Source organism: Peromyscus eremicus, chromosome 4 (genome assembly GCF_949786415.1).
Source record: "Peromyscus eremicus chromosome 4, PerEre_H2_v1, whole genome shotgun sequence".
NCBI lineage: Eukaryota > Metazoa > Chordata > Mammalia > Rodentia > Cricetidae > Peromyscus > Peromyscus eremicus.
The window spans coordinates 137,749,252-137,810,199 of record NC_081419.1 but is presented as its reverse complement, the minus strand read 5'-3'; the positions used below and the strand labels follow the sequence as shown (position 1 = coordinate 137,810,199).

Here is a 60,948-nt window from a genome sequence, read left to right as displayed (position 1 = left end):
CAACAGTCTATCTTTAAAAAAAAATAGAAACATGGGCAGGAGAAATGGTTCAGTGGTTAAGAGCACTGGCTGCCATTGCAGAGGACCCCGGTTTGGTTCCCAGGACCCACATGATGGTTCACAACCATCTATAACTCTAGTTCCAGGGGATCCGATAGCCTTTTCTGCTTCTTCAGGCACCGGGCACACATGTGGTGGACATGTATGTATGGAGGCAAAACATCTGCACACATAAATTAGAAATAAATAAATCTTTAAGAAAATACATGAGCAAAGTTTACATTATTGTCAATTCTACTTACACTTGAATTTACAGTCCACATTCTGTCACAGAATTTCCTCATAGTCTATTTTTTAAGTAAGAGACTTACTGGTGACTTTTTTGTGTGTTTATGTGGGTGCGCTCAAGTGTGTACATATGTTCACCACGTGAGAACTCCATGTCTCCGGCCCCCATGTTTGCTGCCTGAAACAGTGTCAATACACAAACCAGAGTGCGCTCAATTTGCTGTCCTTCTGCCTCTGTATAGCCCTGACTGTCCTGGAGCTCACGCTATAGATCAGGGTGGCCTCCAACTCACACCTGCCTTAGCCTCCTGAGAGCTGGGATTAAAGGCATGTGCCACCACTGCCTGGCATCCATGCCCGTATTTTAAAGAACATTCCCCCTCCCATTTTTACATTTTAACTGGGGGGAAAAGAAAGCATAAATTTCTGTTGAACTACCTAGGTGATGGGGGACGGGCTAGCATAAAGTAGAACTAACATTAAATGAAGCACACATGGTTTAAAGTGTGCACTTTGACACAGAGTCAAGAGCTGAGGCTGTAGCTCCGTGGTAGACCTGCCTAAAATGCATGAAGCCCTGGGTGTGATCCCCAGCACAGCAAAACCAAAACTAAAATAAGTAACTATACAGTCCTAAAACCAGTCCTGGCAAGTTTGAGCAATACTTATTAAGCAGAAAAAGTGAACTTTTATTGGAAATGTCTGTCTGACTGCAGAGTGGGGGCATTTTCTTTCTTTCTAACTTGGTAATTTTAAGCCTGGATGAATATTGCTCACACTAGGATGGGATAGATTTTAGCTACAACTTTACCTCTGTTTTTCATTTTGACGTTTCCAGATGTCAGACATCAGGTAATGCTTCAGAAGTATCAAATCTGGGGAACTCTGTGGGCTATGGTTAAACCTAACTATTGCTTTAAGTTCAATTACAGAAATTTCTAATTAAACTATATATATGAATGGAAGGCAGACAGTACATCTCAGGGATAGAACGCTTGCTTAGTTTGTGTGCCTTTGGTTCAATTACCAGTACAAAATAAATGATTATGGGTCTGGGGTCTTCAGAGATTCACCAATCTGACAATGATTACATTTTAACAAAGAGGAGGCTTTTCTTCAAATAATTGACCCCAGAACTGGGATTCACAACGGTACCTCCTAGCCACATTAGTCAGGGGTTTATAAAGGCAAAGAACAAAAAGTCACATTTTTAAAATTTATTTATTTATTTATTTGTGTGTGTGTGTGTGTGTGTGTGTGTGTTTTCTTTTCTTTGAAACAGAGTCTCTCTGTGTAGCTCTGGCTCTCTTGGAACTAGCTCTGTAGATCAGGCTAGCCTCCACCTCGCAGAGATCCTCCTGCCTCTGCCTCCCCAGTGCTGGATTTAAAGGCGTGCGTCACCGCCGTTCTGCCATTTTGTTTTGTTTTTACATTCTGTTTTTTAAACATATGCCTTGCAGGTGTCCGGTTATCTCCAGCAAAAACAAGCTTTTGTTTACAGAAGCAGAAACAGCAGTTAACCTTGTGACCTATTACCTCCTATAAACAGCAAGTTTTGTTAAAGCTGTACAGGACCAGGCAATTGAAAAAACAACCCTAAAAATCCCTTGACATTTAGAGGTCCAATTGTGTTGTGTAATTCTCCTAAGCATAGTAATTTTTAAACTTCGAAACGCAAAATTAGCCATCAACCCGTTAGTCATCACAAAATAAATAAACAAACAAAGGGAATCACTCAAAACTTACCGCTTCTGAATTTCCTCACTATACTTTTATTATTTATGTTCTTGAGATGGTTTGCACCAGCTTGGTGTGGTCTAGGCTTGTAATCTCAGCAATTCAGGAAGCTGGCATTGGAGTGTAATGAGTTTAAGGTCAGCCTGGGCCAATTTAGCCAGGTCCTGCCTTGAAGTGAAAATAAATAAATAGATTTTGAAATGTTAACACCTATTGTGTGATATAAGCACTGCAGGACACTTCCGAATTCCATGTTCAGTAAGGTTTCATTGGTGGGTTGAAATCAACAAATCATCCACTGGTGGGAGTATTTATACCACAGAAATAGACATACACAGAAGGCACAAGGGAGCACTCCCGCCTCTTCCGCTGCTGGGTGGGCTGGAAGTGCTGAGAAGTTCTCTCTCAAGTTTTGTTACATTAACAGGATGACAAGTAACAGAACACATGCTGAGTTATCACCAGAAATGACTTCTAGTGAGTAAGCTCCTGACTAGGTTAGGCCCTCCTTCAAGCCCGCGGAATGTAAACCATTTGAATTGCAAAATGATTTTCCTTTCTTTTCTTTTTTGAGACAGGTTCTGGTTATGTATCTCTGGTCAGCCTAGAATCTGAAATGCAGACAAAATTGTCCTCCTTCTCAGGGCTCTGCTGGCCTCTCCTGCGCCACCAGCCCCAGCCCCGGATGTCCTAGAACTCAAACCAGACTCTGTGGTCTTGAACTCACAGAGATCTACCTGCTTCTGCTTCTCAAGGACTGGTTGGTACTAAAGGCGTGTGCCACCACACCCAGATCACAAGAAAGGATTTCTTCTTCTAGCTAGAATGATTCATTTATTTTCTCAGTGCCCAATTTTTAGGGAAGTATATTAAAATAGTTGAAAACAATTGATCACCATTAAATCTGTGTGTGTGTGTGTGTGTGTGTGTGTGTGTGTGTGTGTGTGTCGGGGGTGGGGTGGGGTGGGGAACCATGGTCAGTATTTGAAAATTGTTTTTCTCTCGAGGCTCTCTGCCACAAGAGACTTTCATTCTTAGAAAATAATTAAGGAATAGAAAAAAGGAAGTCAAGGAACAGAACACAGTATGCCCTGCCTGTAAACCACTGTGTGTGTGTGTGTGTGTGTGTGGTGGGGTGTGGATTGGGACATTGTGAGTTAGGGGTTAATTTAGACATTTCAAAGAGGGGAAGGGGCAGGGGTCATTTCCACCTCAAAAAGTATGTTAATTCAGCCAGGTGGTGATAGCATAGGCATTTAATCCCAGCACTAGGGAGGCAGAGGCAGAGGCAGAGGCGGCGTTGGGGGGGGGGGGTGCGCAGTCTCTTAGTTCGAGGCTACTTTGGTCTATATAGTGAGTTCCAGGCCTGCCAGGGCTACACAGAGAAACCTTGTCTCGAAAACAAACAAACAAACAAGCAAACAAACAGAAAAAGAAAAAAGAAAAGAATGTGAGTTTATAGTATGCCAAGCCAGGCCAAAAACGCCCTCGTTCCAAAGCCACATCACACACACCCTTAGCACAATCTATCTGTATGTCAAAGACGGATACTTTGATCGATGGTTCTAGCGTGTCTCCCCGCTCCGCCTTTTAAGGGTCCCATACCGTAAGCAGCTGGCACGTCTTACACTCAGACTCTCCTCTTGCCTCAGTATCTCAAGTGCCAGGATGAGAGGCCTTCCCTATCACGTGGGCGAGGATGGTCCTCGATCCGCTATTATTAATTCCAACAGTACCTAAGCTTGGAGTCTAAAGACTCTTACCATTCTCCCTCCCCCCTCCCTGTAACGATGGCGTTAGAAGCAACGTTCTTGGATCCCACGTGGAAGCCTACTTGAGAAGAGAGAGAAACGTTGCAAACCAGTTTTCAGAGAGATGAAAAATCCCTCAAAACAGAGATCGGTCTGCTTGTTTTTGTTTGGCTCACTGCTAAGGATGAGTTTTCCATCTTTAAGTGGGGGAGAGTAGGAAGAGTAGAGTTATTTCGCGACACGTGAGAATTACACAAAATCCACATTTCAGTTCATAAACTATATTGGTTAACGCACAGGCAGGCCCACTGCTTTGTCCGGCTGCTTCTGCGCTGGCGTCCTGGTCTTGGAATAGTTTCGACAGCAGGCCCAGAAAAGCCCGAACCTTTTCATCCACCCACCAGTGCTGTAATCAAAACTATCCAAATTCAATCCCCACTTGGGAAATCTCCCTTGACTTGAGAGGGGACCGCACCAGTTCGAAGACTAATACCAACAGAAGACCCTGAGTCAGTCCTTCCCATTTCTCGGCCTCAGTTTCCCCAGCTACAAAGTGGGGTTGGACAGTGACCCCTGGGTTGGTGAGGGGTGGGGTGGGTTGGGGTGGGGGGACTACTTCGCAGTGGATCTGATAACCATCGCAAGCCGCAGCTCTGGGAGCCACCGATCGGGGTCACCCCGGAGCCGGAGGGCGCGCAGGGGGCGGGTCACCCCCGCGGTTTCCAGCTCGCCCGCCGGGGCGCAGCGCCCCGCAGGCCCAAGCTTTCCCGGGGGAATTCCGGGCGGTGCTGGCGGGCACCGGGGGCGGGGCGGGGCGGGGCGGGGCGGGGCGGGGCTGCCGCCTATAAGAAGGGCTGCGCGCCCGCGCTGGGTCTGCCGTTGGGACCATGGCGTCTGCTTGCATGCTCGCTCTGCTGCTGCTGCTCCTGGGAGGCTTCCCCGCCGCCCCCGCCGAGTCGGTAGGTGTTTGAGGGGTATCTTAACGGCGCGCGGGGGTGGGGGTGGGGGGCGGTGCCTCCTTTGTTCCCCGAGATCCCGGGTTCCGGATGGAGTGGGGTACACCACGAGCTGCGCCACCCTTATCTGGGCGCCGCAGCGGGGAAAACTTCGTGGGGACAAAGTTTCCTCGGGGGTCGCGGGAAGGCTGGAGGGAACTCCTCCACGCGTCGTGCGCCCCCAGATTGTTGCTCTGCGCTCCTGTCCTGGCCTCCGCTTTGCCGCGGGGCTCCGGGGTGAGACGTGACTAAGTTGGTGTCAACTCTTCTCCTCCCATACCCTCACCCCTTCGCTGTGATCTCGGGGCAGGCTCCGCGCGCGGAGTGCCCCTGCTCTCTCTGGGTGCCCAGAGCAGGCGGCGCGAGTCTGAGACGGCCTGGGGACGAGGTGGGCAGCGCGCATTCGGGAGTGGGAGAACTTTAGAGCTGTGCGGGGATCCTGTTGCACACACCTACGGGAGTGGAGAAAACTTACTCCTGGTCACAGCCTTGCCACTGACCTGGGAAGGGGCAAACACTTGGCTCCTTCCAGTGGTCACCTTCCCCATCTGCAGAACGAGTTTGCCGCAGTAAAAGATCAAGAGGCGACCCTTCCTGCTTTAGTCTGCCTAGAAAGTTGGGTCTCCTGTCTCTCCAGAGTGGACTCAAGGGACAACTTCACACTCAGCTGCGGGCTAGAGGTTGAGCTGAGTTACGCTGTTTTGCCAGAAGCGTTTGTGTTGAATTGGGCATGGGGAAATTGAGGCACCCACCTGAGTAACGTGAAGGAGCTGGGAGAGAAAAGGTCCCTACTAGCGTCCATAGGTCCTAGTAGGAGTTTAGGAGGCAAACACATAAGGGAAGTGGCGGGGCATGGCAGTTTCTGGGAGCGGGGATCTATCCCAGGATTGTACGTTCAGTTCAAGTTTTACGGGGAGTGAGACTTTGGAGTTTAGTCGTTAGTATTCATTCTTTTGAAAGTCCTTTTTCTCTGGGCTGGCTTAGGGCACAGCTGATTCTTGTTGAGACTCCAGGCGAGGAATGAGTGAAAGGTAGGGCAACACGCATCGCAATTCCAGTCAAATACTGAACCCACTGCGTGCTGGTTTCTTTCTAACAGCTTTTTGAAGGCTTTGGAATTAAATAAGTGTTCAATTCCAGAAAACCTCACTGTTTACTGTTTTTAAACTAGTCCTGAGGCAGGAGAGGTTAAGTAATTTGCTGAAGGTCACACAGCTAATCACTGCCTGAGTCACACTGAAGTCAGGCAGCCAGGCTTGGAAAGCCTGCTTAAACTTCTAGTTCTAGTGGCTGCTTTTGGGTCCCATTTTCCCGTAACTCAAGACTGGTCTCACATCTGTTGATATCTGGGGCTAGAAAGCCTCAAGGCATAGTGAATGGACCGAACCAGAATGTGGGCCACGACTGTCTTATAAAGCGAAGGCATCTTTGCAGAGAGGTTTGTGGCCAGGCGAAGCAGGAGCCCATACCACATGCCTCCCTGGTGCAATAACTCCAAATGAGCTGCTAAAGGGTATTGTGAAGTTGAGTCTTTTCCTTGGGGAGGCATCCGAAGGAATGCTGGCTGGGCAGTGTGAGGAAAAAGGACCTAGGAGGTGGCTGAGGTCACCACGTGGCCAGTCACATGCCATCGATCTCAGCTCAGCCGGCAGGTGCTTTGCTTAGGGGGGAGGAGGAGACCGCCGTGTCCCCCCAGACCAGTAGGAGGATGTGGTTTGGGGGAGGTAGGTCATGCCAGGCCTGTGGGTGACCTGATCTCGCTAGGAGGAGAAGCCGGCCTTAAGCAGCTGCTTCCGGAGGCCTCTGTCTCAATCTCTTAGCCGGATCTCAGTGCTCTCTCCTTCCTGGCTAATGTCATGGGCATCTTACCTCTAATTAGGGCACAGGGATTCCCCTTAAATTGTGGCCGGAAAAATCAGACCAAATCATACTCGCATAGATTGGAGAAATGATGCTGTGCCTCCTTTTCCCCTTGGAATTGGAGAAGTAAATGAAAGTCTGAGGAGCAGGGCTTGGCTAACAGCTGTTATGATTTATTGAGTACTTTCTGATAACTGATAATTTAGGCCCTCACCAAAAAAAAAAAGTGCATGATGGTTATGTTATTGTGTTCTTTTTACTAGATAAAGTATATTGAGAGATTAAATGATACCACCTTTTAGTACGGAGTATGCAGGCAGCCTGTCGACTGTCTGGTAAAGTAGTCTTCCTCCAGTTATGAGGGCCTTTCTCCAAATTTCACCTTTAGTCTAAACACCGATTTGGGGAAGAGAGCCCAAGCTAAACACCCAGCTGCCCTCTCCTCTGTTTGGCGGGCCTGCCATCCTAAACCTGTTCTTCCTGTCCAGCTGGGAGCATTCCCTGCCCTGCCTCCTGCCACTCCCTCCCTGGCCAATTAAAGGCAGCCTTGTTTTGGGACGAGGTTGGAGGGGGGGGAAGGTGGGGCAAGGTGTTGCTGCCCAGGGGCACAGCCCACTGACTTGGCACCAATCCCAGGCAGTTCTGAGAAAGTATCTCCCACCCACCAGGTGTACTTCAACTCTCTCCTTGATAGCACGGAAGGGAACAGGAAGTAGGGGGGAGCTGGAGGGGGTTCTAGGACCTACGAGTGGCTGGCAAGAACTCTTGGGACTTCTTGGGAACCCATAGAATTACCACACACCCAAGAAATATTTGGGTCAGGATCTGGAGAGCTTTGTGGGGTTAGGAACGGTTCCCTTTGACCTCTCTGGGTTTAGAGGTCTTCTGCAGAATCAGATGGAGCTAGGAAGCTTCAAAGAAGACCTTCCCCGGGGGCTGGAGAGATGGCTCAGTGGTTAAGAGCATTGGCTGCTCTTCCAGAGGTCCTGAGTTAAATTCCCAGCACCCACATGGTGGCTCACAACCATCTGTAGTGGGATCTGATTCAGTGTGCATGAAGACAGAACACTTAGGTACATAAAATAAATTAATTAAATAAAAGAAGAAGACCTTCCCAGATCTCACACTTGATTATTGCCTTGCTACCTTATGTGTATGGGCATTCTGCCTGAATGTACGTCTGTAGCATATTTGTGTCTGGTGCCCAAGATGGCCGGTGTCAGTTCAGAGGTGTCAAAACTGTAGCTACAGTTGTGAGCTGCTAAGTGGAACCGGGAATTGAACCCTGGTCCTCTCTCTGAGCCATCTCTCCAGCCCTCTGATACTTAATTCATAATTAAGTACTAACTATTCAAAAGGAGCTATGGGAGACATCTAAGGCATTCCCTCCAGGAAATGAAAACACACCACCAAATTCTGGAAAGAGAGAGCCCCACCCATCCACATCTGGGGCCAGAACTCTGCTTTATTGATTCTAGTGAAACACCTACTTCTTATGGGCAGTGATTGTATGTGTGAATAAACTTTGAATGAATAAACTCAAGGATGGGACTTTGTTCTAAAAGGTGCGTCGAAGTCACTGCTAGTATGGCCATAGTTTGGTACTGCAGGTGAGGGATTTTTATCTTTTTTTTTTTTTTTTTTTTTTTTTTCCAGAAAACTGATGGTCAAAGGAATGTAGTATTTTGCCAAGACCAGGAGTCAGGTCTGACCAAGAATGCTAGGTGTCTGGTTAGTTTGGCCCTCAGAGAACATTCTAGATGATGATGACATTAGATAACCTTGGGACCTACTTTCGGGTTGCTAGCAAACATACCTTGTGTCTGGGGCTCAGTGTCCTATCTCCAAAATGAGGAGTTCGGACCATTGCAGTCTGCGTGTCTCTCTGCTGCACAGCCCAGGGGGGGGGGCGAGGAAAGGGGAGTTCTCTTGGCTTCTTTGGTAGACTCTAAACAAGTCCCTGTCTCAGAACAGAAGTGGGGTGGACATTCAGCTCCTGCCATCCCCAGTGCCTAGAAACAGGGAGGTTTTTCCAAGGACTTGGAGTGCTGAGCTGGCCTGAATGAGGAGCTGGGGAGCGGGGCTCGCTGTTGGAAGGGATTGGCCCCTAGCTGTTCTCTCAGCCTCCTGGACTGGATGAGTTGGTGCGATTTCCAAATGAATGCTTAAGGGTAGAAGAATGGGATGGCCTGGGCTCTGTGAATCACTGTGTGTTACTACAGCCTGCCTGAGTCACCCATTTCCTATCAGTCTGTTGGCTAATAAGGGGGATAGCTCTGTGGTAAGAGTGTTGGAATAGGCATGAAGGTTTGAGGGTTTTGTTTTTTTTTTTAAACTTTTTAAGATTTATTTATTATGTATACAGTGTTCTGTCTGCATGTATGTCTGCAGGTCAGAAGTGGGCGCCAGATCTCCTTACAGATGGTTGTGAGCCACCATGCGGTTGCTGGGAATAGAACTCAAGACCTCTGAAAGAGCAGCCACTGCTCTTAACCGCTGAGCTATCTCTCCAGCCCTTGTTTTGTTTTTTTATCTTGGTATTTGGCAGTCAATATCCGTGTCTAAAACCTTTGAATATTCACAGTGCCTGTGTGTGCACTTTGACCCTGGACAGGTACACAACACTGGTACACCCCTACACACACACACACACACACACACACACACACACACACACACCCTTAAGCAACACTGAGGCTTCAACTGGTCTGAATTCACAGAGCCGAGCTAGTATCATTCAGGTTTGATTTGCGCTAGGATTCTGTGACATTTCTGAGGCTGTTAGGACGGTTAAAACGTTAATGGTCTGTTGAGCCTCTGGGTTCAATTCCCTATCACCAGGAAATAAATAAGATTATGGAGAGACTTAAAGATGATGAGCTTGCAAATGAGACTCTGAGCAGAGCTCCAAGTAGTGGACCGGAGTAGGCATTCCTCAGTGACCCGTTCTCTGACTTGCCCGGGACCTCTCCCTTCCCCCACATCTAGAATGGCAGCGGCTAGGTGGGAAGGGACAGGCCTAGGGGTGGGGCTGATAGAGCCCAAATCTTATATTTGTTTATCTTAGAAGTGGACTGTTTGCAGGTTATCAGATGGGTTTATATTTAAACAAGAACCAGTTCCTGGCAGCCCCACCCCTCGGCCAGGATCTGCAGGTGTCCCAGGCAGCTTGCAGGGGAAGGGGGCAGGGAATGTACAAGAGTACCGATCTCTCAGGACACTGCTCAAGCTAAGCGTTTCTCCTGTTGTGTGGGTGTGTGTGTGGGGGGGTTTTTTGGGGGAGGTAGTCTTAAGGGAGCTGAGCACCCCCAAGTAGCATTCTGGGCTTGGTGGACGAGAAAGGCAGTTGAGTGTTCTTCTGAGAAGGCATTTTTCCCTGTACCATGCGCTAGAGACTGGGAGAACATGTGTGTGGACCATTGTGGGCTCATTTCACCCTAGAGAGAGAAACTTGACTTCTAGAGCGGGTCTGTAATTAACCCGTTGGTGACCCTTGGGCACATGCCTGCCCCTTGCAGGCCTCTCTGGTGGTGTCTGCTAGAGGCTGGGAAACTGGAAATGTGGGTATGTCTTAGAGCCAGAAAGTCTCAGTCTCTGCCCCAACTTTGCCATTCACCCAGGGGCACCGGGTGAGTTAATAAGTCACTTCGTTGATGTGAGAGCCCTGGTGTCCTCTATAAAACACCTGTGTCACTTGAGGGCCATCATCGTTGTTTAGCAAACTTGTAAAGTGCTGGTTTAAGTTGCATTTATTATTAGCGACGACTATAGACAAGGCTCGGATCTTGGCTGGAGGTTGGCCTTGGGACATGGTGTCTGTATACATGCAGGAAATATAAATGGGTTAAGTAGGATTCCTGGGGTTCAGACCGTTTATCTCAGAGGGCTCTAGGACTTAAAAGATCACTGACTTCCCCAGAAATAGTCTCATACAGCCCAGGCTGGCTCTGAATTCCATATGGAGCTGAGGTGAGCCTTGAATTCCTTCCTTTTCCTCCTGCCTCTGTTTTCCCGAGTACTGGTATTGCATCCATGGGCCACCACAGCCAGCCACCTTTGACCTTTTACAGCTGTCACTTGTCTTCTCTACTTCTCACCCTCCTCTTGGGACCCAGTTCCTTCCCACCCTCACCCTGAGTTACCCCCTCTTACTGAGAGCTCTCCATCCTTTGCCCTGCCTCCTCCCCTGTCCTCCTAGCATAGGGAGTTGGCTGCCCTGGTTTTCTCTGGCAAAGGAGAGGCTGCTGGTCAGGTGACACCCAGGGTAATGGAAAGGGAGGCAGGGAGAGGCTGGTGTGTATGGAAATAGTGACTGGGTGAAGCCGGCCTGTGGTGGCCCAACCTGTGGGGACTGGCCACACCACTGGAGCCTCTGGGCCGCAAGCAGATGGCTGGGCTGGGCACTTGGAGTGTGGACACTCCTTGCCTCTGGGGAAGCCCAGCCGGGAGATGATTGAGACAGACTGGCCTGGGCTGGAGTGCTGGCTTCCCTGGTGTCGGGGGAGGTGCGTGGTGGTGGTGGTGGTGGTGGTGGTGGTGGTGGTGCAGTAAACCAGTCTCTGGTCGATCTAATCCGTTGCAACAGGGCTGTAAAGTAGGCCTGGACCCTGCTCTCAGAACACAGGAGGCTTGTTTGCATCCTGAGTCTCCTGGCCAGCCACAGATCCAGTGGGGATTTTGGATCTGCTGCCTAGATTACAAGCCCCAGCTTCAATGCACCTCTGTCTTCAAGGCCTTGAGGGAGCCAGTCCCTCCCAGCTGTCTCCACTGGTAATCGGAGCAATGCCCAGTTTGGTAACCAGGCCTTGGGACAGAGGGAGGCTTGTCTCCTTGAGACCTTTTACAGGTGGGGAAACCAAGGCCCAGAAAGGAGAATCCACCACCCAGGACCACCTAGGTAGTTAGAGACAGGGGTACTGGATTGGTCCCTGGGAGGAGTTTGTTTGGAGGCTCCTGACCAATCCCCTTCATTCCTGCCTGGTAACCCCATGATCCTAGAGTTCTTGTGGGAATGGGCTGCCCTGGGGCTTGGTGAAAAGCTGGCTGCTGACTGTGCCAGGCCTGGCTCGCTACAGGGTGATTGTGTTCAGAGTAACTTGACCTTGAAGTGGGCAGAGCCGACATTTGAACCCTCAATCCACCCCCACTCCCTCCGACTTTGCTTAACCCTTTCAGGTATCAGGACACCAAACTGGAGATTGATGTGTGACTTCCTTTTGTCTCCTAGATTTTTTTGGGCGGGGGTCGGGGGGAAGACACAAGGCAAGCCAGGAAAAAGAGGATTGAGGTCACAAGAAGAATTTCAGATGTCTTCGGTTAGTGCCTTCCTCTGCTCCTGGAAAAATCGAGATTTCCTCTGTGTCTGTTTGCTTACGAGAATGTGCTCAGAGCTTCCACTGGGCAGGTTTCTACCCATCCCCGAGTCTGCAGAAACCCACTTTTCAGTCGAGCATCTTTGCCTGGCTGTCACACCCCTCTCTAGCTTGCAGGAACATCTCCCATCCGATGGCCAGAGCCTCCTTAGCCCTGCACTTGTTCTGCAAGTTTCCTCTTTAGCCTGCTGAGCATTTTTCTCCCCTAGCCTGAAGGAAAGCAGGTGGGGTTTAATAAAGATCACCAGGTATTGAGCACCTGTTATGCACCAGGTCACCTGCTGGATCGTCGCTTGTACACGTGGATACATTTCCGTGGATTTTCGTCACTCTGCTAGGTGCTTACCAGCCCTGATTACAAAAGAGGAAACTGAAGACTTAAAAGCCAGAATAAACTCCTAGACTCTCTAAAAGTGGTTGTGCCTCTTGACACTGTAGGAAATGGGGTTGGTGGGGCTGCTGAGCCACTCAGAAAAGCCCAGTGCTTCGCACCCAAGGGTGTTCCTGTGTCCCCAAATGTACTTGTTTCACAGTCACCCTTATGGTCTCTCCCTGAGCGTGTGATCAAGTGTGGCCTTGACTCTGCCTTCCCTGGGGAGGAGGCAGGTAGGGGGCTCTCATTAGTTCAGTTAACCAAGCTCTGACCCTGAACTCCTCCCTGGTGCTCCAGCCAAGTTTCTGCGTCTTTGTTTAAGTAATATCACTTTCACCTTTGTTTATTTCTGGGCAAGGGAACAGGGAGGGGGGGTTCCCTGGAGCCCCTGCTTGGCCAGTGTGCTGTGGTTAGGTGGGAGCTAATGAGTGACTGGGAGAAACTTGGCCATGGTTAGGGCATGGTCTAGAGAAAGACCCTGGGTCTTAATCTCACGTTGTTCCTTTCTAGCTGTGGCGCTTGGATGAATGACTCAGTTAACCTGTTTTCTCCCCTGCAAACCAGGTAGACCACCTTGTGATGCTGTTGAGTAGATTCAGCGAGCCTGTACAGAGCGGGTGCCTGATACACAGTGGATGCTTCTGTACTCAACCCAGTCGCCGTGCTTTTCCCGGGGTGATGGGCATTGTAAGGCTTTGGGATATAATCAGTGGCCTTTATTTAAATCCTCGCTTCATGCAACAGCCTGTGTATCTGGGGTCAGCCAAGGCACTGGAAAAGGGTGGGAGGCCACCTCACCCTGGGAGCTGAGAGACCTAAGTTGTAAGGCCAGCTCTGCTGCTAGCTGCTTAGGTGACCTTGGCACAGTAATCTGTCTCAGGTTATAAAGCGAGACGGTTGGGCTCAGTGGCCTTACGTTGGCAGGTGTTCCTGCCTATAAAATGAAAGTGTACCCACCTCTATTCTTTTCCCTGGATGCCTTGGAGAAGAATCCAGATCTCTATCAGCTACAGGGCCAGCAAGAGCCTTTGCATTCAGAACCACAGCCTTATTTAAAGTCTGTCTCCTGCTGTATGTTTGTGAAAGGGGCAGAGATGAGTCCTGATGACCCATAGGGGGTGCACGTGTGGGCATTACACGTGAATGCATGTTCCTGGGCAGGGTTGGGGTGAACTGAGGTGAACAGACTATATCTGTAGTCAGGAGTAGAGCTAGGTCCCTCTCTGGTCAGGACTGGGTCTGCCTGATGGGTGGCCTGGCCTTTCAAAGCCACCGCAGACTACTGAATGGACCTTGTTTGAAAAGAGAGTCGGGGAAGGAAAGACTCCTGGTACCTTCCCAGCCTTACAAACAAACAAACAAGCAAACCATTGCTTGAAATCCTGTTGGGTTTGGTTCTGTCTTGACATCTAGGCCCTAATTGCTGCTGTCCACTTGAGTTTTTCCTCTTGTTAGAGATTGTGAGCAGAGGAAGATCTAGAAAGGGGCCAAGAGAGGATGTCTTCCGAGCTCCAGAGGCTGAATTTCTCGTGTCCCTTCACCTGTCCCAAAAGGCTCTGAAGTGTTGAAGAGGTTAGCTCTCCCGTCTTTAAGACTGCCTCTGAAGAGCTTCCCAACATCTGGGGCAAAGGGGCTGATCCTGCCTGGGCCCTGGGTCCCTGTGTGATCTCAGACTAATGGTTTCTTTCCTCTGGAATTTAACATAAAGGTGGGTGAAGGGGTAGGGCGTTGGGCATGGTGGCACACTCCTTTAATCCCAGCGCTGGAAAGGCAGAGGCCACCCTGGTCTCCATAACGAGTGTCAGTTCAGCCAAGGCTATCTGTCTAGTAAGTCTCGAAATGCAGCAGTAGGGGATTGGGGATACCAGCTGTTCCAAAGGGGGCTGGCTGAACGAGAAATAAGTCTTGGTTTCAGCCCCAGTTTTACCAATGTCAGATCATTACAGCCTTCTTTCTTGGTCCTCATTTTTCTAATGGAAGATTAAAGTAATTACTATAAAAGCCAATGAACGTGCTTATCTCCAATCTGCTGGGTTGTTTTGAAACACCCCGGAACACTTTCACATATTAAGGAGGTTCGGTGTATGAGTTTTAACATTCCAAGGTGCCTTCCTAGGGGTGAGGTGGGGTAGGGAAGGTCTCCAGGCCCGAGACCTGTGCTGGAATCTAAGCCCCAGGCTGAGAACCTCAGCGTTTGTCCTGAGGAGTTTGAACTTTAACATCCCGTGACCAGTCTTTCAGGCTTTCGTGGTCAAAGTATCACTATCAGCCTCCCTGCTTCTGTGTCCTGCCTTTCCCCATCTCCTCTTGCCCCCACCCCTAGCTGGATTAGACATGCCCACTTAGTGTTCCTGTCTAGCCTAGGGCAGGCTGGTAGCCCTAAGTACAAATGTGTTCCTGCGTCTGTGGCTAAAAGCCCAGGTGATCCCATGCTCGACTGCTGGTCTCGTTGGTCACTTTCTGCTCGTGTGACCTTAGAGAAATAATTTGCCTTTCCCAGCCTTGGTTTCCACCCCTGCCAAAAGGGTCTACGTCATCCCAGCTGTGTGCGTGTTAAGGCCTGGCACACTGTAAGCAATGGAGGTTTTGCCGGTTCGGATTTTGAGCCCTGGGGAATTTGTAGCGAAGGGTGTGGGAGGCTGGGACCTTGCCTGCCTGACATCTAGGGCACTTGTACAACCACGGAGAAGCCCTCTTGCTGCACTGCCAAACCAAAGCCACAGGCACGGGTCCTGTGCGGGGGCTGGAATTCCAGTACCAGCAGCCCCACAGCTCCTGATTCCGGAGTCATGAAGTCATTCCTAAGCAGGGCTTAACCCCTGCTGACTCCCCACTCCCACGCGTACCAAGCACTCTGCATTGATTTCCCCACCCTGGGGAGAAAGCGGTGCCTCCCCGACTTCCTCTCAGCTCCCTTCCCAGAATCTAGTTTCCTGACCACGGGGGTGGATAGAGGGCACAGTCAGCTCCTGCCCCCTCTCCCCGGAAGCCTGTGGGAGAGAGAGTGAAGGAGGAGCCTGTTCTCCAAGCTGCTCTCCTGTCCTCTCCTGCCACTCAGTCTGGGGTGTTAGGGATAGACCAGCATTCCTTCTCACGATCCTGTGTATCACTGTGGCCTTGGTTAGGTGAAGGACAGCCTGGGGCTGTCAGAAACAGACCTGGCCACTGTCTAGCCTTAAGCCTTGTGTGACTAATTCTGTGTGTGACCTTAGGGTTATCACAGCCTTGTTTCTGGTTTGAATTCTGTAGAAGAGAAAAGAGCCTCCCCCGGCCTGAAAGTCTAGTTTTTATTCTGAACTTCTAAGTAGAGCCTCATCCCCTGTGGTCCTGCCCACTGGCGGAGAGAAGGCTTTGTAGGAGTAGAACAGTGACCCTTGTACCTGGTTGTTTACAGGAACAGTAGCCTGAGTCCAGAGGCTAGCGGAAGGGCAGTGGGCACCTCAATGTACCCTATGCCCCTGAAGAAGCTTTGTTTAATACCCAGCTGGACTAGGAGACGGGTGGGGGGGGGCAGAAAAAGTGGTGTTGAAGGGGGACTTCTTAAATGTTTGCCTTTCAGAAGTTGTTTGGTGGGACCTTAGACTCTGGCCAGCTGGGTCTCTATAGGATGGGTGACATGGTCTGGGGGAGCAAGGATCTTGTCTTTGTGTCCTGCTCAGCGCTGGCACAGAGATGGATTCAAGAGTGTGTGTGCCTTTGAGTCACCAGGTCTGAGCTGTGCTCTGTGGCTGTCTTGGGGTGTGAGTGAGCCTGCCCTGTGTCTCAGCCCAGTGTGACTCAGTTGGGGAATGTGTCCCTTGACTAGGCAGGTCCAGAGCCATAGCCTTACATGTGGAAATCATCAGCTTCTGTCATAGGACCCTAGGCTGTAGTATCCTGGGCCTGCCTGTGTGCGTGGGAACCTCTGGCCCTGAGGTCAGGTGGCCCTGCATGCCTCCTCCCTCCTACCTGTCACTGGTGCCACCAAGAAAGAATGGTTCAAAGCTTTTAGTGCCCAGCGTCTTTAGTTATAAAACAAGTTAACAGTTATTATAAACAGCTGAGATGTTGCAGGTGACTCAGTAAATGATGCCTAGAAATACAAACTTCGTTGTTACTTGAAATATTTTTATTAACCCAGAATGGTACGGAGACTTGGTAAGGTTACACACCAAATGGGGAACAGGACCTAGGGCTTCTGATGCAGCTCTGGACCTAGGGTTTCTGATGCAGCTCTGTAACCAGGCTAGTGCCTGAATGTTCACTTTGCTTGGATGGGTGGGGGGCGGACTCAGCCTCCTGAGTGTCGGGGGTGGGGGATCCCAGCCTCCTGAGTGTGCAGAGGGAGGAGATGGAGCTTTGGGATAATATCTCACCTTCCTTCCTAGATTCGAGAGACTGAGGTCAGAGCCCCCCAGGACCTCATGGAAAGCAGATACTTCTCTGGAGCCCTCCCTGATGACGAAGATGCCGGGGGCCTCGAGTTTGATGAGCAGTCGGGCTCTGGAGATCTGGGTATGGGGGTGTGCTTGGGCAGGCTGGGAACCTGGGCTTCAGGGAATTGTGGCCTCAATTGTGAGAGATGTGTGTTTAAGTGGAGACTTTCCTACAGCGCCTCCTTCTCTACTTCAAAAAGGGAAACAAAAGTAACATTTTCCCACCCCCGGGGTCTCCGGGGTAAGTTGTAAACAACTTAGAATTCATTCCTCTTGAGTTTGCAAGCACGGGCCTGAACCTGTCCAATAGGCTCCTTTCTCTGGTGGAGGATCGAGGGAGCGTGGGGAAAGACCCAGAGTGTTTTTCTTCCTTTGGAAAGGAAAAGTACTGGCTCAAAGTTGGTGGAATAGGAGGCGCCTGTGTGGGCTGAGATGCAGAGAGAGGAGCCGGAGACTCCGCTTCGGACGAGATGGAAAGGCATGGAGGTTTTCTGGGGACGTACCAGGAGCCTGGGCTTTCTGGCCTCTATATCAGACAGTTGCTGAGAAGTGCCCCTTTCCTGTTCAGGGACGTGTTACTAATTCCAAGTTTTAAGCTTTGGCGTCACATAACGTAGTCCAGAATTCCAGCATTGCCTTCCTCCAGAATCTTGGTTTCTTACTATGTAAAACAAGTGTTGGAGGATTGTGAATGAGTGTTGCGGACTGAATTCACCAAGCACTGGGTAACTCCGTATTTTCAGAAGTACATTTTGCCGTGTGTACTGTGATACCCATTTATGTTCTAGGACTGCTTACAAAGGGTTACAGCAGAGAAGCTAGCTCTTTGCCTCCTGTAGTTAATTTTATGAAGCAATGTGTAGTGTTTAGTATTAAAATGAACTGCTTCCTTCCCAAAGGTTAATTTCCTGGGAACGTATTCAAATGTAAATTCTAGTTAATTTGGCCTTAGACTGGTCAGATAGAGATTGAGCCTAGGGCCTTGCACCAAATGCTCTACCTTTTGAGTTTTCGATTACAGTGTGGCCCAGGGTAGTTTAGGACTCCCAATCCTGTATTCCCAGTTTATGGTGTTCTGGGATTTCAGAAATGCGTCACTTATCCAGGGACATTCTGAATTTCTAACCAGTTCCCAGATATTTCTGTTGTATCTGGATCCATACGTTACCTAGTAAGGGTCTGAAGCTCGAAGGAAGCTTTGTGTACCCACCAGCATACATTACTGCCGAGAGCGAGCCAGGTGTCCCAGGAGTCTCGTGTTTCAGAAGAGGTGACTGCAGTTGACTTGGGAGGCTTGGGAGGTAGGACTCCACTAGCTGAATGAGTCAGTCCCTGTACACGACGGACCTCCTGTTCACACAGCCGTTCCTCTAACCTTGCAGATGGTACGGAGGAGACTAGGACCTTCCCTGAAGTGATTCAGCCCTTGGTAAGTCTCTCGCCCTTTGCTCCTCCGCAGCACACTGAGGGGCAGAACACACACACAGCCCTGGGAGTAAATAACAGCAGCCGACTCCGTTTTTTAAGAAGGTTTTTACTGGGGCGCTGGGCTCATTTTGGGGCAGGCGTGAGCAGGGCAGGTGGGCCGTCCTCCTTGGAGAAAACGATCAGTGTCCACCCAGCCTCCTTCTTGTGCCTCGGCAGCTGTTTGCCAGCACGGTTTGCAGATTACACGTGCATTTCTGTGCCCTTGGGGCGCTATGAAGTCTGAGGGCACAGAAAACCAAAAACAACTCAGGACCTGTTTTCCTGCATCATTTAACGTGGTTGCTGGTTATTTTTACAGGCTGCATTTTATTCCTCTTTTTTTTTTTTTTTCACCCCGAGACAGGGTTTCTCTGTGAAGCTTTGCGCGTTTCCAGGATCTCGCTCTGTAGACCAGGCTGGCCTCGAACTCATAGAGATCCTTCTGGCTCTGCCTCCCGAGTGCTGGGATTAAAGGCATGTGCCACCGCCGCCCAGCTCCTGTTCCTCCTATTGATGAAATAGTTGTCAATAAATTTTGGTGTCCTAAAAGTAAACCGCTCCAAGCATCAAGTGTGCTTGACACACACCCTCTGCCTTAGGAGAGAGTTCCAGGTGCAAAAATTGCCTTCCTGAAAGGCAAGTGGGCATTGCCACATCACTTGTAGTGGTTACTGTAGCACATGCCTGCTGAAATGTGTGATAGTGCCCCCCCCCCCATGTTCGTTTCCCATTTGGGGTGGATGTCATTCTTCCCCTGTCCTGCCCTTGGGTTCCCTTCCACCTACTTCCTCCTCTTCAGATGTGCTCAGTGTTTCTTCCCCTCCCTTCCTTCCCTTTCAGGTACCTCTAGATAACCACATTCCTGAGAGGGCACAGCCTGGGATCCGTGTCCCCTCAGAACCCAAGGAGCTGGAGGAGAATGAAGTCATTCCCAAAAGGGTCTCACCCTCCGAAGTGGACAGTGATATATCCAACAAAGTGTCCATGTCCAGCACTGCTCAGGACGGCAACATTTTTGAGAGAACCGAGGTCCTGGCAGGTAAGGCTCTTCTCTGTTCACCCAGGAACAGAGAAGTCCTTTAGCCCTTTAGCTCACCTTGGGGCATCTGAGGTCTTTATCTCCCTTCAGGGGAGGATGGGAGGGAGAATCGATACATATCAAAAGGCTTCTAAAGACTAGAAGAGGAATTGTTTCTTTAAGCCCCTGAGGTGTTTTTCAGAGCCTTTCTCCTGACAGGCATCCGGAGTTAATTATTTAAGGGTTAATTTCCCTTGAAAGCCTGGGGGCCCTGGGGAATGAGATTGGCTCCCCTTTCACCTTCCTATCTCTTGACCTTGGCCAGGATGCTTTTGAATGGAGTAGGGTCTGCCTCCGTTTACTTCTCCGTGAAACGGGAATGGTGACACCTCCTTGAGTTGGTTCGTGAAAGACAAAATACGGAATTGCTTTGCAAATTGTAGAAGGCTGTTCTCGTTGTTCCTTAGTGGTTAGGACACGAGATACCTTTATGTTACAGAATCAGGACATTTTGGCTGAGAGACCCTTGACAGGGAATGCGCTGCCCTGCATGAGGCCTTAGGTGGGGCTGTGCGAAGCCTGGTTGGGGACCGTCAGTTGGGGGTAGTGCCGCTCTGGTGCTAGCAGCTCAAGATGGGGGGTGGGGCGTCTCCACACCAGGTTGTCAGGAAGGAGCAAACTTTGCAGAGAGAGCAGGCAGTCTGGGCGGACTGGCTGGTGAGGAGGTGTTGATGCAGCCGGCCCATGGTAGGTAATTCTTGTTTCCTGGGAACCAGCTGAGCCATGTGCCCACATGGCATTGTCCTCTCCCCTCCTTCACCTGCTCAGGCTCTCACTGGCCTTGTCTTGAGGACCATCCGGGTGACTTGGGTCACAGCACGGCCCTGCCTCTGGTCTCCTGTCAACATTCTGCTTTTTCTTCACTAGTCGGTGTGATGGTGTCTGTCAGAAACTGTTAGGCCTTAGAAGTTTCGAGCTCTGGGGAAAGAACTGCCCTCTCTCCCCTCAACCACAGAGTTTCGCTCTTAGCATATTTTAGACCTGCTAGCTGCAGGTTTTATTTACATCTTCGGAGTTTGAGATCAGTTCAGTAGGTTTTTTTTCTCAAGAAAACTTCGAAAACCACTAATGGTCAAACCGTGGTTTCTTGCTTGTGAGGAGACTTAGGTCCCGCTCTGGTTCACAGAGTAGGAGAAGAACTAATGCCAGGCCACCCCTTTACTCTTCCACATCAGGGTCACGCCAGTGTAAGATCTTTTCTAGGAAAGATCCATTTCTCTAGCCCCTGTGGCCTCGCCACTGAAGGGCAGCAGAGACTCAGTGCCCTGTTCCAGCAGCTTTTAGATCACACACAAGAGTTCTGTTAAATGTGTCTGTCACATGGTTCCTGTGCGCCCCATGAGCCCCTCCAGCAACCTGGAGTGGAGACCTGAATAACTTGTCCAGGTCACAGAGTCAGGGACTCCTGGTGGCCCTGGTGTTTGGACCCGGGCACAGTTGGCTTCTGAACCTGTGGCAGGGCCTTGCTCCTGTGGGGCTTCCCAGCACACACCAGGCACCCAAAGGAGGAGTGGAGTTACTGGGGACAAAGGAGCAGCTGGAGACAGGAAGGAGGCAGCTGCCTGATAGTGCCTGTGTTCTGTCTGATACCCCGGCAGCTAGCACGTGCTCTTGCTCTCTCTTTTTAGAAGAAATTCTTCTTGGTTCTTCTGGCTGCTCTACTCCATTCTGTGTGTAGGTTTGTAGTGTGTGTGTGTGTGTGTGTGTGTGTGTGTGTGTGTGTGTGTGTGTTTAATCTTCTTAGCCTGGGTAAAACCGAATTAGGGGATTCAGTCTGCCACAGGAAGGATTCTGTCAGCCACTCCTGCTCCTGACAAACAGAAATGAGTCATTCAGGCCACCTGGCATGGTGGATGGACAGATGCTTACCCAGGTGGAGAGAGAAGTCTACCTCTGCCTGCCCCCAGCTACGTGTTCTTCAGTGAGCTGGACTTAACAGTTGCGCAGGCCAAGTTCAGTGAGATGGGGAACACAAGAAAACCAGAGGAAGCTTGAGTGCACGCACCACATTAAGCCCCACTCTAAGTGCTTTAAGTAGATTAATTTATTTTAGTCTGTAGGGAAAAATATGAGATAGGTTCTTTTTCCATATTGAAACGAGAGAGGGAGGACAGGGTGAAGAAGCTTGCCTCAGCAGGTACACTAGTAGGTGGGGAAGGTTTGAGGTTCAAGGAGAAACCAGTGGAAGTCATCACCATAAGACACAGGAACACAAACCATGATAATAAGTAATTATTTGTGATGTAACGGTGTGGACATTAGTGTGTTCTGCATGGTTGTAGACGATGATGCCTGTCTGGGGACGTATGGGTCTAGGTGGGACCTGTGCACACAGAGAAAGAGTACCCCGTGGTAAGAATGGAAATGTCTGTGAATTGCTCACAGCCTCCATTTTTCCTTGTTCCTGGCCTAATGCTAAGCCCTTGTTGCTGGAGAGAGTGTGATGTTTATAAAGAGCCCGAGCTTTGGACTAGGCCAGTTGTGGGATGAAATAGTGGTTTTGCTTTGTGGTCCGTTTTAGCTGTGGTCTTAACTACTTAGTCATCCTGTCATGGAAGTCATGAAGGTCAAGGCTGATACGATATCATCTCCCTTGGTATGGTGGGGTGGTCGTGGTGACTGGTAGAAGAGCACATGGACCCTGAGGTCCCAAGGACCACCTCACCCTCACCTCTTACTCTCTTCCTCCAGCTCTGATTGTGGGCGGCGTGGTGGGCATCCTCTTCGCCGTTTTCCTGATCCTGCTGCTGGTGTACCGCATGAAGAAGAAGGATGAAGGCAGTTATGACTTGGGCAAGAAACCCATCTACAAAAAAGCCCCCACCAACGAGTTCTACGCATGAAGCTTCCCATGAGTGCTGCTTGGACTTACGGGGAGGAGGGGAGTCAAAGGACTGGACGGTGGGCATTATAGTAGAGGGAGGGCACCTTAATACTGACTTGTCAGTGTCTGCGGTCACCTTCCTGGTGTCAGAAGAGAGATCATCTTCTTCTGTGCTGCCTCACTTGGATTTGGGGGGTGGGGATGTGTGTCTCGGTTGCCCTGGCAGAAAAAAAAGGGTTTAAAATAGCCTTTTCTAAAGGCAAGCCTGCGATTGGGTTGTTCCCCCCTCCCCCCCTCAAATTTCCAGAATAGAATCTAGGGCCAGTTTAGGGCCTGTGCCGAGTGTGCCTCATCCATGACTGCCCTTGACTCTGGAAACTGAGCTGGCTGCCTTCCACATGCTGTATACCCTGTCCGTCTGTCAGGAGCTAGGACAAGAAGCTAGAATCCTCTGCACCGTGATGTGTCCACCCACGCGTGGTTCACACTACAGAGTCTCTGTGGTATACCTAGGCTCTTTCCAGTGACTTTTGGAAATCACCCTTTTTTTTTTTTTTTTTAAATCTGGGGAGGGTGGGGTGAAGTGCTGAAATGCATTTGTAGAAGATTGGTAAAACTAATTTTTTTAAAAGGGGTTCACTCCTTTATGTAAGTGTCTGTGCCTGGGCTAAGAGTGGGGGGTGTGCAGATGTTCTATGTGGAACATTTCCATTGTCCCAGCAGAGTTTGTATGTCATGGTTTTTATGTTGTTCTGTTTGCTTTTTGAAATGAGAGAAGAGTTGGAGATAATGATTTTTATTAATTTTTTGTTACTATTTATAGCTTCAGACAGGGCTGCTTCTTCATCTTCCTTTTTATCTTTACTGTCCCCCACCATTTTTTAAAAACACTCTGCCCTCTTGTTGATGACCTTGGCCCTTTCTGAAGTTGCTTTGTCTAAGAAGTAGCTATAGTGTTCTAGCAGATTCCAGAATATAACGTAGGGGATAAGTGGGATATTTGAGTATGTGTTCTTGTAATATATTACCCTTATTTGGCTCTAGAAGAATAGATGAATATATTTTTTTAGGACATAGAGTGGTATTACCAGTTTCATGTTGGCTGGGTGGCTGCGTGAGTGAAGTTTTGTGTGGCTGAGTAACCTTCAGTAACCTTTTACCCTTCTCTTGCCCTGTCCTGGTGCCTTCTTGTGGTTGAGCTGGAGTAGTTGAGGGTAGCTGACTCTAACCCTCGCTCTGCATTCTGCTAGGGGCCCAGCAGCAGGGTTCCTGGGTCTGTTTTCTCCAGGCTCTCTAGATGACAGTGACCTCATGTGGTTGGATAAATCAGGTCAGTTCAGACCACACGGTTAGAAATCCATTCCTCAGTTGCACTGGCCACAATTTGAGTGCTCAGTCACCATCCACTGGGTACACTGCTAAGAGACTTAAGCTGGCTTAGCAGGTCACCACTCAGCTTTGCTTGTCTCCCGGGGCAAGGGAAGGGGACCAGGAGGAGGGAGATGAGGTTCCAGTGAGTCCTGTTGTCTGGGACTCTCCCTCTTACAGAGTGGCTTACAAAGTCCAGGGTGTGTGTGGGTTGGGGAGATCGTGTGGGTTGGGGAGATCGTGTTCCCTCAACCATACCTGTGCCTGTAAGTCCCATCAGCACCTCAGTGCAGGGTCCCAGCTGGCTGGGTCCTCTTCTAGCCTCGGTGCCTGCACCTTTTCTGTACCCCCCCCCCACACCCCCATCGTCTGTTACTGATTTTTTTTTTTTTTTTGATAAAAAGATAATAAAACCTGGTACTTTCTAGATTGTCAGCTGGTCATTTAATTTTATTTTTACCTTTTCAAGATGGGATCTCTCTCTGTAGCCCTGACTGTCCTGGAACTCACTCTGTAGACCAGGCTGGCTCGAACTCAGTCCACTGGACTCCCAAGTGTTGAGATTAAAGGCAAGCTTCACCATGCCCAGTGTCATTTTAAAGGTTGTGACAAGTCATTCCTTTTGGAGTGTGCCCCTTGAACTCAGTTAAGCTTGAGAGACCTTTCAGGTGCCAGACACAAGGATAGATGGGAAACAGTAAGAGGGAGGAAAGATGCCAGAAAATGCACCCTGACGGTCTGGACAGAACATCCTGTCTCTCCCCAGGTTTTAATTAAGTAACATCAGGCTTAAAAACAAACACAAGAATCCCTGAGGCCTTTGAGATTGCTCTGAGGATAAGAGCACTTGTCAATTAAGTCTGAGTACCTGAGTGTGATTCCTGGACTTCACCATGGAAGGAGAGAACCAACTCAGTTGTCCTCTGACCTTTAGGTATGTGGGTGGACTTTTCTGTCCTGCCAGTCAGTTCCCAAATAACTACACAAAGACTTACTATTAATTATAAGTGCTCAGCCAATAGCTTAGGCTTGTTACTAACTAGTTCTTACATTTTAAATTAACCCATATTTCTTTTTACACTCTGCCACATGGCAGGACCTCTTTACAATAAGGCAAGTTCATCTCATCTTATCGAGCTTTGTCCTCTTAGTCTGGTTCTCCCATTTAACCTTATCCTGCCTAGCTGTTGGCCAGTCAGCTTCTTTATTAAGCCAACCATAGTGACATACATTCATATGTGTAAAGGAATATTTCACGTTTTCCCTTTTTGTCTAAATAAAAAGGTAAGTTTTAACTTTAACATCCCTATCATTCCTATATCATATAAAAGAACACTGAATGACTGTCCAGGCAGCCAGATGTCCCTTTCATTAGGTAGCATTATATCCTTCTGGGTCTTTGAAGGAGTTAAAGACTTAAATAATTAGACTTAAAGTTTTCCTTAGTTACGATAAAAGGTAAATTAGATATAAAACTTTAGACTCACAAAGATAAGATAAATAATAGAATATTTTCTCTAATTTTGTCAAATACAAATAGACTGGATATTGTAACTAATTACTTGATGACTTTTTGTTACATTAATTTTACTATGTTAAAGTTAAAATTTTCCTCTTTAATTAGACAAAGGAGGAAATGCTGTGGAATAATCTTTTGTACACTGTGAAGATGTGTTGCTCTCATTGTTAATAAAAAACTGGCTGGTGGTTAGGATTTTCAGGGCAGAGAGAATGCTGGGAAGAAGGGTGGGTCAGGGAGTCACGAGAGTCTCAAGGAAACAGATGCAGAGTGAGCAGGATGGAAAGTACATACATGAGGTAAATGAGTCTCAGGGTAGCACATAGATTAATAAAAATGGGTTCATTTAAGTTGTAAGAGCTAGCTAAAAACAAGCCTAAGCTATTAGCCAATCATTTCTGATTAATATTGTCTCTGTGTGGTTACTTGGGAGTGCCTGCTGGGACACCAAAATCTCCCACCTATTCATGTTTACTGTGGAGGATGCACACATATAATACTAGTAAATCAAAATAGTAAAAAACCCTCGAATGAGTCATTATGTGTAGAAAACATGATGCTTCTCACAAAAGTCCAAATAACTCAGCTTAGGGATTGAAGAAAGTAACACTTTGTCTACGACAAGTAGAGTGGGTAAGAGGAAATGCCTTTGTCTTTCTGCCTTATTTCCTTGATGTCACTTGCCTGGTCTCTGCAGGCCCTGATGTAGTTGACACACTCAGGAACCTGACAAGTCTTAGAAGTGGTAGGGAAATTTCACCAAGGCGACAACCTGCTCCTAGCTTGTCTCCACAGAGTGGAGCCTCAGTTTGAGGGCTGTTGACATTGGTGGTTTGGACTTGGCACCAACATGCGGCCCAGTGGGAAGAAAGGCCCCAAGTAGTCACCCTGCTGGACCCTCGCATCATATACAACACAGGAACCCACTCATATGTTTCACATTGGACCCATTATCCACAACAGCATGAAACAGTTGTTAGAAATGGGAAAACTGAATATCTAAGGTTAAATAACTTGTCCAAATCTACAGTTTACCAGTGGCAGAGGTGGGATTTGAACTCATGTAGTAAGCCTCTGGAGTCGACTCAACCACAGTGCCTTTCAGAGGGTCATGTGCCCATAGTCTCTTCACTGGGGGATGCTCAACCCTCAGTCTCCTGAAGCAGTAGCTGGGGTCTCACATCTTTCTAGAGACCTTATGACACATTACTTTTCCAGTAGCATGCACTCTCATCTGATAGATCTGCTCATTCAGCACAGTAGCTGCAGGCGCCTGTGGCTCTTTAAAAATACAAATTGAATTGCAAAACCTCTTTCTAAGTGCACATTGGCTACATGTAGCTACCTGTGGCTCCTGAACAGGATGGTGTGGACACAGTATGTGCACTGTTCAAGAATTTCCGTGTTGAAGTGGAGGTTGACACATCCACTTTGGGACCTCAGTTTCCATCAACGGTTCCCTTGCTTTCCTACAGCCTGTGGAGGAAAAGCCAGAGGTCAACTGTGTTCTTGAGTGGCACTCCCAACACAAGTACCATCCTTTTAGTAAGATATTAGCTCCAGAAGTATTAGTTATCTGTTACTATGTAACATTCTCCTTAGACTTTTGGGGCTTAGGATGACAAATACCTCTCATGGTTTCTGTGAGTCAGAAAACTCGGGAGCAGCTGAGGTGGATAATTCTAGAGGTAGGGGGCGGGTCTCAGAAAGTTGCCATGCAGATCTGGGCTACGGTGTAGTCATCTGAAAACCTGGCTGGGCAGGAGGATCTATTTCCAACAGGGTGTGTTCACATGCCTGGAAACTTGGCTCTAGCGGTTGGCAAGAGGCCTCAGTTGCTCACTTCACGGATTAACATAGAAATGTGCGTCCTCATGACATAGCAGCTGGCTTCCCAGAGTCAGTGATCCAAGAGAGCCAGGTAGGAGCTACAAGGCCTTTTACGTCCTAGCTTTGGAAGTCACACGCACTCTCCCTTTCCTAGCGTCTCATTAGTCATGCAAACAGGTCGGTCCTGTTGACTACCACAGTAAAGTGTACAAAGGCAGGAATGCCAGAAGAGTCAAGACTCACTACTGGAAACTGTTAGTCACACTTTCACAACTAACAAAACACCTGGGAGGCACAGGGAGCAAGGATTTATTTTGACTTGAGGCAGTCTGTTCTTATCTGGCTCTGTGTTTCTGGCCTGTGATGAGACAAACCATGGAGTCGACATACTGGAGCAAGTTGCTCACCTCACGGTGTCCAGAGACAAGGGGTCAGGGACAAGTACAACCTTTCAGGGCACACCGCCAGTGACCTACTTCCTCAAACTAGGCCCAGCCTCTACGGTTTACCATTTCCCAGTAGTGCTATATTATAAATCCACTAAGGGGTTAATCCTCTGATTAGGTCAGAGGCCTCAGGATTCAGTCACTTCCCAAAAACTTGGCAATCAAGCCTTTAAAACATAAGCCTTAGCCTGGTGGTGGTGGCACCTTTAATCCCCCACAATCAGGAGGCAGAGGCAGGCGGATCTCTGTGAGTTCCAGGCAGGACTGATCTACAGAGTGAGTTCAAGGACAGGCAGGTCTATTTTGACACAAAAACCCTGCCTCAAAAAACCAAAGGGTGTATGTGTGTGTGGCGGGGGGACCCAACAAAACCAAAACAACAAAAGAAAACCTAAGCCTTAGGGAAGTGGGCACTTCATGTCCAAACCAAAATAGAAACCATCTTGCAGATTGGTGACCACATCCTTCATTACCTCTGTCTTATACTGGGGTATTTCTCTGGTAAGCTTACACTGATTGGTACATTATTTCTGAGAATTGAACTAGGAATATAGTATTGTACTATTCTTTTTTTTAAAAAAAAGATTTATTTATTATGTATACAGTGCTCTGTCTGTATATATGTCTGCAGGCCAGAAGAGGACACCATATCTCATTACAGATGGCTGTGAGCTACCATGTGGTTACTGGGAATTGAACTCAGGACCTCTGGAAGAACAATCACTGCTCTTAACCGCTGAGCCATCTCTCCAGCCCCCTATTATACTATTCTTAACTTACAGTTTGCCAATCTCCAGAAACTCTTGGAGCACAGACCCCTCCACTGGACGTTTCTGTCATGAGGCGTGGAAAAGCTTACATGTCGAACAGATATTCCCATATCGATATTTGCTATGAAGCTCTGGGGAGTAGGCAGAAGTCCAAGATGGCCCCAAGAGTTCTTCCCTCCTCCATGACATAGGCACATTTTATAAATCCCTTCTCTCTCTTTTAAATCTTTATCATCTTATAATTAAAAGAAAAATTATCTCATGTACATTGGTGTTTTGCCTACATATATGGTATATCTGTGTGAAGGTGCCAGATCCCCTGGAACTGAAGTTACAGACAGTTGTGGGCTGCCACGTGGGTGCTGGGAATTGAACCATGGTCCTTTGGCAAAGAAGAGCAGCCAGTGCTCTTAACCACTAAACCATCTCTCTAGCCTCCTATTATTTTAAGTTATGGGTATGTGTGGGAGACCTTGTGTGAGTATGTGTACATGAGTGTTAGTACCTTCAAAGTCCCGAGACATCATGTCCCCCAGAACTGGAGTTACAGGCAATCAGGAGCTATCTGAAGTGGGTACTGGGAATGGAACAGAGGTCCTCTGCAAGAGAAACTGGTTCTGTTAACCACTGAGCCATCTTCCCAGGCCCCTAATTCTCTTCTTTTGATGTGTGTAGGACCTGTAAATTATGTAGGATGCCAATGGGTTTATAACAGGTTACATTAGATAGCATGGGAAAAAGGATTTTGCAGATGTATTAATGTCTCCAATTAGTTGATTCATGAGTTAGCAAAGAGAGAGATTATCCTGGGTGAGGCTGACTCAGTTGGTCTCAACAAAGCAAGGTACCATGAGTTTGACAGCTTTAAGAAATTAACTTTGCCAATTATCACGTGAGCATAGAACATGACTATTGCCTGGAAGAGACCTTAATTATAGCCATAGGAGACCCTGAGCAGACAGCTAAGCTGGGCAGCTGGGTTTGGACTCCATGGAAACGCCAAACAATGTATGTGTATTGTTGTAACCTGAAACTTTTGTGGTTATTTGTTATGCAACAGAAAGCCGGTACAGAAAGGTCACTTACCTCCTGTGGGCTACTGATTTCCCCATCCTTCAAATAGGATAATATTCTCCCCTTTGAAAGGTGCTTGTGTTGGCCAAGCATGGTGGCTCAGGCCTTTAATCCCAGCACTAGAGAGACAGAGATTGGGTGGGGGGCGGTGTCTCCATGGGTTCTAGGCCAGTCAGGGCTATAGTGAGACTCTCTCTGTTCCCCTTCCCACCCCCAAAACAAAACAAAACAAACAGAACAATTTGACAACAACAACAAAAACCTCAACTAAGAGCAGTAACAACAGCTAGCCCTTAGGAGGTGGTCGCTGTGGGCCAGGTCCTGTCGAAAGGCCTTCACCTACATTATTTCATGAAACAAATGCTGCCATTCCCATTTACAGAATGGGAAACTAAGGCTGGAGATCTTAAGTAACTTGAGCTTGCCAAACTCACACAGTTGACACAAATAGATTTGACTCCAGGATCTCCTCCTTTTACTGGATCCAGCTACGACTGGAACTGCTTTGCATCACCTTATGACACCTCTGAAAATGTATGTGGGTGGGAGTGTGAAGAGAGAGAGACTGTAATACAAGTACACATTAAATAATACAGTGTGTGTGCACCTGGGCATGACTGTGGGCAGCATACCCCAGCGGACTAACAGCAAGGTAAGAGAGAAGGGGCTGCAATCAGCACTTTATTTATACAGAGCGATATTCACAGCAATGTACCAAGAAGATGACCCTGAATTTCTTTTTTTGTTTGTTTGTCTTTTTTGCTTTTTTGAGAAGTATTTCATTGTGTAGTTTTGGCTCTCTTGGAACTCCCTCTGTAGATCAGGCTGGCTTCAAGCTCACGGAGATCCTCCCACCTCTGCTTTCTGAGTGCTGGGATTAAAGGTGCGTGCCACCACTGCCTGGCCACCTTGAATATCCACTACTCCTGATTCTGATCGTACCTCGTGGTTCCAGGCGCGTGCCACCGTGCTTGCTTTATGCACCTTTGTGCAGGCGAGGCAAGCACTCTGCTCTGCCAACTGAGCTCCATCCCCAGCCCCCTGCTAAAATCCTCTTTAGCTAGGGTTCATTCATGAAGAACTTGGTCACAAGGCTCTGCCTTCCCCTGAACTTTGAACTTTGCTTGCACCCCTACCCCAAACCCTACAGCAAGCAGCCAGATGCAACAGGTGTCTGCCACTTCACCCACTGAAAGTATTACTGTACCACCAGCACCCTTACTTTGTCCTTGGGGTGGGGTCTGGAAGAGAGAGAGAGAGAGAGAGAGAGAGAGAGAGAGAGAGAGAGAGAGAGAGAGAGAGACAGAGACAGAGACAAAGACAGAGAGAGAGAGAGAGATTAGGATTGGCCCTTGACAAAACCTGTAGACACGCTGGTTTCACTTCCCATTCTTTTCTTCCTTGACATCTTCATGGTCTGTGATCTCAGCCATCCACATCCTCCCCAGGGAGGGAAATGTCTGAGAATTGCACCACGCTGTTGTTTTAACTAATTTCTCTTTGCAGGGAACCCAATTTAACAAAAACAAAAGCCAGAGAAGCAGCCCAGGGTCAGTCTTTAAATAGGGAGACTATTTTATCAGTGATGCTACTTCAGACCTTGTGAGAGATGGGAAACTGGGATTTGGGGAACAGACGTCCATCCTCTCCTCCCTTTTGGTCCGCATCCTCCCACTCTGTCTTATCTGCAACGTACACGGTCCTCCTGTGGCCTAGTGTGGTAGGACAGCTAGGAGAACCTCGGAGCCCCAGACTGTGTGTTAGGAGTATAGGACTCAAATCAAGGACAGGCTGTGCCATGGACCTGCTGTGAGCTTAGCCTCCTGTCTTGTAGCCTCAGTTTACCCTTCTACAAAGAGGGGAGGGGAGAATATGTACTAAGGTAGTCATTCCCAACTTCTAACTTTTTGTTAGAGCCACGCAGGAGGTTTGTTAACAATACAGATGTTGACTCCAAGGACTGGCCTCTCTCAGCCTCATCAGGTGCCAGAGCTCCCACCTGAAGCACTCAGGTCTGTCCCTGATCTGGGGCAGCTACCCAGCATGGAAAAGCAAACCTGAGCCTTCTTTCCATCAGACATCTCAACACTGCAGCCAGGGCTCGTTTGCACACATGATTTATGAACTAATTTAGCATGTAAGGACATCTACATTTTGCTTTTTTTTTTTTGGTTTTGGTTTTGGTTTTTCGATATAGGGTTTCTCTGTGTAGTTTTGGAGCCTATCCTGGAACTCACTCTGTAGCCTAGGCTGGCCTCGAACTCACAGAAATCCACCTGCCTCTGCCTCCTGAGTGCTGGAATTAAAGGCGTACGCTGCCACCGCCACCACCACCCAGCTTCATTTTGCTTTTATGTCTAATCCCCTGGGCACAGAGCTCTCAATGTAATTGATCTATGGTGTTGTCTGGAAAGCTATATATATATATATATTTATCTCGAGACAGAGTTGCTCTATGTAGCCCTGACTGTTCTGAAATTCACTATGTAGCCCAGGCTGACCTCGAGCTCACAGAGATCTGCCTGCCTCCGCCTCAGGAGTGTTGGGACTAAATGCATTTGCCACCAGGTCTACTAAGGACAGCTAATTTTTACAACTAATTTAGTTGAGTCTAGTGAAGTAAGAAGACTCACAAGTGGCCTTTAGAGACTTTGTAAATTTCTTGGAGATGTGTAGAACTGAGCGTGTAAACTTCCAGAGAACCCTGAAGACACAAAAAAGGTTATCTTGAAGGATCCAATCACTTTTTACAGCACACTTTATGTTTGTGAGGGGAACAGTGCCACCTGGTGGTTTTTCTTCACATTTGCAAGCCATTATCTGGCAATGCAATGTAGTACCTTAAACATGGAGCCCAGCTTATTGTGCAAGGCATGGTGTTAGAAAGCGATAAACAAACAAACAAATAGATGATAATCCTATTTCCATACGAACCTCACAGCCTAGAGGGGACAACCCAACACAGGAGGCAACTTGGTAGAATGTAAGATGAGAGCCTGTGGCTAGGGCTGGCTTTGTGAGTGGCGCTGGGTTCATCGTCTCCTGTCTCTGTCTTGAAATTACTAATAAGATTTGATGCAAATCAAAACGACTCTGAGATACCACCTTACACCTGTCAGAATGGCTATGATCAAAAACACTAGTGACAGTCTATGTTGGAGAGGATGCGGAGCAAAGGGAACACTCCTCCACTGTTGGTGAGAGTGCAAACTTGTACAACCACTGTGGAAATCAGTATGGTGGTTTCTCAGAAAATTGGGAATTGATCTACCTCAAGACCCAGCCATACCACTCTTGGGCATATACCCAAGGAATGCTCAATCATACCACAAAGATACATGGTCAACTATGTTCATAGCAGCATTATTTGTAATAGCCAGAACCTGAAAACAACCTAGATGCCAATCAACTGAAGAATGGATTAAGAAAATATGGTACATATATACAATGGAGTACTACTCAGCAGAGAAAAACAATGACATCATGAAATTTGCAGGCAAATGGATGGAACTAGAAAATATCATCCTGAGTGAGGTAATCCAAACCCAGAAGGACAAACATGGTATGTACTCACTCATAAGTGGATTCTAGATATAAAGCAAAGAACAATCAGACTATAACCCACAGAACCAGGGAGGCTATATGACATGGGGGAACCCTAGGATGACCGTGGCTTATAATAAGTTTTGGTTTTACTCAATTACTGGGCAAGCCTCAGTGAAACATTTCACTACTAAAATAAGAATTTGTACTGTATAAAGCTGATAATAGAAAAATAAATAAATAAAAAATTTAAAAAAGTAAAAAAAAATTGAATTTAGGGGGCTCATGGATTTTCATTTCACACTGGGAAATTGGGAATTCCTATGGCATTTTCATGGATCTGGAAGGCAGAGCAGAGGAAAGGGGAGGGGTAGATTTTGCTGTGGAAGAAGTGATAGGGTCCCCAAGCCTTTGATGATGGGATTGCCTGCTGGAGAAGGAGACAGAAGATCCAGCTCTGTGAAGGGGATGGGCAGGGAAACCTTTCACGTCAGATGATGCAGACTCCAGTCAAGGGGTACCTCCACGATCAGCCTGGCAGCTGGAACTCAAAACAGGGCGGAGCCAAAGCTCTGATGTCAGACTTCTAGGTGGCTGCATGTCTGGCCTTGGGGCACAGCAGAGAAAGCCTAGGGGGCAAATGAATGGCCCTGGCGCCCAGTCCCCCTCTTGGTATGCTCTGGACTCTCATGGGATAGTGACACAAAGTCTGGGCAGGTACTGATGCTGGGGATCGAGCTCATCGAAAATGTGCCCTGTATTTCTTAGCCAAGAGTCACTGTCAGGGGCCACATGGGCTTTGAGCAAGTTTCTTCCTCCTTGTCTTTCATGGTGAATTTCAGCTTGTTGATAGTAGACAGAAATCAGTGAAGACCAAAAAAGAAAAGAAAGAAAAAAAAAAAAAAGGAAAAGAAATCAGTGAAGACTCTATGGAGTCTCTCTTTTTTCCTTTCCTTTCCTTTCCTTTCCTTTCCTTTCCTTTCCTTTCCTTTCCTTTCCTTTCCTTTCCTTTCCTTTCCTTTCCTTTCCTCCTTCCTTCCTTCTCCCTTCCTTCTTTCTTTTTTCAAGACAGGATTTCTCTGTGTAGCCCTGGGTGTCCTGGAACTCACTCTGTAGACCAGGCTGGTCTCAAACTCATAGAGATCTGCCTGCCTCTGCTTCCCGAGAGATGGGACTGAAGGCGTGCGCCACCACCACCCGGCATCAACAAATCTTACTGCTTTCTTATGGGACTTTCCACATTTGGGGGTGGGGAGGCTTACAGGAAATGAGCTCTTCCTCCAAGGGTTAAGGAAAGTTCCAGATCATTAGAGCTTTGAACCCACATTTCAGATAAGATCTAGCATGTTCAGGGTGGTATGGCCAGAGACTGAGCCCATATTTCAAATCAGTTCTCCCTACCAGGCAAGACCAGAGACTGACAACCATTGTTTCTATGTCTTTGGTTTTCACAGCCCAAGCCAGGATCCTACCCAATTTCCTTTTTCATATAATCACAGAGTAGGAAGGAAAAGCAAAGGCTGACCAGAGATAGTCTGTAGTTCTGGCCATGGGTCCCATGCTCAGAGGCCCATTTCTCAGTTCTATTATTTCTCAGTTGTCCCATAACTTCTGTCTGCCTTGATCTGGGAAAGTTTTGGTCTGAAGAGGCTCTATGCTTGCCTCTGAGTCTGCGTTATCTTCTTGCTTGGTATGGGGGGGTATAGCTAGCTGCTGGCTTCCAGGGTTTTCAGATGGTCCCTAGGCTTAAGTTATCTGCTGCCTCGAATAACATTTCTTCCCTACAGAGTCATAAAGGTACCTGTTCCATCAGACTCTGACTTGGACAGAACCTGGGGAGCATCCAGCAGCCCCCCATTCCCCTCACCCCCTGCCACAGTGCATTCTCATTCTCTATACCTGAAATATAGATCGCTCTTTATCTGCAGGTTGCTTCCTATTGGGCCTGAAGGAGAAGTGGCCGTGGTACAGTGAAAAAGGCAAAAACCTGACATCTGTCCTAGGCCTCTGCCTGACTGCTAATGTGGACCAGAGATCAAACCTAGGTGAGGGTGCCATAGGATGTGTAGCCAAGAGATGCCTAGCTCTAAGAGGGACTCCAGACAGGATCAGGATCCAAGACATGCTAGCTGTACTTCATGTGACTTGTTTTCTATTGGGGACACAGATGTCTGAAGGTCAAATCCCCTGGGTTTGGATCCTCAGAGTCTGTCAAAGACACAGGAAGAAGAGCCAGAAAGAAACAAAGATGAAAGGATGGATCTGCAAGGTTACAAAAACAAAACAAACAAACAAACAACAACAACAACCAGGAAACAGTCCACGCCATGAAGACATTAGAACATCACTCATGATTGACAGTTCCCATATGTCTGAGGACAGGTGAGAAATCTCCCTCCCTCTTGCCCTTTCATAGTAATGGGACAAGGAAGCTGAATATACATCCACCTCCTTCCAGGGACAGCTGCGGGTGGGCATCGGCCGCAGGTGGCGGTGCCTAGCTGGGGCAGAAGAGGTGGAAGTTGGTGCGCGTGAACTCGTGGTGGATGCTCTCGAGAAGCGCATCTGCATCAGGGGCGGGCTCGTGCGCGTTGGGCGGCCGCGGCCGCGCGCTGTATTCCGGGGTGTAGGTGAAAGAGAAGGCGCTGGGGTAGAAGAGCGCATCTGCACGCAGCAGGCTCACGGGCACGGTGATGGGAGTACGCAGCCAACGCCAGTCGCTGCCGAAGGCTGCCACGTCTGGCACCACACACACCAAGGACCGCGGGCTCCTGCGGGTGGGGCATGGAGGATAAGATGGACAAACATTCCAGCCTCTGGTCCTTGGGACCAAGCTGCACCCACTCCCCTACCCTCCGCCCCATCGGTACCTGTACATGGTTTCTGCCTCCACATCTCCAAACCACACCTTGAGCCCAGCGTGGAAATTCTCTCCGTGCAGCTCCAGCGTGGCTACATCACCACCGCCGCTCAGCTAGGGGCGGATGGGACCAGATGTAGGTGACTGGGGAGTGTGTGTGTGTGTGTGTGTGTGTGTGTGTGTGTGTGTGTGTGTGTAGGGAGAATAGAAGGATCCTCCTGTCCTTCCTCCGATAGCCACCCCCAACCCCCATTCCCAGAGCCAGCAGGCTGGCTGCCGCACACCACCCTGCATGCAGTTTACCTCCAGAGTGCTGATGAGCGGCACTGGAGTGACAGGTTCCCGAGTACAGGCCAGGCTGGTGCTGAAGGAGAACTCCACCGACTCGGTGCCAATGATGGTCCAGCAAGAGCTGTCGTTGAGCAGTGCCCTGTTGGCCTCCTTGGGACACAGGGAAGCCTGGCAAGAAGTCCAAAGGATGGAGCTGAAGCTTTGCTAGTGGTCCAGCCTCACCACGTTTCCCTTCTAAGCTTTCTGGCATATCTGCCCCAGGGAGCTTGGGTGAGCCCCCACACCGTATGGGATGTATATCCAAACTCATTCTTTTTAAAACAGTATTTTTTTATTTGTACTGTGTAGTTATTATGTGTGTATAGACGTGTGTGTGTGTGTGTGTGTGTGTGTGTGTGTGTGTGTGTGTGTGTACCGGTATGGAGGTCGGAGGTGGCCATTGCTTGCTCTCCACTTTATTTTTGAGACAGTTTCTCACTGAACTTGAAGTTGGCTCATTGGCTAGACTGGCTAAGGAAAGCACCGGGATTCTCCTGTCTCTGCCTCCCAGGTGCTGGGATTACAGGTATGAGCCATCATGCTCAATTTTTAAAAACAGATGTGAGTTCTAGGGTATCGAATTCAGGTGCCAGAGTTGGCACAGCAGGTACTTTACCAACTACCCATTTCCCCATCCCCAGGAGTTTAACATTCCATCACTTAGTAAACTAAAATATTTGAACCAGTTTAGTTTCTAATAAACTAGTTTTCTTTTCTTCCTTCCTTCCTTCCTTTTTTTTTTCTTCTTCTTCTTCGAGACAGGATTTCTCTGTGTAGCCCTGGCTGTCCTGGAACTCACTCTGTAGACCAGGCTGGCTTTGAACTCAGAGATCTGCCTGCCTCTGCTCCCTACTCCCAAGGCTGGGATTAAAGGCGTGCACCCCCATGCCTGGCCCTAAACTAGTTTTCTTAAGTCTTTCTTTTTCTTTTTTTCTTTTCTTTTCTTTTTGTTTTTTTCAAGAAGGGTTTCTCTGTGTAGCCTTGGCTGTCCTGGAACTAGCTCCAGAGACCAGGCTGGGTTGAACTCACAGAGATCCACCTGCCTCTGCCTCCTGAGTGCTGGGATTAAAGGTGTGCGCCACCTGGCTATAATTATTGTTTTCTATATTTTATGATTCTATCTACTAACATTCCAGAGTAATATTTTTGGGGAGAAATATTACTTAATAATTATTGTTTTCCATACTGTATAATTTTGTGTCTTGACATCCTATAACTTTGTTGAGTAATAATACTATTTCCTACTATGATTTTATTTATATTCTGCAACGTTTTTCTTTTTATTAATATATATATGTGAGTGTGTGCCATATGTGTGTGACCTTCAGAGGTCAGAAAAATGTGTCAGATCCCCTAGAGCTGGAGTTACAGGTGGTTGTTAAGTTACGGCCTACCATGTGGGTGCTGGGATTTGAACCTGGATCCTCTGGAAAAGCAACAAGTTCTCTTAACTGCTGAGCTATCTCTCCAGTTCATATATTCTGCAATTTCATATCGCAACATTTAAAAGCCCTTGGGAAGGAGTATTATTTACTAATAGTAATTACATTGTTTTTCTACCTTCTATGACTCTAATCTAGCATGGACGGCACTGTTACTTAAGAAGAAGCAGCCTTTGTAGACGAGCTCTTCTTCTATCTTACGGCCCTCTATATTCTGTCTAGTATGCTCGGTAGCTTCCATCTCTTACCTGGAATCGTACCACCTTCTCTGTGGCAAGGCATAAGTAGGTGCCGCCCCCTCCTGGAGTATCACCTGGAAACTGGAATGCGCACTTGTGTAGCTGGGATATGGGTTCGTCCACATCAAGGAGGGCACACTGCTTGGCTACTTTGCGGATGATCTGCAGCAGAAGGGTGTCAGGAAGAGGGGTGGCAAGGTGCAGGGGTGCCCCAGAGGCTGGCCGCTCTCCCAGCCAGGCAGTTCTACTCTGATGGCCATGAGGTCACAGGCACACTCCCATTAAACACTAAGAGAGAGTAGGTGTCTTTAGGCCTGCAGGCTTCACCCTCCAGCCCTGCCCACAGTGGCCACACTTCTGTACTGATCTGTGGTTACCCATGTGGATACAAAGTCCCTTTTCATACCATAGGAGGCAGTGTGACGCCCGTGACCGTACAGACAAGCTGCACCAGGGAGCCATAGCGGATATAACCTTCTTGAGGTGGGAAGTCCCCTTGGGAACAGCGCTCATCAGCTGGAGATGAAAGAAAAGAGCAAAGCCTTCAGAACTTCTGCCCCAAACCCTGCTTCTTCACCTCTGGCTTTACATCACTCCGCTGCTGGCCACGATGGAAGAAGCGAAGACTAAGATTCTAATCCTGGATACGTAATCTGTGGTCATCTCCACAAAGGTGTGCTCCCTGGGCCACCTAAAGGGCATAGCCACTGGGATCAGAATAGTTGGGCTAGTCATTGACACACTGAGGCCAGGGGCAAGCCTTAGTCCTCCTCCCCACGGCTCGGTCACACTTGTTTACCTTCCTGAAGTGTTGATTAACTATGCTGACACACATGGAGCCCCCAGCCCGCACCTGCTCACGTGATTACCCAGGTGGAGTGTGAAGGCAGCCCACTGTCTTGCACTGGCCACAAAGGCTCCATCTTCCACAGAGAGGTAGCGTGTGGACACTGTCTGGGAGCGCAGGCGGTTGAAAAGGGAGACCTTTGAGCCCGAGGAGATGCACACTGTGAGGGGAGTGGAATCAGTGCCCTGGCCTCATGTGGTCCCTCAGTCTGCCCTGATGATCTTCTGTCCTTTGTGACACCCTAGCTAATATGCCCGCTGGCCTGGACACGATGGGTATCAGTATTTTGCAGCCATTTAGCTAGGGTCTGCTCCGTTCGGCTTCTGACCTTGCCAGCTCCCTGGTGCGACTGGACATCCTTCAGTTCAGTGAACTGAGTTCATCAAGTCACTCAGGACCTGCTTTGGGGTAGGTACTGTGCTGGGTGCTGATGGTGTGAACTGGTTCCAGCTTTACTCTGTATGAGTTCATGGTCTGGAGGATATACATATCAAATGCTAACACCATGTGGTGAAGGCTGAGTTATGGAGGCTTTTTGGGGTGGGGAAGCATGAAGCAGGTAGGAGCTGCATAGACGGCTGGCTGCTAAGCAAAGACCACATGGTATGAAAGCAGAGGAACTTTTCTAGAGCTCAGAGTGTCTTCCAGCCTATGGCAGGTGCTCCGAGACCCAGCTTTATTTTCTCACTGGACTTAGACCAGTTGGGGATAAGGCTCTGGACAGAGTGCCTTCCTCTCTGCTGTTAATGCTGGATGGACTGATGGCATGCCATTTGTACCTAGTCCAGGCCCCTTCCATTGAATTTATTATACAATATGTCCTTCTTTCCTTCCTTCCTTCCTTCCTTCCTTCCTTCCTTCCTCCCTCCCTCCCTCCCTCCTTCCCTTTCTTCCTTCCTTCTCTTTTTCTGTATCTGTGTGCATGACCGTGAGTGTGTGCATGTGTGAGGTTTACCCTAGTTACCATCTTCTGTGACTCTTCACCTTATTTTCTGAGACACAGGCTCTCACTGGATTGTGAGTTCACCGTTTTTCTAGAACTTCCTGGCCAGAGAGCTGGAGGGGGATCTGCCTGACCCTCCTTGCTCAGTGCTGGGGTCACTGGCGCCTGCAGCCACATACATTCAGCTTTTATGGGGCCCCAAACTCAGATTCTGGTGCTTTTACCCCGCAAGCCATCTCCCTGACCTTTACTTTTCTAAATATATGTATCCACTCAGTTGATTCTCCTGTTGCCGGCTCAGCCTGCCAAAGACCACACAGCTAGCAAACTTCAGGACGGGGTTCAAACCCAGACCGCCAGATTCTGCACTCTTAGCCATCACACTATGTCACCATGCCATTCACTTTTCCTGAATACCAAGAGCCAACCAGAACACTGCTTGGATCTGGGACACAACTTCCTTAAGGTCATTTTTAATCGGCTCCGGGTTTGGCACCTGGCTACAGCTTTTATCTGTTCTGAGTCCCGCACTGCCGTCCTCAAATCTGATTATCTGGTCTCTTTCCTGTATCCCGTGGGGAATCTCCGTATGTGGGTGACTTTTTTCTTGGTTTTGGCCAGCCACTCACCCGGACTCCTCCCTTCTTTCTACTCAGACTCCACCTCTCACCCTGACTCCACCCCTGCACCCTCTTCCCTCTTATACAGCTCTGGATTTGAATTGCACCCTCCCACTCCACCCCGGCTCACGGTCTGTGTTTTTCAGCGACTGCTTCTTCTGTGAGGGCTTGGAGATCACCTTGATGAGGCGACTGTGAAAGGTGCCCAGCTCCCGGCCTCCTCGGAGCACAAGCCGCAGCACTAGCCGGAAGTGCTTCCTCTTGTCGGCATCGGAGATGTACAGGGTCTTGGCACAACCAAATTCCTACGGGACTCATGGGGATGGAACCCGTTTTATCTCAACTCTCTGCCAGCGGATGCGCCAACCTTCCGCAGCTATGACATCCATCCCATCAGAGATGACAAGAAGCCGCACTAGCTAGACTCTGGATCAGAACCCACTCTCTGGCCTCCCCGCCAGTCTCTTGGCTTCTGGGGAGGAATTGGGGAGTCCTTTGCAAAGAAGAGGCAGGGCTGGGGGCAGGAATTGGATGCTCTTTCATGCAATCTCACCCTTGAGTCCGGCTGCTCTTCGAAATTCAACTTCTGCGTCTCGGGAGTGCTGCTGGACGCTCCGTCCAGTCCCATGTAACCGCAGACGGTGGGCCCAGTCTCCACAGATTGGTGGGCTACAAAAGGACGGGAATTAACCCTGGAGGGATTGGGGAGACTCAGGTGCCAGTCAAACTTAGTTCTTGCCGCCAGAGGGAGCAACGAGATTGCGCCTGCAACTGCTGAATTAGTTTGTCCTTCCGGCGAGAACAGTCCCTGAGCGCGCTCGCTGGCTCTCACCTTGGTCTTGCACAGGTTTCACCCTCCAGCCAGGACCGGCGAGGTAGACACAGGGCGGAGGGCAGAAGAACCTGGGAACACACAGAGAACTGGATACATCATTTTCACTGTCTTGAAAGTGTCTCAAAGAGACATAAACCCAAAGAATCACAATTCCCTCTCCTCTCCTAATTGAGTGAATCTCGTTAACACAGAACATTCTTTTGCTTATTAAACCCATCAGTAAGTCCTGCCCACTCCACCTTCAAAACATATCTGGAATCCATTGGCTTCCTCCACCTCCACCTTCGTCCTAGCTGCTGCCTCTTGCCTTCCCCACTTCCAGCCTTCCAACTGTCTCTCCCTTGTGACTGCCTCTCTTGGGACTTGTTTTTCACACAGCAACCAGATTACTTCCTAAATAACACCTGGCTCGGCAGATAAAACGCTTGCCAGGGTAAACCTGACAACCCGAGTTCGACCCCCAGAACCCACTGAAAAGTAGAAGAGAACCAGCTACACAATGTTATCCTCTGACCTCAACATGAGTTGTGGTGCGCACACACAGACACACACACACACACACACACACACACACACACACACAGAGTAACAACAACAATAACAGCAGTGAAAATAACAGTCAAGGGGCAGGAGAGCCGGCTCAGAGGTTAGGAGCACTGGCTGCTCTTCCAGAGATCCCGAGTTCGATTCTCAGCATCCACATGGTGGCTCAACCCCCTGTAATGGGATCCGATGCCCTCTTCTGGTGTGTAGGCATGCTCGTAGACAGAGCACCTATATACATTAATATGTAGATAAATAAATCTTTTTAAAAACCAGTTAAACTAAATTGGGTGTGGTGACTTATGTCTGAAATCCTAATCCAGGCACTGGGCACTGGAGGGGATGGGGCCTGAGGCAGGAGAATTACTGTGGGTTCAAGTGCAGTCTGAGCTATAAAGTCAGAATCTATCTCATTACCCCCAAATATATAAAAATAAACAATATTATTTGAAATTAATATTATTAAATTAAAATTAAACAATATTATATGAAAACATTCGTAAAATTATGATAGTCCCCTATTAGAATCTTTTAGTGGTTTAAAATCCCAAGTCTGCCGGGCAGTGGTGGCGCACGCCTTTAATCCCAGCACTCGGGAGGCAGAGCCAGGAGGATCTCTGTGAGTTCGAGACCAGCCTGGGCTACCAAGTGAGTTACAGGAAAGGCGCAAAGCTACACAGAGAAACCCTGTCTCGAAAAACCAAAAAACAACAACAACAACAAAAAAAAAACCCAAAAACCCAAGTCTTCACACGACTTGAACACTTTTTGCTTCTCCTGTTTATTTCCTGTAACATCCCCTCCTCTGTCCAGTCTCTCTCTCTCTCTCTCTCTCTCTCTCTCTCTCTCTCTCTCTCTCTCTCTCTCTCCTCTCTTCTCTCTTCTCTCTCTCCTCTCTTATCCTCTTACAGGACTAGCAGACTTGAGGTCCTTGCATTTTCTGTCCCTTCTAGTTGGAATGCTTCCTGGAGATTCTTTTCATGTCTGGCTCTATTTCAGTATTGGGACCTCAGTTCTGATGATGTCACTTCCTAAAGAGCCCTTTGACCTCCTTGACCCTTCAAGCTTTGGTTTCTACTAGGTGACCCTGCTCTGTTTTCCTTGTAGCTCTCCTCACGATCTGAAGTTTCTTGTTTGCTGATTTGTGGGGAGTAACTGCCTCTCCCACACTCAGTGAAGATGCTGAGTGTCAATCTTGTGCAGCTGGATGCTTCGCGCCCCGCGGTGACCACGGGCCTGGTGGTGACAATTAGTAAGGAACTGAATGAATGGATAGTGAGCGGGGATGTGGGGATCTGAGAGTCCCCGTGAAGTTCCGCTGTAGATCCCAGTTGGTATCTATTGTTCTGCTGAGGAGCAGAACCCTGGTTGGCCAATAGCTGAGGTGTCAGCCTTGAGGCCTTCAAGATGTAAAAGCAGCTAAGTGGTGGGAGGTTTGGAAGGGTGCATAGGACTGAAGGCTGCGGAGACCCGGGAGTGGATGTGGCATCACCTACCGCTTCTCATTTCCATAGGATTTCTGAGCCACCTTGGCATGCAGGATCCACACAGTCTGCTCACATCTTTGCTGCAGGCATGTCCGCACACCTTCCCTCAGGATGGTGGCATGCTCTGGGGGTGACCTAGGAATGGCAATGGGCCACCCAGCCACAGGAAGGAGAGTCAAGAGTTGAATCAGCACAAAGCTGAAGTGGAAGACTGGGGTTGATTAACATTCCCCAAAAGCTCTGGGGAAGAAATATTGGGCAAAGGGGAGGACTTGGGTCATGGGCTAAATAGTTGTGCTCCATGAAGCCTGTACAGAGCCCGCCAGGATCACCCAGGTGCTGCACTGCGTGGGTGGCTTCCTGGCTGCCTTTAAAAGCCCTACATTTGGTCTTCAGATGGAGGTGGGCTTTGTGGGAATGGTAATTAAGCCTTCACCCCAGGAGAATACGCAAGAGGAAACAGCCTTTGCCGGCTCCAGGTCCAGGGCACAATCTCAATTCCAGCAAGCAGACCAGTGCAAATGTGAATGAGGTCTCAAGCCTCGTTAGCAGGACGGGGATGGATCTGAGTCTTTCTAATGCCCAAACAACACCCTGGCTTATTGCTACGGGGATTTTCCCTTCTTTGAATGCAGGGAATTAGGACATTGGCCTTGTAGAGTGGAGCTACTTCAGCTCTCTGGGGTCTGTTGCTTGTCAGTCTGAGAGTTTAGCCGGTGAGGATGGGTTCTCACGAAGTTTACACAATTAAACGGAGCATGGTGGGAGATATTTGGGAAATTAGCAGGTTGGGCCCTGGAGAGAGCTAAGAACTCCGAGGCTGTCCTTTTGAGTCCTTTAAGGGCCAAATCCGGCCTTTCATCACTCCTGGAAGGGACAGCGGAGGGCAAGAACCGGGCGCGTCCTCCGAAGCCCAGCCAGGCCAAGGCGGCTGCCAGGACCGCTCCGCCTCTTGGGGCTCTCCTCTGGGAAGTGTCTCGTGTAGGATTCCAGCGCATTCCGGCTGCCGGGAGTGTCGCCACCCGACTCCAGCTGTAGCCGAATTCCGGCCGGCCCCGCAGCTCGCGCCTGCAGCTCCGAGAGTAGCAGGACAAGGGGGCGCCGCTCTTTCCCGGCCCGGGAGCTCAGAGGAAGGGGGCGATCGCTCCCTGCCAGTGGGAGGGGTCGCAGCCCGCGCTCCCCCTCCCCACCCGCCCGCCCCAGGTTAAATGCAGCTGCCGCCTCGCCTCGCTCTAGCTGTCTGGCAGTCCCCACCTAGGGCAAGCTGCCCACGCCGTTACCTGGTCCAACTCCCCAGGAGGCTTGGCCCGTCGCTCTGTAGCCGCGCCTCTGAGCTGTCCCGGAGGCTCAGGTGAGTCAAAGGGCCCGGGGGCACCGAGGGGTCTGCAGGGAAGCCGGCGGAAAAGCCCGTAGGGGGACAGTGCTTAACTGCCTACGTGCCCACGTCTGACCTGCAGTAGTGCCTTTTCCGATGCCCATCCAGCAAGGCCGACTACACACAGGCCCTCCTTCTCTAATCTCCTCCCTCTAGGTTCTGGCACCTTCCCGAAGTGTCCATTCCTGGTCAGCTCTTGACCCCATAGACCTCCCCCTTCCTTGGGAATTCACGTTCCCTACCCTAAGGGCATCGGAGAAACTTCCTCTTCAATGTAAGGATTGACTCTTTAGATCTAGGAGAACTGGGGTCCAGTGTCAGTCCAGTGGTGGGGGCCACCACTTCAAAGTAAGCCCTCGAGTGATGATTCCCTTTGCCCTCCCCGGACCGACTTTCCTCTGGGGGAACGGCAGGTTTGGAAAGTTGAAGTTGAGACGATAGCTACTTTGACTTTCTAAGATTCCCGGGATGCAGGTGAGGTTTTAGTGAGTGCGTATTGACTTAGGCCAAGAGCAGGATAAGAGGGACCATAGTCAAGAGCCAACACTGAGTCTCAAAGGTCCCCTGGACCTTTACTCAGATGGCAACCCCGAATGCTATGGCCCCACTCTAGAAAAGGCACCCCCTACCTTCTACCTCCACCAGCAAGCGGCTGGCACATCTTGCTAGCTCAGTCACCCTACCACGACAGGCCCTGCCAGAGGGATTTTTGTTCTCCTACCCTGCCTGGAAAGCCAGAAGGGAGAAGAATCCCGGATGGGAAGGCAGTCTGGAGCCAGAGACACACACCGGCCTTGCTCAGAATGGGCCCATTCAAGGAAGCAGGGGGCGGGGCGGCGGAGGGTTAGGGGGCGCGGGCCTGCTCTGCCGAGAACCAGCGACAGAAAAATGGATAGAGCGGGCTGAACGTGCCGTGTGGGGGTGGGGTAGGGAACGGAAGAAAGGCTTAGTGACTCTTAGGTGCCAGAGAACCAGGCGGCTCTGGAGGAAGAGAGAGGAACCTAGGTTTAGTTCTGTGCCTGGAGCCCAGCTGGCAGCCTTATTGGGCCCCAGATTTTCCATTCGTACAGTGTGTGTGTGTGTGTGTGTGTGTGTGTGTGTGTGTGTGTGTGTGTGTGTGTGTCCATGTCCTTCGTCGTTCTCAGGGGACCTCCCACAGGAGGGTGAAGGCTCACCTGTTGTCCCCATGGGGTCCATGGCCGCTGGTCGAGGCCCCAGCCTCTCTCTCGCTGCCCTCTGGGCACGTCTAGTATCACTGTCTTCGGTACCCTCCACACCTCTGCCCCCAACGCTCGCACTAGATATATTTCATCCAAGCCTTATCTTCAAGGTCCCGGGGCTCCCCAGCCGCCTGTTTGCTCTGGGCAGGGACACCTGCTGGGCGGATGTGGGCTTCCCACGGCTGTAGAAGCCAGACCCGGAAGGCGCCCCCTGGCGGCCTCTCCTAAGAGCAGGCAGGTAACAAAGACGTTGAGGTGGTTCTTGTTCATGGCCCACTCACTGGCTCACCACAAGACCCTAGAACCCAAAGGGCTGCTCTTCTCAGGGGGTGGGGGAGGAGGTGGGGGAGGAGGTGGGGAATAGCTTTTCTCTGCAGAAGAAGAGAGTATGGGGCACCTTGGCTGACTCACAGGCCACACAGACAGGATCACGGTGTAGCCACTTTCCTGCTTGCTATGAGAGGTTGGCCAGCAGGATTTAGTTTCTTTAAGCCTCTATTTCTGAATAGGTACAACCAGGCCAGCAACAGCTGTGAGTGTCAGAACTGGGTAGAGAGTTAATGCCACATGGAATGAGCACATTTAACGCTGTACCTGGTTGGTATTTAGAAAAGGCTTCTTTTGGGGACCAGCAGGGTAGCTCATGGGTAAAGATGGTTGCTGTCAAGACTGACCACCGGAGTTCAGTACCGCCTAATCCTGGGACCTGCACAATGGAAGGAGAGAGCCGACTTCAGCGAACTGCCCTTTGACCTCCACACGTGTGTGTGGTAGTGTGTGCATGCACACACAACAAAAAAAAAGTCCATGTAAAACATCTTTTTATAAAGGCATTTATCCCCTTTTGAATTCTACATGTTTTTGTCTACTCTTTGTTTACTTGGTGTCCTGTAGTTCTGCAAAATGTCATTTTCTACTAAGACTCTTCTGTGAGTTTCATCAATCCCAGAGTGGTGACATTAAAAAATGATTATATGACTTTTGTTTCGAGGCAGAGCCTCACTATGTAGCCCTGGCTGGCCTGGAACTGGCTATGTAGACCAGGCTGGCCCTGAACTCACAGAGATCTGCCTGCCTTTGCCACCTGACTGTTCAACCATGCCTGCAAGACACTTTTAACATACACGGAAACAAAGTGCACACCCCCTGGAGTAAGAGCGAGGTGGAAACTGTTGCTTTATTACCTTCAGGCTGTGACACTTTGGGTCTTCATCCTACAAGCACCATGAGAGGCCTTCTTTGCTGGCCCCTGACCCTGCTGCTGTTCTTTCTCCAGCCCTGGGAAAGCCAGCTCCAGTCTGCAGGTGAGCTAGGGCCCAGCCCTCATCATGGGAGGAGGGGGCAGAAACAGTTCCTTCATCCACTGGGAGCCAGCACTGCTGGCGAAGGAAAAGCAAGGGCTTCAGGACACTCTGGGCTCGATTTGGGCTTCCCACCTGCAGTGTGTGGCATAGTTTTGGGTTCATGCAGAACGGATCACCTGGTGTTGCATTTTATTGAAGCATATGGAAAACATGGAAAAATCGGGAGATTCCACATAAAACCCCTGTTTGAGAATTTCCTTGGAAAATAAATAAAACTGAAAGGACCTGCTAAATGTCCAAGGTCACTTGGTATATGACAATATGTTGCTGGGACAACCCAAGTTAGCAGGGATAGAGGGGCTTGTGGTGTCTTAGGCATAATCGAACCAGTTCACTCATTCATGGTATCTGGCTGGTCCATTTAGGCACTGGAGATTGGGACATTTCTTTGCCCACTCCTCAATATATAATGCAGACTCAGAACCGCCCCCAGAGCTGTATGCAAGGAACTTGTGCGATTTCCTGGGTCAGGTACCTGCCCCCTTCCCTGCCAATGATGGATGAGTGACTGTACCCAAGCCATGTTTGTTAGGCTAATATGCTGGGCGCTGTTTCTTTAACATAATAGCATTTTTTTTCCTGGCTTTTCCTGAGAGGTCAGCTTTAGTTGACCTGAGAGAGTCCTTTCCCATCTCCCTGCAGGTCCTAGGTGCTATACTGGGCCACTGGATTTGGTGTTCGTGATTGACAGCTCCCGCAGCGTGCGTCCTTTCGAGTTTGAGACCATGCGTCAGTTTCTAGTGGGCCTCCTCCGTAGCTTGGACGTGGGGCTGAACGCCACGCGCGTTGGTGTGATCCAGTATTCTAGCCAAGTGCAGAGCGTGTTTCCCCTGGGCGCCTTCTCGCGCCGCGAGGACATGGAGCGCGCCATCCGCGCCGTGGTGCCGCTGGCACAGGGCACCATGACCGGACTGGCGATCCAGTATGCCATGAACGTGGCCTTCAGCGAGGCTGAAGGCGCGCGTCCGCCGGAGGAGCGAGTGCCGCGGGTCTTGGTCATCGTGACCGACGGGCGACCTCAAGACCGAGTGGCCGAAGTGGCCGCGCAGGCGCGTGCCCGCGGCATTGAGATCTATGCGGTGGGGGTGCAGCGAGCCGACGTGGGCTCTCTACGAGCCATGGCTTCGCCGCCGCTGGACCAGCACGTCTTCTTGGTGGAGTCCTTCGATCTCATCCAGGAGTTTGGCATGCAGTTCCAGGGCCGGCTGTGTGGTGAGTTAGAGCTGCGGTCGATCTCCTTGATCTCCGGCTTTGCAGATGCTACTTTCTAGTTTGCATCGTTACAAACAATCCCTCTCCATCTGGGTGGCTCGGAGCTTTCCTCCGCCCTCCAGCTACAGTAGCGGTGTTTTCGCCCGCAGGGTGGTGTATCACATTTGAGGTTTGGTCCCACAACACTCAGCGGCCAGTTGTGCTGGATCAGGGACTAGCTATGTACTTTGCGTGTGTGTCACAAGCTAAATGTCAAACTCCAACACCAAACGTCTTTTAAACAAGAATCACCTCTGGACAGTGTTGGCACACGTCTTTAATCCCAGCACCCAGGAGGCAGAGGCAGGGGGATCTCTGTGAGTTCGAGGCCAGCCTGGTCTATAGAGTGAGTTTCAGGACAGCCAGAGCTGTTATGCAGAGAAACCTTGTCTCAAACAAAGAAACAGACACACAGAATCACTAACCCTCAAAATTGAGAGTATTGTCTATCAGGAGTCATGCTCCGCCCACTAGAGTGTGGTTCCTCCCACTCTAAGCCCCCCACCCCACCCCGCACCCCGTTTACAAAAGCTATGAGAACTCCCTTAGTTACTTTTGTGGTGGGGGCGGGGGCGGGGGAGACAACGACAAGGACAAGATTTCTTGTAACCTAGATTGGACTTGGAATCGGTTTGTAGCTGAGGCTGACCTTGAACTCCTGATCTTCTTGAATGCACCTCCTAAACGCTGAGATAACAGGCATGCTAGCCTGGCTTTGCACTCACTCTCAGGTTGAGTTACTCCATCTGCCGTGATTTAGTACCTCTCCATCCTCCTGCACATCCCGACCTCTGTGTGGTCCTATTCTAGCCCTGTCCTCTTCATACAGGGCGGATCCTTTTCTGAAACTGTTCAAAGGGACTGCTTAAGTCTTGTTCTTCCCCCTAACCCTCTCACCTGGACTGGCCCTCTCAAAGAACCAAATCCATATCCTACCTAAGTCCATCCTTGGGTATTTGCTTCAGATCCTACCCCTACCCTACCATTGAGCGCTCTCCTTGGACCCATCTGCCCCTCTGCTCTCTGCTGACTTTCCTTGTGTGTCCTCAGGGAAGGACCTGTGTGCTGAGTGGGGCCATGGTTGTCAACACCAGTGTGTCAACGCTCCAGGAACCTTCTACTGCACCTGCAACTCTGGTTACAGGCTAGCACCGGATAACAAGAACTGTGTGGGTGAGCACCATCTCCGTCTTGCATTGTTCCTGAACCTTCTTGGGCTTCCCAGCATCACAGCAAGATTTTAGCAAGTCCTTTGGAAGTAGAAGCACACCCCCTTCACCTTACAAACCATGGAAAGAGGGAATACTACTTAGGGCCACACAAGCCTTTGGTGGACCAGAGCCAGGAGTCTTGACCTGCCACAGTTAAATGTGGGTTTTGTACCCTTTCTCCTCCGTTGGGCACGGTCTCCTACCTGGCTCCAATCCACCAGACTTGTTTCTTCTGTCTCCTCCCAGCCCCCTTCCTGCCCCCCTTTCCAGTTTCTGTTTCTTAGACACTACTGGGATATCTTCAGCTGGGCGGCCCTCTCGACTCTCCACCCTGGATGTCCTTCATTCTGTATCTCAGCTCTCTCTGTGGAGCCTCCTCTCTGCAAATCTGTTTTTTCTTTAACTTTAATAATCTGAAAAGCTATGATGTGTGATGCCTTGCTTAGATGATTGGGTTTTTCTTTTTGGTGAGTATATGGCTTTTTAAAAAATATATATGAATATATGGGTTCTTCTTTTTGGTGAGCATATTTTGGTGAGTATATTTCTGTGACTGTGTTTTCTACCACACACAGAGTGCTAATTATATCAGACCTTGTGTTAGGAGCCTTCTATACATTCACAGAAACTAGCTCCACAATTTTAGCTTTGCAATCTGGAAAAAGAGGTCATGTGATCCTAATAACCCAGATACCACCTGGGGCTTCTTGTGTTTAGAAACTTGAAAAGGCTTCAGGGGACTGGAGAGATGGTTCAGTGGTTAAGAGCATTTGCTACACAATCATGAAGACTGGAATTTGGATCTCAGCACTCTGGAACCAGACAGGCATCTGGCAAATGCCTATAACTCCAGCTCTGAGGTGGGCAGAGACAGGAAGATCCCTGGTGCTTTCTGGTTTCCAGCACAGGCAAGAAAACTGGAGCTCCCTGGAGAGATGTTGCCTCAAAGGAATAGGTGGAGAGTGACGAGGAAGACATCCAACACCTTTTCTGATCTGAGTGCACATACAGTTGTGCACACCAGTACACACACACACACACACACACACACACACACACACACACACACAAATAAATATTCAACAGTCAAACTTAAAAAAGTTCGATATGTACCCTCATTTGATTACTGTGGACATCGTTTTCCTAAGGTATCTGGAAAATACATTCTGGTAGCTATAGCTTGCTCTGGGTTTCTGTTCACTTCCCTTCCCCTTCCTCCTTTGTCTTTCCCCTTTTCCTCTCCTCCCTTCCCCTTTCCTCCCCTCCCTCTCCTTCCTTCCCTTCCCCTCTCCTCCCCTCCCCTCCCCTCATCTCTTCTTCTGTCTCTCCTGCCTCTTCCTTACTTTCTTGTTGTGCGTCTCATTCTGGCCTCAAATTAATGACCCTCCTGCCTTAACCTTCGGAGTACGGAGATAACGGATACACCCCACCATGCCTCGCCTTGCTGCATTCTTTTTACTTATGATCTTTTCTCAAATTTTCAGTCCCACGTGGCCACCTTGTTACAGTCTTTGGTTTACACGTGTGCACAGAAGGCGCTGCTTTCCTATGTATGTGTACACGTTTTTATTTTGTTAAAGGTGGAAGTGGGCAGGGATATGAGGAATGTAAAAGCCAAACATACAAAGAAAAACAACATTACTTGTAATTGTGACTAGATGCCCTTGTTCCTGGAAGCCCTCAATTATCCTACTACCGGGATTTTCCCATTGCCGTCTTTAGCCCACAGGGCTATGAAACTTCATCCTATTTGAGACATTTCCTCTAGCCTGTCCACTGCAGTCCCTTTTCCAGGAATCCCAAATTTTCACAACTCTCCCAGTTCAGATCTAGGCCGTCTTTGCATATCCAAACCATCAAAGTAATCCATCCAGCAGCAGGTCTCCCTCCTGCCTCTTCAGAAAGAAGTAGGAAGCAGCAATTGCTTTTTCCTACTGGGTTTCCATTTTGCAGAGAGGGAATAGTTGGATAGGCGAAGATCCTGCTCCTCACACTCTGCTGTGGGCCACTGAGCTTGTGGAGGATGGGGTTCTCCTTCACATGCCAGACTCGGCAGAGGGCCGTTTGGCTCTGGGATGTGTCCAAGATTTAAATCGGAAATGTCACCAGACCCTGTAGAAAGAAGTCTACAAATGTCTGGGGTAGGGGCAAGGCATGGGTGTTAACATTTTTTTTTTAATTAAAAAAACTTGGTGTACTTATGTGTATGCAAATGTCTATGAGGGTCAGAGGTCAATGTCAAGTAACCACTCCCCACCTCATCGTTACTGAACAATTTTTAATTATTATTAGTGTGTATGATGTGTGAGTGCAGGAGTGTGTGTGTGTGTGTGTGTGTGTGTGTGTGTGTGTGTGACAGCGTGCATGTGGAGGTCAGAGGACAACTCTGTGGACTTAATTCTCTTCGTTCACCTTTAAATGGGTTTTGAACTCAGGTCATAGATTTGTGAGGCAAATGTTGTGTTACCCATGGAGCCATCTCCTGGAACACTCCACTTTATTTATTTATTTATTTATTTATTTATTTATTTATTTATTTATTTACCTCCTCCTCCTCCTCCTCCTCCCCCCCCCCCCTCCTCCTCCCCCTCCTCCTCCCCCTCCTCCTCCTTCTTCTTCTTCGACAGCCCTAGCTGTCCTAGAACTCTCTCTGTAGACCAGGCTGGCCTCGAACTCACAGAGCTCTGCTGCCTCTGCCTCCCGAGTGCTGAGATTAAAGGCATGCGCCACCGCCCCCCTCCAGCTCCACTTTATTTTTTTGAGACCAGTCCTCTCACTGAGTCTAGAGCTCACCCGTCGGCTAGCACGGTAAGCGGTGGCCTCTGGAGATTTGCCTGTCTCTGCCCATCTCAGGGCTAGGGTTACAGCCACCACACCCAGTTCATATCGATGCCAGGGATCCAAACTCAGGTTCTCATGCTTGTGCAGCAGATACTTTACAGACTGAGCCGTCTCCCTGGTCCTCAGGCCCAGGTTTTGTTAAAGAGCCCCTCAGAGGGTTGTGTGGCTGTGCTGTGAAATACAGCCCTTATCAAAGGCTGATCCCATCTTCTTCCCAGCCGTGGACCTCTGTGCTGAAGGAACCCATGGTTGCGAACACATCTGTGTCAATTCCCCGGACTCCTATTTCTGTCGTTGTCGAGCTGGCTTTACACTCCAGCAGGACCAGAGGAGCTGCAGGGGTACGTAAACCCTGCTCACCCACCCCTGTGAGCATCCTAGACTGTGGCCCCTGGTGGGCTACACCCAGGGGTGATATCTTGCTATTTCTTCCTTCCTTCAGCGATCGACTACTGCAGCTTTGGAAATCATAGCTGCCAGCACGAATGTGTGAACACCCTCGTGGGGCCACAGTGCCGCTGCAGAGAGGGCCATGACCTGCTGCCTGACGGGAGGAGCTGTCGGGGTGAGGAGGTGTCTCTCATATTTGCAGAGGATAGTAAGGGATTCTAGGTGCTGGGGTCTAACCTGACTCATCCTATCTGGTGTCTCCTTTAAGTCAGGGACTTCTGCAATGGCGTCGATCATGGCTGTGAGTTCCAGTGTGTGAGTGAGGGTCTTTCCTTCCGCTGCCTGTGTCCTGAGGGGAGGCGACTTCAGGCTGATGGCAAGAGCTGTGACCGTGAGTTATAGGCAGAGGGTCTGCTCTTGCTCCATTGCCTACAATCTGAACCTCCTCAATGCCCTTGTTACAGCCCCAAAGATGTGGTGTGGATGTTCGTATGCTGGGGGGACGAACCTTGTGCCCAGGGTCTGTTCCAACCAGTCCTCTACCTTGCTGCCAAGACTGATTTCAAAATCTGTATCTAATCATATTTCTCCTTAACTTAAAATCCTTTTGTGGCTCACCAGTGTCTACAAAATAAAGATCAAATGCCTTTCCCTTGAGTTTTTCCAGTGCTGAGCACAACCACATTAATGGATAATGAAACCAAATTAGTGGGTTACAATCAGCATTTAAGGGAAAGAAGAGGAAATAGTTTCCTGAATTTAGGAAAGTTAAGTATTGCTTCACGAAGCAGAAGTTTAGTTACATGTAAGAATGTGAAATGCACCATAATATATCATTATTCTCATTTTTCGTTGTGGGCTGAGGTCAATTTTGAAACTATCACTTAAGCTGATTACCGTCCAGCTTTAGCCAACTCGTTAGCCCATCTTTTGCCACACTTGAACATTTTAGTCACACTGGCCTGTCCCTTCCCGAATGTGTCGTGAGCTTCCCAGCTCCCATTCCTTTGTACATGCTTCTATCAACCTTCTAGAATGTCCCTTCTTGCCTTGGCAAAGTCCTAGTCAGCATTCAAGACTGCCTTAGTCCATTCAGGTTAGTATGTCACCATACTGTTGTGTGTCGCTACAATGAAAACGCTCAAAGCCGGAAGCTGAGTGACTTACAAAGAACGGAGCTTATGTGACACACACTCTGTAGATCTGAGAGCACAGTCTCAACATCTCAGTGTTGGTGACAGCCACCTGACAAGAGCCCTTGAGAGCCAAGAGTGTGTGTGCAAGGGATCAAATACAGGGGGTGGCCATCCTTTGTAACTATTCACTGGCAGGGTCATTAATCTTGTCTCTTGAGACCTACTCCATTCTTTGATACAGGCATTCATTTCTTCCTAGGGTGGTGCTCTGTGACCTAATTATCTCCCAGAAGGCCTGTTATGGTCTGGATATAAATTGCTCCCTCTCAAGGCTCATGTATCAAAGGCTTGGTCCTTAATGCAAAAATGTTCAGAGCCTGGGCTTCTTGGAAGTGATTGGATCACAGGGGTTTTGCCTTTATTAATTGATTAATCCAAGCACAGATTAAATATGGGAGTAGATTTTTTTGGCTGTTGGGAGGTGAAACTGTAGAAGATGGGCCCCAGCTGGGGGAAGTGGGTCACTAGGTGTGTGTGTCTTTTGAGAATTTTTTCTTTCTTTCTTTCTTTCTTTCTTTCTTTCTTTCTTTCTTTCTTTCTTTCTTTTCCTTCCTTCCTTCCTTTCTTTTTTCCCTTTCTTCTTTCTTTTCTTTCTCCTTTCTTTCTTTCTTTCTTTCTTTCTTTCTTTCTTTCTTTCTTTCCTTCCCTTTCTTTCTTTCTTTCTCCCTTTCTTCTTTCTTTCTTTTCTTCTTTCTTTCTTTCTCTCTTTTTTTGAGATAATGTTTCATGCAGCATAAGCTGGCCATGTACTAGCTATGTAACTGATAATGACCTTGAACTTCCTAATTCTCCTGCCTCCAAGTGTTAGGTATCTAACTCAGGACTTGGTACATGCTAGGCAAGAACTCTACCAATCCTCAGCTCCTGAAGAGTGGGGTTTAGATGAGTATTCCAGGCTGGCCTTGAACTCAGTAAGTACCAAAGGTTGGCCTCATACTCACAGAAATCCTATCTCAGTCTCCTAAGTGCTGAGATTATACAGGCATGTGCCACCATGTCCTGTTTGAGGAGTGTTTTGCTCTGGCTCCCTTCCTGTCTGTCTGTTTCCTTTTATAATGAAGGGTATCGCTTTCCTCCACCCTTCTTCTGCTTCATGATATTCGGCATCACCGGGGTCAAAAGCAAGGGAGCTAGACAGCCATGGACTGAAATCTCTGAAGTTGTGAGCTAAAACAAATCTTTCACCCTTAAGTTACTTATGTCAGGTATTCTTGTCACAGCAACAGAAAGTCTGGCTACCATAGGACCTCATGGGTCTTAATCACCTCTCCGCCCTGTCACACTGGGGACCAAACTTCTAACACATGGACCCTTGGGCACAAACCATATCTAAACCACAACAGTGTCTTAAATGTTTATTTCTCAGCTCTGGGAAAGGCTAAGACCAAGATGCTGGCAGATACAGTGTCCCGTGAGGCTCTGCTTCATGGCTCCTGTACGATAGTTTTCTTTTTGTGTTCTCCCTTGATGGGTGGATGGAAGAAGCAGGCATTCTAGAAACTCTTGAAAGGACATTAATTCCATTCCTGAAGGCTCCGACTCTCATGTCTGTGTCTAACCCCAGTTTCCTCCCAAAGATGATCGATCACATTAGGAGAAAGTGTTCTGGTTTATGAGTTTTGAATTACACGGTTATTCAGTCCAAATCAAAGACCATATTGAACCTCACCACCTTCACGCAGCCTTCCTCAACCACTCCAGGTAAAATGATTTATTCCTCTCTTGGTCTCCCTTATGCCCCCTCACAGTGCAGTTTCCTACTGCAGCGGATGGCAGGCATGCCTGCCTTGTTACATTCTGTCCTGATCTCATGGATCAAGATTATGTTTTCTTTGTCGTTGAACCCTGTTCTGGTACTTCCGAATCTCTTGGTTCAGAACAAAGGAGGCAATGTTGTAGTGATTGGGTCCAGAAGTTTGTGGTTTAGCTAACCCAGGCTTCCAGTCTTGGCTCTGCCACTACTAACTATGGAAGCAAATTACTTTGTCCTTTAGAATCCCAGTTTATAGAGAATGGGGCTAACACTCAAGGAGAGAATGTATAAAGTGTATGCATCAGTGTCTGACACATGGTAAACATCAGTAAGTGGTGTTTTTGTCATTGTTATTAATACTAATATGATGCTTAGACTTGTGACTGATATGTACTAGGTCATCAATGAATGATAGCTATGGTGGTATTGTTTCTGTTGGTTATTTAAAAAATGCTTTTTAACTGAGCGTTTGGTTAGTGCTAAGCACTAAACCATCAAAGGCTATCATAAAAAAAGAGGATGGTGTAACCATGGTAGTGGGGATTGGGAACACTATTGGGCATATACAGGCAGGACATGTAACTGGTATGCATTATATAATAAATACTGGCAATGAATAATTAGGTGAGTATGTGGCTCTCCTGGTCAAGGACCTGACCCCCTCCATCCAAGCCTTCTCCTTCGCAGGGTGCCGGGAGGGCCACGTGGATCTTGTTCTCCTGGTGGATGGCTCCAAGAGTGTGCGTCCACAGAACTTCGAGCTGGTGAAGCGCTTCGTGAACCAGATCGTGGACTTCCTGGACGTGTCCCCTGAGGGCACACGCATCGGGCTGGTGCAGTTCTCCAGCAGGGTGCGCACGGAGTTCCCTCTGGGCCGCTATGGCACCGCCGCTGAGGTGAAACAGGCAGTCCTCGCTGTGGAGTACATGGAGCGTGGCACCATGACTGGGCTCGCACTGCGACACATGGTAGAGCACAGCTTCTCAGAGGCACAGGGTGCACGGCCTCGCGACCTCAACGTACCTCGTGTGGGCTTGGTGTTCACAGATGGCCGCTCTCAGGACGACATTTCGGTGTGGGCAGCTCGCGCCAAAGAGGAAGGTAGGTTGGGCAAGGGATGGGCTTGGGTGGGCTTGGAGCGGAGGCTGGGGAGCAGTGTTCTCTCTCTTGAGTCCCTGGGCCCTGTAGGCATCGTCATGTATGCTGTGGGCGTGGGGAAGGCGGTGGAGGAAGAGCTGCGTGAGATCGCATCCGAACCATCGGAGCTGCATGTGTCCTACTCTCCGGACTTTAGCACCATGACTCACCTGCTGGAGAATCTCAAAGGCAGCATTTGCCCAGGTGAGCGCATCTCTCCTGGGGCTTCTGGTCTTTGGTTGCCTGGCCTCCCACAGACGCCCTGTCCTCAGCACTTCCCACACCCTGCAGCAGTTACAGCTCTCTACACAGAGCTGGTTGTTTAAAGCCTGGACCAGTGCAGGCCTGTCTCCTTACTGTAGCTTGTCAGAAATGCAGCCCCCAGATGATGAATCAGACCCTCAAGAGCTTTGGGCGCGCCTCAGAGTCAAGGAAGCACGGGGTTTGTTGCTCAAATTAGTAGTGTTTGGAATAATTTGAGAAAATGTCATTTTATTTTTTATTGTGTTTTATGTGCGTCTTTTGCCTGCATGTATGTTTGTATGTATGTATGTGCCTGGTGCTTGTGGAAGCCAAAAGTGGGGGTTGGATTACCTGGGACTGAAGTTACACACGGTTGTGAACCACCAGGTGGGTGTTGGGCATTGAACCCAGGTTCCCTGGAAGAGCAGCCAGTGCTCTTAACCACTGAGCCATCTCTCCAGCCCTGGAGAAAACTTTAAAAAGCGAGCCAAATTTAGCATATATAAGTGGAACCATCTATAACCCTCCAACTTGTTGGAATTCAACTTTATGGGTTTGGCAAAATGACAGGACTGGGTTTTAACACAGTGGCTTGTGCTTTCTGGGGGACGTAGACCATAAATGCAATCTCTCTAATGCATCTGGTCTTCAGCTGGGGGGAAACTGACCCAGATGTGCCCGTGGGTGGGGGGCAGCTGGACCTAATAGCGGACAGAGTTTCTTGAGGTTCTTGATTTTGACCACAGGGTCTTTAGATTCTAACACAGACCCAAGATGGGATTCTTCTTCCAGTGTGTCAGGCACTGCCGGTGGAAATAGGTCGGCAGGGCTGTGCCCAGAGTGGAGAATCTGCAGCTGAATGTCCTTCCTGCTCCACTCTCAACTCTAATGATTAACTAAGGTGTTTTGGAAGCACTAGGCTTTAGGGCCCTTCCTGTCCTGACTCTGTCACCTCCTGTGGACTCTGGATAATCCCTCCTCCCGACTTTCCCCTCTTCTGTAAGAGGGAGGATGCTCAAGGTTACCTCAGCTTTAGGTTTCTGAGGCAAGCTGGGGCTCTCTGGTTAAGGCTCTTCATTGGCTGACCGTACTACAGCCTAGGCTGATCCTTTTCCTTCTGTGACCCTCTGTTTCTACAATTAATTCTAAAGTCAGAGGCGATCCTTTCTGAGAGTGCTATTGAGGCCATCAAGTAATATGACACAAAGTAGTTTGCCAGGTATGGGAGTTTGACTGGTAATGGTAACTCTATACGGAGGCCGAGCGCCAAGAATTGTGTCAACTACTTTATTACCTGTAATATTAAAAATGGGGGCTGGTGACATGGCACAGCAGGTAAAAACAGTTGCCATGCAAGCTTGATGATCTGAGTTTGGTCCTGGAACACATTCACAAAGGCCAGATGTGATGGCTCACATCTGTACCCAGCACCCCCACAGCAAGATGGGTCAGGGAGACGGGGGAGAACCTGCAAGCTTTAGGCCAGCTAGCCTGGACATAGGTAGGGAGGCGAAAATGAGAGAGCCTGCCTCAACAGAAGGAAGGAGAGAGCTGACTCCCCAAAGCTGTTCTCTATTTCTACAGGAGTGCTGCGGTATGCACCCACACGCTCTCTCACACACATATCATACATGCACATGATAATAAAAAACGGCATGGACTTATAGTGACGCTATCTCTGGTAAGATTCGCTGTTATTTTATGTGCTGTTAAGAAACTGTAAGCAACCACATTTAACTGTACCCCACTGTCAGATGCTGAAATGCTTGTGGCAGTAAATGTGGACCCATAATTTAAACATTTTCTTCAGAATCAATGGAATCAAATATTGCTGGGCTTCACCCCGACTCAGTGGGTCCAGGATAGGGTTGGATTATTTGTCTTTATGACATATTCCCAGGCCATGCTTATCTGCGTGTCCACAGACCAGTTTGAGAATGCTGGTTTGCTTAAAATACACAACACAGGGTTGACTTGTGCCTGGCATCGTTTTAGATATTGTGTCAAGATGGCATTCAGTTGCTACATGTGTGTAATGAAATACAACAGATCGCAATGAAGCAAAATAAAAACTGAGTTCTTCAGTTGCACCAGCCACATTTCAAGGGCTAACTAGCTCCAGGTGGCTTGTGGCTACTGAATCGGGCGCCTTCCGTTGTTTGCTATGTCTCATTTGGAGAGTGTTTGTCACTCTGGATTCTTTCTAATCAAAGTGAAATCCATGGTCTTCAGTATCAACATGCTTTAGGAGCTTATTGAAAATACAGATCCTCATTCTGAATCAGAATCTGGATTCTAGCAAGCTCCCTGGTTATCTCAGTAAACATTGGAGTTTCAGATTGTGTACACATACACAAATCGTCTAATCCTCCCAACCACCAGTGGATAGCTTCTTTCTCTATATCCACTCTATAGATGGCAGGGATTGAGGCTTAGAGGGTTGAGTTTTCCCAGGATTTCGGGGCTCCTCGGCTGGGGCTCAGGCCAGGTCTAAATCCAAAGCCTGTACATACTCAATCATCGACTTGGTAGAGGTGTATCAGAAGGTCAAGGCCACAGCCCAATGGGCTTCCTTTGGCTCCTCATACCCTTGACTGTTGGTGCTCTACTTACAGAAGAGGGCATCGGCGCAGGGATGGAGCTTCGGAGTCCCTGCGAATGCGAAAGCCTGGTGGAGTTCCAGGGCCGCACGCTGGGGGCGCTCGAGAGCCTGACGCAGAACCATATCCTTTGGGGCTGGAGGCTCCGGCTGCAGGGCAGGTGAAAAAAATCTCAGAGCCCAGATCTTCCTTAACTGCTCACTGGCCCAGCTGACAGAGCGCCTGGAGGAGCTGGAGAACCAGCTGGCTAGCCGGAAGTGAAGGTCGCGTGCCGTCTGAACACCCGTGCCCCGCGGCATGGATCGTCCGGGAGGGGGCGCTGGCGGGCCCCCAGCGCTGCCTTCGAGCTGGCCTCGCCTGGACCAGAAGCCAGATTTGGGGGGGCGAGGGGATGGGGAGGTCCTGGTGGGGAAGGCACACTACACTCGCACGCCCTCGCCACGTGCTGCGCCCAGTTCTTCGTTGGATTTCTTTTTTGTTTTCTTTTTCTAAAAAAACCAAAAAACACAAAAAAACAAGCCTACACCGGTTTCCAGTGGGTCGGTTTGTGGCCGTTGCTGCGTCGCCAGGGGGAGGGGAGTTGAGATGCAGCGCGCTCGCAGGCGCCCGGACGGCGTCCTCTCGGAGAAAGGCGCATTGTGCCATACTGGGGCTGGGGGCAGGGGGCCGGCCGCGGCTTCCCGTGCCTTGTTTATTCAGCCCAGAACAGATGGCCCGTTATGCAGGACGCGGGGAAGGAGGGGGTGTCCCGAGAACCCTTGGGTCTGAGCAAGTCTGAGTCCCCCATCCTTCAGCACTTCCTTCTCTTGCTGTTTCTGTCTCCTGGCGCCAAAAATGTGGCTCAAAGGCCGCTTGGGACCTGGCTGGGGAGTTGGGGAAGGAACAATCTGTGTGTGTGTGTGTGTGTGTGTGTGTGTGTGTGTGTGTGTGAATGTGCTTCACCTGGATTGTGTCTGCCTCTGGCATTCAGTGGCACGCCTGAGTCTGTGGCTCTCCCTCTGCCAGCCCTCCCTCCTCCCACCAGAAACAAAGCAAAGCAACACAAACTTCTCAGGTACACGCGGAAAACTAAAGCTTAAAATGTTTTCGGTTTCAGGTCAATTCCTCTGGGTTTGTTTTTGCCACCGTTAAAGCTAGGATAGGAATTGTTACCCCCGACGGGGTTGCTGTGGTTAGAATTTATGCCAAGGCACCTGCCATCGTGCCCAACATGTATTTTAGGTCCTTAGTTAATGATAATTGGCAACTATTCTTACTGGAATAGGTAACATGTTCCGTCTTGGACATGGTTTTAAGTGATTTCCAAGCATTGCCATTGTATCCTCTTTTATCCAGCCAACCTTGTGAGATTATTATTATCTTAGATGGCAAGATGGCCCAGCTGGCAAGCTCGTTTACCCATCAAGCCTGACAATCTGAGTTCATTTCTCGGGACCCACATGGTAAAGGGAGAGAGCCAATTCCTGCAATTCCTCCGACCCCCACACCCACACCCCGATAAATAAATAAGT

At 49.1% G+C, this 60,948-nt stretch overlaps 3 protein-coding genes across 3 annotated transcripts; 2 read left to right on the top strand and 1 right to left on the bottom strand.

Annotated features, from left to right (window-relative positions):
- Positions 1-4,630: 4,630 nt before the first annotated feature.
- Positions 4,631-23,300, top strand: Sdc4 (syndecan 4). The gene is made up of 5 exons (XM_059259751.1): positions 4,631-4,735; positions 16,744-16,870; positions 18,174-18,220; positions 19,099-19,297; positions 22,028-23,300. Exons 1-5 carry the CDS (start codon positions 4,664-4,666, stop codon positions 22,177-22,179), a joined length of 597 nt encoding a protein of 198 aa, XP_059115734.1. The 5' UTR covers positions 4,631-4,663; the 3' UTR covers positions 22,180-23,300.
- An 11,907-nt stretch (positions 23,301-35,207) lies between these two features.
- On the bottom strand, positions 35,208-45,428 carry Rbpjl (recombination signal binding protein for immunoglobulin kappa J region like). Its single transcript, XM_059259750.1, has 12 exons — positions 45,407-45,428; positions 44,137-44,239; positions 42,866-42,991; positions 40,824-40,894; positions 40,545-40,660; positions 40,122-40,296; positions 38,451-38,588; positions 37,988-38,097; positions 37,591-37,743; positions 35,874-36,029; positions 35,581-35,684; positions 35,208-35,481 (listed from the first exon to the last, which is right to left on the bottom strand). The coding sequence occupies exons 1-12, from the start codon at positions 45,426-45,428 to the stop codon at positions 35,208-35,210; spliced, it is 1,548 nt and encodes a 515-aa protein (XP_059115733.1).
- Positions 45,429-46,652: 1,224 nt separating this feature from the next.
- Positions 46,653-59,601, top strand: Matn4 (matrilin 4). Its single transcript, XM_059259749.1, has 9 exons — positions 46,653-46,755; positions 47,458-48,027; positions 49,117-49,239; positions 52,337-52,459; positions 52,561-52,683; positions 52,777-52,899; positions 56,145-56,558; positions 56,646-56,798; positions 59,453-59,601. Exons 1-9 carry the CDS (start codon positions 46,677-46,679, stop codon positions 59,599-59,601), a joined length of 1,857 nt encoding a protein of 618 aa, XP_059115732.1. The 5' UTR covers positions 46,653-46,676.
- Positions 59,602-60,948: the final 1,347 nt, after the last annotated feature.

Coding starts and splice junctions, on each gene's coding strand:
- Matn4 (XM_059259749.1), top strand. CDS start 46,677: ATGAGAGGCCTTCTTTGCTGGCCCCTGACCCTGCTGCTGTTCTTTCTC. Junction 52,460..52,560: donor GGACCAGAGGAGCTGCAGGG/GTACGTAAACCC, acceptor TCCTTCCTTCAG/CGATCGACTACTGCAGCTTT. Junction 52,900..56,144: donor TGATGGCAAGAGCTGTGACC/GTGAGTTATAGG, acceptor TCTCCTTCGCAG/GGTGCCGGGAGGGCCACGTG.
- Sdc4 (XM_059259751.1), top strand. CDS start 4,664: ATGGCGTCTGCTTGCATGCTCGCTCTGCTGCTGCTGCTCCTGGGAGGC. Junction 16,871..18,173: donor GTCGGGCTCTGGAGATCTGG/GTATGGGGGTGT, acceptor CTAACCTTGCAG/ATGGTACGGAGGAGACTAGG. Junction 18,221..19,098: donor CTGAAGTGATTCAGCCCTTG/GTAAGTCTCTCG, acceptor CTTCCCTTTCAG/GTACCTCTAGATAACCACAT.
- Rbpjl (XM_059259750.1), bottom strand. CDS start 45,428: ATGGACCCCATGGGGACAACAG. Junction 40,895..42,865: donor TCCTATGGAAATGAGAAGCG/GTAGGTGATGCC, acceptor GTGTGTTCCCAG/GTTCTTCTGCCCTCCGCCCT. Junction 38,589..40,121: donor GTCGCTGAAAAACACAGACC/GTGAGCCGGGGT, acceptor CTCCCCTCACAG/TGTGCATCTCCTCGGGCTCA.